The sequence below is a fragment of the Antedon mediterranea genome, chromosome 5, assembly GCF_964355755.1.
Source record: "Antedon mediterranea chromosome 5, ecAntMedi1.1, whole genome shotgun sequence".
Classification (NCBI taxonomy): domain Eukaryota; kingdom Metazoa; phylum Echinodermata; class Crinoidea; order Comatulida; family Antedonidae; genus Antedon; species Antedon mediterranea.
The window spans coordinates 20,660,908-20,732,996 of NC_092674.1; the positions used below are offsets into that span (position 1 = coordinate 20,660,908).

Genomic DNA, 72,089 nt, shown 5'->3' on the forward strand with positions numbered 1-72,089 from the left:
TTACGTTATATTCCACGGAAAATGGCAATACATGTATCAGTTAATACACCTTTTTGATTTGAAGTTGTGCATGGATTTCTATGTTTGATAATGTATTTTTTGCACACATGGTGGTGGAACGCTTATAATAATTATAATAGTTGCCTATTAAGTGGCACACAGCTTAATAATTATCCTTTATTTTCTAAAGACTAATTTTTAAATTGTTGGATCTTTGTTGATAAGTGGTTTGTAATTACGATGTGATAGCATACATTCCAACATTTTAATTTAACCCAGAAACCTGCGGAATGTTAAATAATTGTAGGCCTATATTGATCATTTGAGTAAAAATCTATACATGTTCAACAATTAGACTGATTTTAATTTGTGCGTGTTTAAAACTTATGGTCAAAGGTCACAACATTTTTCTGAATGGTTCTATCTGACAATAGAATTTCTGTTTAGTGCCAATGCCAGTGTGTTACATTGACTTATATTATTCCTAATCTGTTTATACTATAGCTAAGTACGTAGCAATGTAAGTACATAGAAATGTAAGAGCATGACAATGAGTTATTCGTTATCCTTCTTTAATTCTTCAAGTCTGTAGGGTTACCAATGTTCTTATATGTATTTAATAATTTTCATAAAGAGTTGCTACGCCATTACTCTTGCCTTATTTCCACTACCCTGATTTGAGTACTCTTTTTTTTATTCTTGCCTTAACAATGTAAGTAAATGAATGATTATATTATTATTTATCCTTCTACTATATTTCCTTTACCCAATACCAATGGTGTACTTGTTCTGTAACCTCTAACGGATGGTTGAGTTAACGGTGAAATGTTCGTATGGTTATTTTCTTCTTTATCTTCTGGTAGAGAAACTGTCAATATTTGAAAGAATCTAGTCACAAAACCTGTACAAATAAATAAATTGATTTAATGTTAAGAACGCACTTTTAATTGCTGAATATTTTCTATTTTCTTTCTTTCGAAATGTTTGTCTTTTTAATCTCTTTCAAAATACATTTTGTATCTTGGTCAGAATATAAACATTTATGTGAAGTTGTGCAGCAAACTTTGTTTATGTCGTCAAAACGGAAAGATATATTTTTCAATGAAAAGTATACTTGTGCGTAAAGCTAGGACAGTGTGTAGGTTTTATTGCAATTGACTTTTCTTCTTCATAACTTATTTGCACATTATTTCTTAATTTATCCATACGCTAATAAATTGGTAAGTTATTGCAAATTGATATAATAACATTTTATTTCGTCATGCAAATTTTCTAACAATAGGCTATATCATTGCAAATTTGTAAACAAATATTCCTATTTTGAATCTATTAAAGCACCTCGGGGTGAATAGTTACCAACCATTTTTCAACTCATTATGGAAGTCAATAAGTTGAAATATGCTAAATATACAAAACATGTAAAAATGATCGTACCAGATATCTTTCCGGCGACTGCCAATTTTGTTTTCGGATACACGCCCAATAGATAAGCGGGAATAACAGTTATGGTGAGAGCTAAGCCTACCAATGCATCCATGGGAGCAGATACAGCAGCCAATACAATGCCACCAACAAACGTAACTAATGATATTATTGGAAATGCGATAGGAACCTGCAAGAAAGTGAATGTAATTGTTTTTAATATTAAAATTATAACTTTTATATCAATGATACAATATCTCTCTCCTTTAGATTGAACATTTTTTAACCTAATAATTATACAAAAATGCGTAGAATTACAAAAAAGTAGGACTATTAAATACACAAGCATTTCAATAATGCACACGGCGAATATCAAAATATTCCAATCACGTGGTTGTACATGCGAATATTATAATATTTAATTTTATTCTATTTTATGGGTTACAGTAAATATCAGCCAATATTCATTTCCGTTTTTTTTTAAACTCGGCTACATAGCCGACGGCGGCTCATTCAATTCAAACGGCTAGAGCACAACTAGCATACACGGCCGTGGTTGTGATAATTGGAATTTTTTCTTGGATCCGCATACATTTTCGCGTGCGCGTTTGGTTGTGCTAATGCATATAAAACTATAAAATTATTTTAATATAAAAATTTACGCCATGTACTTAGTGCTAAAAACACAAAATTATAACGAGAAAAATTCATATATTTTTGTACGTACCTTGAATGGTTTATTGATATCTGGTCTGCACCATCTCAAGACAAATATTGTCGATAATGCCAATCCATCACAACAAGTAGTAACAAACCCAACATATGTGATTAATGTCCAGATATCAAAGAACAGATAAGCCAGTATTAAAATACACTGTAAATAATAGCATAATAGATATACTACATTGTATAACATTACCATCATCATTACCAGTAAACAGATGCTGTTAGCCATGATTATACTAGAAATTATTTCTAGTCTTAAATCTCCAAACAGAGCAACAACTTCGGCGATAAATATTCAACTTTTTTTATATTCATTAGCGTAATGTATGTATTTGTTTTTTTAAAATAATGATTATATCGTGTATGCTAGCCGTTTCGACAACAGTTACAGTATCAACAGACGAGGTGAGACAACTTTAAATGACAATGTAATATTTTTTAGGCATATACCTTTTCAACGTATTGTAATAATAATATTGTAATAATAATTAAAAGTAACCGTATTTTGTTTCTACATACACATATTATGATAGATCCAATTGGTGTCTTGTACTTAATACTGACCAGCGCAATTGATTCTGGAAACAGTCCGTCTCGAGCAGTTGCGTAAAACGATCTGAAATGAATAAAGTAAGCCATACCACACAGCATATCTTTACACCAACAATACAATGCGTCTTATTATTTACTGGTCTCTCTAAATTAATTGAAATGTAATTTAAAGCTTTTTGGTATTTTGATACACACGGACAACACTGTGTACATCTTTGTTTTTGTGTAGTGTTTAAAGTTATTTTACCAAATTACATGTAGAATAATGTCACGTTGCCGTGATCATCAAAATGAACAAAGATACATGAAAATGTGTCAATTTTACAGATTAAAAAGGATCACCTTGTTATTGATCCGTATCATCATTACCTTGGTGTTGACAGGAATCCGGTCATCGGTATCGAGGACAGTGAGACTAAAATAGGTATTATCCAGCGGAAAGAACTGGGTGTCTTTTCTGAAAATGTCTGAAAGATTTAAAACCAATTAATTAAGCTGGGCGCAAGTGACATAAGTTGTGTATTTATTGTACTAGTCTATTCTTACTTTCCCTTTTGTTTTCACTATTTCAACATTTTGTTTGTTTTAGGAAGCAATTGTGTGAAGCCAGTGGAGTAGAGTATTGGTGTTTCAGAGAAGGATTGTGTGGAGTTTGCTGATTGGAGGAGAGGTATAAGAGTTCAGTTAGGGTGTGAGTTGCTGATTGGTGGAGAAGGCTAAGGTTGTGGTATCTATATATAAATTTACGTAAGGGCAAAATTCGGTAAATCGCGCGTTATTTCTAGAATGTTTACTCGATGGTATATAAAGTTGGTTAGAATCTCGGTACTGATTTTAACCACCAGATGTAACCCTGTTTACTAATTAAATTGAGTTAGATAATTAGTTATTGACAATTAAAACGAATTTAGGTTCAACGATTTGCCCCAAATAGGGGTGTTTTTCGATCGTGGTATACACTGTCTAATGGATGTCCGTCTTTAAAAATACCCGAAGACAATAATACGAGGATGCTTCGCATTTTCCTATCTCCTCCTACGATAATTGTTTTTAATGGCTAAAAACCGGTTGAACAGCTCGAGTACAGCATCATAATGTTGAAGACAGGCCTATTTTCTTTAAAAAATACTATTTTGATAGATTTAATATACGTTTATATAAATGTATTGATTTGCGATGAATGGAACATTCCAATCTCTGTACGTTCCACAAGTGTCTATTCCCTCAGGCGTCGTAGAGGCAAGTACTGTATACTCATAACAGAAATTCGATCCATTTTTTTCCCAATATAATTTTTTTAAACGGATAATGAGCTAGCGTTTTCAGTCGCCGTATATTATGTACAAATCTTTATTATTGCATTTAAACCACCCACATCATCACCCTTCCCTCACTGCCATGAGTAGAGTTGTAAAGCCAGTAGAGGATAAGCCTATACGGTGCATCACATGCCCTAAACGCAGAACAACTTTGGTGGGTAGGGTAGGAACCAACTTAATTATGAATTGGCTCTAAGAAACAATTGAAAACCATTAGGCCTACTAATTAAGTTGAGTTAGATAATTTAATATTATTGACGATTAAATCGAACTTATGATTTTCCCCGAATAGAGGTGGTTTTCACAAATTGTTTAACATTATATATAAACATACGTCGTAGTGTATCGTTACATGTACTGTACTATTTCAATCGACTACGACGGTGATAGTTTCAACAAAGGATTACATCGCAATGTTTTACTGTGTTTAGTGGTATATTATTTGTAAAACATGAAAACAATTAATATTTCGTTACAAAATAAAGAATATATTTAAAAATTGTTCCTCTTTGCACCCATCCTCTTCCCCATCCCTCAACCATAATGTTACATACAAAACACAAAATAAGTTAGTTTAAATCTAACTTTTAAAACAATTGGTCTCATTGTGTGACAAGTTTCTCTTTCGGAAGTAATTCCCAGGGTGCTAATTTTAGTTGAGTACATAAATCACAGTGTCTATTTATTCGTTCCTGTAAACGACATGTATTATTGTCCTGCATTATTGTACATTTGAAGTCGCCAGTTTTTTAACGCTGAAATCATTATGTATTCGAGAACCATCTATGGGCCCGACCTAGATGGTACGCGAGCGAAGCGAGCGTACCATCTAGTGTGGATAATTGAGGGAATTTGGAAAAGAGATAAAAAATGAAAGGAGACAGAGAATGAGGGCTATGTTATGTTAAGCAAGAAAGGGATAGGTGAATATGAGAAACTAAGACGTACAGGAGAAGAAGTAATTGAGTTATGGTGATATAGAGCTGAAGCAGAAAGGAAATAAAGTGATATACATGAAGTTAATAAATTGTGAGTTGAACATAATACTATAAGGCTGTCCTTAAATGTATTGAGAACTTTTACTTGGGGAGATTACTGAAGATCAATTAAAAGTGTATAGAAATTGAAGAAAGAAATAACTGTTGGAAATAGCAGAATTAGTTGCATTTAAAGAATTGTTGAAAGTATTGAAGAGTAACTTGATTGATACTGATATTATTTTACGTGGAAAAGAAGATAGAAATTATTGGTCGTGGAGCGGATTGCGGTACAGAACGACATCAAGAAACATTTTAACTTTATAAATTAATTTATTTATATGTCAGAAAATAGTTGCAGTTTGGGAAGAATTCTAATTGGTAATACCAGCAGAACAGGGACAGAGGTGTGGGAGTTGTTTAGTTGCAGAATCGTTATAACTGTTATCTTTCTAATTTGTTTTGTGTCAGCATCAAGACAAGAAGTAACGACTTTGTGAACCTTTATTATTTGTTTAATTATTCATCTTTGGATAGTATTGTATTTGAAAGGGGGGTTTCTGGAATTTATTTGACAATATTTTGTCTGGAAGGATTGGGAAATTTTGGGAATTGTATATTGTGTTGGGAATAAGGATACTGTAAAGGGCGATCATTGTTTGAGAATTGGTTGGGTTTTTTTTTGCAGGTTTAATTTTTTTTGGGGGGGGGGGTGGGGGGGGGGGGTGATTGTAAAGGAAAGAATTGTTTTGTCAAAGATTATTATTAAATTTACTTTTTACATTATTGTGAGTTGTACCGTTGTGGCTATTTACTGTTGTTCACCGGTTGTTCACATAAATTACATGTCCGAAAGAGCCGTAGTTGCGGCTGTGTGACAACGTACTTTACGTGATGCCTACGATTTTGTTAAAAGATAATTATATACAGTCTAATGGTTCAAAAATAATTGCAACTGTGATGCATTTAAAACATGTGGAACATGGAATTGTCATAAGAAGAATATAGTGAACATTTAGATAGAAACAAAATATAATTACCACAGCCACAGCATTTGAAGCAAGCATCTCATTGGGAGTAAGAACAGCAAAATAGGCAAGGTTTGCCAATATGTAAAGACAGATTACAGCAGCAATCGAAATTATGGTAGCTTTTGGAAAATCCCTGAAATAAGTAAAATTGACTGAAAATTATTATAGTTACGCCGTAATTAACACACTTGATACTTAACTCAGTCACAGTACCATTATTTTTCGCATGGCCAAACTAACACACTTTTTTTTCAAAGTTTCCAAATAGTTATAAATCATGGATTTGTTTCTAATCCGGAAATAGTTGACATGTGGGTGTTGGTGTGTGTATTATATTAAAAATAATATATAGAGGCATAATCAAGGAATAATACTCGACAAATAAGTTCAGTCGCTAGAAAGTAGAAAGGTTTATCCTGCACTAAAAATTATTTTGCTTTTTTGGTCTAAATTAGTTTTCGCTCAACAAAAATGTTATTGTTTTATGCCAAAAACTAAGCAAAATAACAGATATTTAAAGTTAGCCATGAGATTTTTTTTTCGTATGCAAGAAGATTTTTTTTTTTTTTGTAAAAAATGCTTAAAAATACTATCTACTCTAGTAGCTAGATCAACTTTCGTATGCACTTTGAGGTCCAGAGAATTTGACTTCAGAAATTGGTTTAGGATGGTCAAACAATCATTATTCGCTTGGTTACACATTTTGAAAATGTGGCGAAAGGTCAAAAGGTCAGGATAAAAGGTTATCAAACTAAACCCCAATAGGTCCTTAAATCTCGACAACCACTGGTCACAGTGAGGTAATTTTGATCTCAAATTGATCAGAAGGTACCACCCTAAACCAATTTCTGAAGTCAAATTCTCTGGACCTCAAAGTGCATACGAAAGTTGAACTAGCTACTAGAGTAATCACAGGGTTGTTTATTAGACGTCAATTAAATACCACGTGAAACCACAATCGTCCAATCAAATAATAATAATAATAATAATAATAATAATAATCAAACATGGGTCTAGTTTTTTTTTATTTAACTTGTTTAAAAAAACTTTGTTTAATGACGGTGGCTCATAGCGGCTAATGCTGACATGCATCAAGCCCTCAACACAACGGAAACGATACAAACACGAAAAATGAATGATACAAACGGAAAACAAACACAATTGTGTAATTATAATGAACATTTTGTTTTGTTTTGATTAGTGAACACTAATTTGCTTAACACGCTTGAATACACCACACCAAGGGTCTTAAAACGATCCTTGACCATGACAACACGTGTTTGGGCATTAGTTTGGTTAGGTTAGAAAATTGGTATTAGTCGAGGAGATATGGCAAAAAGATGTTTATATACTGGTTGCACTTTGTATAAAAAGGAATATATGGGAACTATCAATATGCATTAGTGGGCCTCCTTGTCGTGTGTTTAGCTATTTAATACCTCTTAGGATTTCTGAATTCTTCTGTCATTGCCATCATGGTATCTCTGAAATAAAAAGAAACGTGATTAATTTTGGCCAATATCTTTCAACTAACGCCATTCGTAGGCTACGTTGTTGAAGCCATGATTTTAACAATATAATATCTGATATAATGTATGACAATCTGAGCAGTAGCCCTTACAATGACTGATAAAATAGATGCTAATAGACGTGTATATTGAAATTGTTTTTTTAGGAGAAACCTACAGACCAAACAGGTATTTATATATACCAATACTAATATAACAAGTTAATAGTGAAAACTAAATATAGGGTAATCTGAGTCTTACCCTCCTCCAAATGACCAAATTGCAGCGTAGTATGCCAAGCCAAGTTTATTCCAATTAATATTTTCAAAGGAATTTTCAAAATTTCCACTTCGGTCACCTGAATTTTAAAAAAAGTACAGTTAAAAAGAATGGCCTATAGTTTTTGATAATATAAAAACAAAAAATGATGACAAATCAGCGTACATAAAGCTCTGTCTACATGATCAAACTTTATGTGAAAATACGATGTGCTCATCATGACCATATTTGACCATATCACACTTTTCCGTATTTGCATTGGGTCAGTTTGTCTCACAAGTAAGCACAATAGATATAGATGAATTAAAACTAAGAACAATATACAAACATTGAATGTTTTAGTTATGAATACAATGGTACAAATAATTTTATTAAAAGGTTAAATTATTTGTTCAATTGCATGACTATATAGAACATTTATTCATACATACATTCTTTAAATGATAGCCTAGGCCATGGTCTAAACCATTTTGAAGGCGCAATAGAAACAATTTTAGACGGCGCAAACTAAACGTGATCAGTCTGCCACAGCCTCACTGTTTAACAAAATGAACACGCTAAACAATAAAAAGGAAGAACTCGCATAAACGAACCACAATCCTCCAATCAAATGACAAGAATCTACTTGTAGTGCGTTATAATAATTACAATACTTACCGTTAATAAATAAGTATACCAAACCAGTGACGATGATGATAGCCAGCGCTAGAATCTTTGCCGCCATTAGGAAGTTAACTGTTCCTTTAGATACGCGGACACTCGTTGCATTCATAAAACCACACAGCACTGCATACAAATAATAAAAATATTAAAGGCACTATCTATTACTTTATTCCTTGTCTTAGATGTACGCTCATGTTTAATTATATTATACATTTATATTGCATTAAGGATCAGTTGTGGGTTAAGTATACAGCTTGGTTCTCAAATGGAAACAATGCAAGGTAATATCATGAATCATGATATATCGTCCGAACTGTCACTTAATTCAGTCGTCTCTAACTGCTGGAGCGCTGTCTGTGCATCGTCGCATTGCGTACAAATGGGAACCGAGCTGAAGAAAACAAAACAGAATAAAACTTACTTGTTATTAATAGAGATACCAATTTTAAACAAATTTGTGGAACTTCACAATTTTGAAAAAATGGCACCAAGATATATTCAGAGAAAGTGAGAGTTCGAATTACCATTGATGCCGGATACTTTACACAAAAGAAGAGCCATTGGAATGTAAATGCTGGAAAGTCACCATAGATTTCATGAACGTAATGGTACTGACCGCCAAACTTGGGCATCGCCAATGCTAACTCCACCCAACATAAAGAAGAAAAGATTTCAATTATTCCGCAGAATATCCATACAAAGAAAGAAAGTCCAACCGATCCAACATTTTGGAATACTCCTTTAGGCGAGATAAATATTCCTGAGCCTATAATTGATGATACCGTTATTGATACAGCATCCAACAGACTGAGTTGAGGTAGGATGCGATGTTTCTCAGATTGGATATTTTCCATATTATCTATGTCGATGAACTGAGTTTCAATGCCTGGACGTACCGTACTGTATGTCCTAGTTATAGAAACATCAGTATTCTCTTTTTCTTTAAAGGTGTTGCCAATTTCCACTCGTATTTACTGAAAATTAATTGTATTTCATTCATTTAATGTATTCATGGTCACACAAAGTAAATAGTACATGGTTTGAAATTATTTTCCTTTGTTCAAAGTTAAGCAGTTAAAAATTCACATACAAATACAAAATTGAAGTTAAATTTTAACAAGGTTAACATGTATAAAATACAGATGAAATACATCGTTTAACATACAATATACAACAAATATAAACAGTTTTAAAAGAGTGTAAAGGCATAGCATAATTATTGCCTCATTGCAGTAGGTAGAAACGAGTTTCTTATCATATTGGTTTTCCATCTGAAATACACTACACGTACTTACTAAAGACAAGGTAAAATACACACCCGATATAATGACGTTAACAATCTTCTTATAGAACTGTTAACAACACCAAGGTATTGCACAACATTTTAAATCTGATACAATTTCTGGGTTGACATTCATCAATATTTGCTTATATATTTTGCTTAAGTAAATAACTTAAGCTTATATCAAACCATCTTAGCAAATAAATTGTCTTAGGTAAAGATGCATTTGCATGCGCAAAATTAAACTCTAGAGGGCAGGCAGCAAATTATATTTTCTTGCGTACGCTTGCGCATTAGCTTTTTTCTCTTAGCGATGACGGCGCTATAACTTTTTCTCTCCGTATTTTTACTCGCAACATTCTGGTTACTAATCCCTTACTTGAAATAGAGAAAGATAACAAAAGTACAAGTCGGAAATACATACTAAATCAATCGCTCTAAACTTAAATCAAATCAACATTTTATTTATTTGTATCAATGACAGCGACCCTTGGCGGTCGATAGAGTTTTCTAAAAGTAACTATGGTTAGTCAAATGGGTTGAACCTATCCTGTTTTACTCGTTCAATATCTAGACCATCTTATTGAAGATCGATATCATTATTTAGAATTAAAAATGAGATAAGGCGCAATTTTTAAGAAAAATTAAGCAAATATTTTTCTTAGATATATTAATAAATAAATCTGAATTAAGCCAAATCAAGGTGAAAAGTTAAGAAGATTGTTTTGCTAATTTACCTATCGTCGTGACTAGCTACCTCTCTGCCTACGACATTATTGCATTCAAGGTTTATTTCACTTAATTAAAATACTGTGATGAAAGATGAACGTTGACAAAAATCCCGCACCAACTTTTTGATAAGTGCTGACGAGAACCAATGTATTTCCAGCAGCCTTAGCTACAAAAAGTACCAGTTTACTACTCCCAAATAGTGCAAGTTACAGTAAAACCCCTACTAAGTATTAGTATTATGTAATCGATCTCATGTGTATGTCTGTTAGCAGGATTACTAAAAAAGTTATTGCAAGATCAATACCAAAATGAAAAACAGATAGATATGTGTTCAAGGACCACTCCATTAAATTTTGGAGCCAATCAGGACGACGGTCCCAATTCTGGACCACTTTTTTGTATTATTTTCAGATAAGATAGGACAGAATTTTCAAAAACCGGTGAGCAGTCGTAAGGTAACAAGTAAACAGAAAATGCATTTTTTCGAGAACTACTTGTCCAAAAATAAAAAAATGTGTACGAGAGGCAAGAGCTTGTAATTTTCAAACATAATTTGATTTTATGTACATATTTTTTGGTACGAGTAGTAATTAAATAAAAATCACCCGTTTGTATTTGGCGTTCTATTGTTGGTCAATTGAAACTATTGTTAGTTGAAAGGCTGGTTACATAATATTTACACCTAACTCGCATACAAATGCTTGAAGTGAAATTAGCCTAAATCTCACACAGCATTAAAACACACACAACAACAAATCTATATTATATATATATATATTTTTTTGCCCAGAGAAATATTATCTATGAGCATTTTACAGTAGGCGGAGGTATGCAATCTCGGGAGTGCCTTTCTAGTTTTATAGGCCCTAAGCAATTTTGATAAATCCGGCCTCTGATTCTTAAAACAACACCAAGATTCTATTGCATATTTCTTCATACGTCTTAAAAATAAAGCCTATATTTACACCTATTGGTAACATTATGTTGAATTTTCTTTCCAGTAAGTGTATCATCAATTATTGTACCTTTATTTATTTCAATTGGACGGGTACCTGCTAGTAAATAATAATAGTAGAATTAGAAATAAATATGATTGCAACTTCATCCTTCTTGAAAAGAAATTACATAAAACGAACGGTTAAAACAAAACCAACCCTTGCCATACAGCCCTGCCGGAAGGTAATAACATTAGAAGCCTCTTTTGACATTATATCGGCCTAAAAGTGGGCTGAATCGTCCCTGTAAACTATTTTAGAAATAAGACGAGTAGACCAAATGATGCTTTAATACTAATCAGTTTGCGTGTCGAGGTATCGTATGACGGCATGTCGTGACCCGTATGATAAACAACTTTAATAAACAATGAAAGTGACTTTAAGAACATCGATGTTCTACATCTTTCCTTCCAAGCTGGATGCATGGCTAAACTTATTATTATCATCAATTAACTTGGGTGTGACTGATAGCAGATCACACTGATTCAATATGCTTAACAGTTTCAATAGTGTATTGGTTTAAGGCCTAATAACATTTGTTAATATGATATTGTCATTATAATATTTAAAAAACAATTACAGAAAAGTACTGTCCGCCAACGATAAAAACAAAAACAAATTTAAACAATCGTTCTTGAAGGCAATAATAGAACTTTGACCTTTGGGTGGACTATCCTAAGGTCGATCCTGGTAACAAGGGATTATTCTGCCCTTATGGCGTTACCATTCATAGTCTTTAAGGTATGCTGGCGTTTTTACAAGTCTGCCACTTCTTGTCTGTATGTTTGGGAGAATTCTTTCTCTTGGTCATCTGTCATGTGTGCATTATGTTGAGTTAGTTCCATGTATGTGTTATCTTCAGGTTCGTTCATGGTTGATTCAGTTTCTGTTGCGGTGTTTGGTGGTTGTTCTTTTACCGCAAGCAAGTGCTGTCTGTTTCTTCGGATTGGTTGTTTGTGGTAGCTGCACTTCATATGATCTTGGCTATTCTAAGGCTCGCTTAATTACTCCGATTTTTTTGGTAGCCCTTTTTAGTCTGAACTCTTACCACTTGATTCTTTGTTAGCGGTTTCAACGACTTGACAGTTTTGTCATGATATTGTTTTTGTTGCAGCCTCTTTTTTGAAAGTGCATTACTAACTCTTTTGGTTTGAAGGGCTCTAGGTTTCAATAGAGGTTTAGCTGTATACACAGTGCTTCTGGTTGTCCGTGACATAAGTCTTTGTGTTGGTGATTGGAGGTCATTGTCACGTGGCACGTTTCTCAGATTCAACAGGTTGAGATAGATATCAGAACCATCCTGTCTTGTTTTTTTCTAGAAGAGCTTTTGCTTGCTTGACAGCATTTTCTGCAAGGCCATTGGATTTTGGATACTCTGGGCTTGAAGTTATATGTCTAATACCCCAATCTTCAACAAACTTTGCAAACTGGTGAGATGCATACTGTCCGCCATTGTCGGTTATTAACAAACTTGGTATTCCATGGGTGCTAAAGCTTCGCTTTAGTTTTACAATCACACTTTCACTTCTCATATCATGCAGTGAGTTGAAATCAAACCATCCAGAATATGAGTCGACGATGACAACATAGTGTTTGTTGGTCCACTCAAGAAGGTCAGATGCTAGGATCTGCCAAGGAAGGTCTTGAATAGGGTGCAATTTCAGTGGTTTCTTTTGTTGATGTGGTTTTAGTGCATTGCATATTTTACAGTTCTCTACAAATTTGTGTAGGTCACTCTGCATTGTGGGCCAGTAAACGATGGCCCTTGCACGCCTCGTTGTCGCTTCTACCTCAATATGTCCACCATGAAGGACTTTAACATATTCCTGTTGCAGTGATTTGGGAATCATGGCTTTGTGAGACTTCATTATAATGTTATCTTAAACTGTTAGTTCGTCTCTGTATGGAAAGAATTTCCGAATTTCGATCGGGCAGTTCAGTTGCCTAGTCGGCCACCCTTTCATAATAACGTTTTTAAGAAGCTGCATTTCTTCGTCTTTGATTGTAGCTGCTTTTAATTCGTCTTTTCGTCGCTCTGATATTTGTGATAGTGTCATTACCTCATATTCAAGATTGATGTGTTCTGTTGACTTGCAGGGTTCCCTTGACAGAGTGTCTGCCAGGTGTAATTCGGAACCTCTTTTGTAAACAAGTGTAAAATCGTAGCGAAGAAGTTGCATCATTATCTTTTGAAGTCTTGCTGGGGCCTTGTGTAAAGGTTTTTTCATTATGGTTACAAGTGGCTGATGATCTGTTTCGATGGTAACATGCTTTCCATAGATGTATTGGTGAAATTTTGTCATAGCAAATACAATACTTAATAGCTCTTTTTTGATTTGTGCATAGTTTTGTTCTGTGCTTGTCATTGTTCTTGAGGCAAAGGCAATTGGTTTTCGTTCTTGTAGGCAACCACAACCCAGTCCATACTTTGAGGCATCACAAGTTAGTGTGATTTCTTTATTCACATCATAAAATGCAAGGACTGGTGGTGAGATTAGCTTTTGCTTTAATCTTTCAAATGAGCTTTGATGATGTGGTTCCCATTTCCATATTACGTCCTGACGAAGCAACTCTCGTAGTGGGGCTGTCATTTCACTGAAGTTGGTGTCTACGAACTTGGACAGATAATTTAGCATTCCCAGAAACCTGCTCAGCTCGGTTTGGTTTTCAGGTGGTGGTATTTCAACAATTGCTTGGACTTTTGTCGGGTCTGGTTTGATTCCATCTTTAGTTATTAGGTGTCTGACGTAAGATACTTGGCTTGTTCTGAATCTGCATTTGGCCTTGTTCAGTTTTAGGTTTACTTCTTTGATTCTAGTTAAAACTTTCTAGCTTCTCATTGTGATCCGCCATGTCAATTTCTCCTATTAGAAGGTCATCCACTATTATTTTGCATGGGTATCCTTCGAAGAGTGTCTCCATTGCCCTTTGGTATACTTCGCTTCCACTGTTTACTCCGTATGGTAGCCGTAAGTATTTGAATCTTCCTAGTGGAGTGTTAAACCATGTCAGGTTTGTTGATTCATCATCGAGTGGAATCTGCCAAAAGGAGTTTTTAGCATCGAGCACATTAAAAACCTTACAGTTTGCAAGATTCATTGTCGCTTGTTCTATTGTACGCATGGGGTGGTGTGGCCTTTTTAAAGCTGTGTTTAGATCACGGGGATCGATACATAATCTTATGTCATCAGTGTTTTTCTTTTTGGTTGCAACCATTGAAGAAACCCAATCGGTGGCTTCTTCTACTGGTGTTATGACACCAAGATCTGTCATTCTCTTAAGCTCGGTTTTTACTTTTTCTTCCATGGGTTTGGGCACACGCCTTGGTGGTCGAATGATTGGTGGTATATCTGGATCAATTTTCATTTAATATTTTAAAGGCAGTTTTCCTAATTTGCCATCAAACACTTCTGAAAATTGTGTAATCTCAGGAGCTTCAGCATCGGCTATAGCTTGTGTACAATATCATCATTGATAGTTATGAGGTTCAGTTTCAGAGAGTCGTCTAGTCCTAGAATAGGTGAGCAGTTTTCTTTCACTATGTAGAAGCTTGTGTTGTATGTTTTACCAGCGACAGTTATTGGTAGGTTTATTTGTCCCATTGTATGAATAATTGTACCACCGAAAGTTCTTAGGCTGGCACGCTTTGTGCTGTCAGTTGCAGCTTCTTGTCCAATACCTTGTATCATGTGATATGGTAAGACATTACACTTACACCTGTGTCTAACATTAGAGTTAGAGCAGGGGTGGCGCCAGGATCTTCCCGACGCGGGGGCTACATTCCCCGACGAGGGGGCTATGCGAGCGAAGCGAGCATCACAAGGCTGGGGGTCAGAGGGCCGCCAAGGGCCCCCGGTGGGGGTCCAGGGGGCGAAGCCCCCGGAAGCAACGCGTTCTAGCGTCATTTGAGGTCATTTTAATCAGATTTAGGGTAGCCATTTTTTCCATTTTTTATAATGCATAAATAAAATACTGCGTGCAAAAAAACGATGCGCGATGACTGTTTCAATCCATGTTTTACAATTAAAAAAATAAAAGTTCAAAGAAAATTTAGAAAAATAGAGTTGGAGGTCCTGGAAATTGGACTTATTATACTTCAAAACATGAAACAAAATATTTAAGTCCCTATCATGGTTGTGACTGAGCTCTAAGAAATGTTTGAAAAATAGAGATGTTAGGTCCCGGAAAATGCACTTCTTGTACTTCGAAATATGACCAGCTTTATTGCTGGGGCTGAGCTAAGAAAATGTTTAAAACTAGAGCTGCAGGTCTTCAAAAAATTGCATTTCATACTTTGGAAACATCAGGCCCAGAGGCTTAAAAAACGCAAGCGTAGACCCTTTTCAGTCGGGGAAATAAGTTTATTCCTCCCAAGTGTATGCCTGCGTACCATCTGGACTTCCGGGTGGTGAGAAATTCATGACATACAGGACATTGAAAATTTAATAACTTAGCTATAATAAGATGTTGGCTAAGGGAAAATGGCATGTTTTTTTTGTTTAGTAATGGATGAAATATTTATTTTAGGTGCCCCACGGTACAGAAGGTTACTTGTAAATTAAAAAATTGGTGAACATACGAACAACAATTAACATAATTCGTTTTTGCTGTAGTGTAGCGTACGTCGACACAGTACACGACGTAACCGTCGGTAAACTTCGCCTGGAAAATAACTACAGTACACATTTTGGTCCCTGGATGGAACATGATATCACGACCCAACGTTGAACGATTCGTACAAAGGGATACCGCCAGACAAGTGCGTACCTATAGCTATTGTTTAGTAGTAAGTTAGATCGCTGGCAATAATGAATGCATATAAAGTGCATAATATCACTCTGACATACTCTCACGGTCAATGAAACGTCGAGGTTTTCAAGGCGCTGAAGCTACGAAGTGAACGCGAACGAATTATATTCCCCGACAAAAAGTACCCGAACCGTCGGTAAACTTCGCCTGGAAAATAACTACATTACACATTTTGGTCAATGGATGGAACTTGATATCACGGGTCTCGACCCAACGTTGAACGATTCGTACAAAGGGATACCGCCAGACAAGTGCGTACCTAGCTAATGTTTAGTAGTAAGTTAGATCGCTGGCAATAAAGAATGCATATAAATTGCATAATAGCACTCTGACGTACTCTCAATGTCAATGAAACGTCGCGGTTTTCTAGGCGCTGAAGCTACCAAGTGAACGCGAACGTTTTTTACTGTATATTATATTCCCCGAAAAAAGTACCCGTGTTCCCTTCGGTAACCGTCGGTAAACTTCACCTGGAAAATAACTACATTACACATTTTAGTCCCTGGATGGAACATGATATCACGCGTCTCGACCCAACGGTGAACGATTCGTACAAAGGGATACCGCCAAACAAGTGCGTACTAGCTATTGTTTAGTAGTTAGATCTCTGGCAATAATGAATGCATAAAAGTGCGTAATAGCCCTCTGACGTACTCTCACGGTCGATGGAACGTCGTGGTTTTCTAGGCGCTGAAGCTATATGAAGTGAACGCGAACGTTTTTTACTGTATATTATATTTCCCGACAAAAAGTACCCGTGTTCCCCGACGGGGGGGGGGGGGGGGGGCTAGGCTCCCCGACAAGGGGGCTAGAGCCCCGTATCCCCCCACCCCCCCCCCCGCTGGCGCCACCACTGAGTTAGAGGTTTGCTGCGTGTGGTGACGTTAACCTTGATATCATTTACCTTATTGAGTAGGTCGATTTCAATTACTGGGTCAATTTGTTCCATTTCATAATCACATTCGTCACTTTCAGGCAATTGGCTAATTTCTTGGACGTTTTTGTAACGCGAGTAGCTTGGACGCCTTCGCTCCTGTCGGACACTGTCGTCTGCATAGTGCCGATTTGCTGTTCTGCTTTGACATAATATAGCAAAATGACCTGTCCTGTCACATTTTCTGCACCTGGCACCAAATGCCGGGCAGTTTCTACGAGGGTGTGATTTTCCACAGCGAGTACAGTCTTTAATCCATGAGTTTGGACTAGGCCTAGTGGTACTACTAATATTGTTGTTATTACCTGTTGGTGTACCGGAGATGGTCAACTTTTCTACTGAATTGGTCATAGCACCAGTAAGCATAAGCCTCGTGTATCTGGCAGATTTGTATAGCTTTTTCTAGTTTTAGGTCTTTTTCTCGGAGGAAGGCCTTTCTCTGACCCTATCGTTGTCTATCCCTACGACTATTCTATCTCTGATTAACTCATCTCGTAACTCACCAAATTCGCACGTGCCTGCTAATTTCTTGAGTGTGGCGACGTATGTTTGTATAGATTCTCCACTACTCTTATTTGTTGTGTTAAACTTGTGCCTTTCAATGACAATGTTTCTCTGTGGTGCGCAATGTGCTTTGAATTTTTTCTTTACAATGTCAAGGTTTACCTTTGCTTCTTCGTTCTCAAAATCAAATGACATGTAGCGTTCGATTGCCTCCTCGCCTGCTATATTTAGAAATATGAAGGACTTCTCCTTGTCATTTTGTACCGTGAGCGGCTGCTAGATACACGTCAAAATCTAGTTCGAATTTTCGCCAATTTTCTGCAACGTTTCCTTCAAAACTTAGTTGGTTAGGTCTTCTAAAGGTCTCGCCCATTCTGACACCATGTAAACTTTTGTAGAAATAAGACAAGTAGACCAAATGATGCTTTAATACTAATCAGTTTATTATTTTAACTCTTACCATCATGTGCGTGTCGAGGTATCGTATGACGGCATGTCGTGACCCGTATGATAAACAACTTTAATCTCAATGAAAATGACTTTAAGAACATCGATGTTCTACAGTCCCGTCACACGTACCTGGGCCGAATCATACCACAGTTAGCCATTACCTAGCAGCTTAGGAATATTAAGAAACATAACATAGTGTTATCACTGCCGTTGGTATTTGGAAAATTGTACAAGGACTGTTCAATATTATGTGTGGCAGGAACAGCGTGCATGAGGTAGAAACATGAGGAAGAATACAATATTGTACTTACCGCCAGTTTGAGATTCTGCTACGCAATTACTGCAGCTGCGCTAACCATATGTTCTGTCTCAACATTGATAATTACTACCCGAGTGACCCAATTGTGACGTAAGAAAATGCCCGAGATATATTCATTGTGATATCAAAAACATAAATCGAAGGGGCTGCCCAAACAGTTGGTATGGTGAATTTAACAATTACACTCATATCAGAAAATGTATAGTTGTTTTATTATTTAGCAATTAAACAGATTTGACAAATGTGAAGGTCAACATCTAATTAATATTAATATTTTCACAATATTTTGGTAGATCGATGACTTTTGACCTACTCTACCATTTGCCACCCTAGTTCCGCGAACTTTATTGCGTCTACGCTCTCTACAGCGAATAAGTAACCAGTTTTACAACGTTACGTTACACTTGACCTACTTAATATTTTCAAAATATTTTGGTGTGGATCAATGACCCTTGTGACTTACTCTACCATCTGGCAAACTAGTTCCGCAAACATTTTGCGTTTTGAACTACGCCATTTGTCGATATAATTACATAAAATTAGGGTTTTTAGTAATTATTTTGTATATCATCATTGTAAAATTCAATAAAATAAGATATTACATGTCTATTAAAAAATAAGTGTAATAGACATGTAGGACATGACAGTTATCAGAGGCGTGACTTTACGGCACACGTCGTGAGAAAAATCTTCCGCAGTGTTTTGATTCGCGTCAGGTTCCTAATGTCTCTTCAGGAAATAAAAAGCTTACTTTTCCTTACCAAATGCGGGAGAGGGCCTGCATGGTCTTTTTTACCTCCATCATGTGTACACGATGCGGGCGGACGGACGGACAACATCTAAGTGTGCCATAAATGATATCACGATAAGCCGAACAATACTAACTTAGAGCAACACACACACAACGTCCTATTCTATCACTATCATTTTAAGGGAAATCAATAAAATACAAGTGTATACCTTATAATCTATATGTCGGAAAAGCCTCTTGCTTTGAAACAGACATCTGACTTATGGAAGTAGCCTACAATGATATCAGTGGACACTGGTCGTGCCTCTCATGGGATCCATGTAAGTTGCGTCACTGCTGATGTGGCACAATAATTATTCACGCATAACGAATGCACGACGCCATCATCTACAGTACAAACGTTTCATCTAATAATTAGTCGCGTGCAAACGCGACTCTACAGCTCAATATGTCGGTCGGTTGGTCGGTCGGTCGGTCGGTCGGTCGGTAAACACTAACTCAAAGTAAAGCACGCGGTTGCAGCCATGTATATGGCCTTGTTTAACTTAAATTAAAAGGCCTATTAAAACAAATTCTTCCACAATAATGTAAATATATAGGCCTAAAGAATATCTTAACGAACATTGGCCTATACAAAATGTTAAAATAAATAATTCCAAACATAAAGGTAAGATAGAGCCAGCGGATAGTATAGCAACTAAAATTAAATAATCGCCAGATGTTGATTTATTACCACAATATATTGTAATGAATACACAAATGCTTGATGCCAATTATAAGACATTGAAAATCCTTGTTGTTGCTGGTGAAGACGCGGCTAGGTTTCATGTTCTTACGGTATGAACATTACATAGATACGGATGAACATAATAATAGTAGGCCTACAGTATCCAGTAACCATGAACTGCACGAACCGACAGGAGTTTTCTTTTTAAATGCCTAAATTCAAAGTTTGATTGTAAATTTGTCCCTCAATTTCATATTCGTGTCCCTGTGCGTAAACTTCGTATTAATAATTTGTTAAAAGTGCAGTTATCTTGTGTTAATGTTTGTAAAAACGGTATTTTTGGTCGGGTTGCCCATTCACAATAATAATTTAGTTAAATTGTTTCCTTACATAGATAGTTTTAGTTGTAATACTCTTGTCTAATGTCATTTTTAATAACATATAAATCTCTTTGTGTTCTTTGTTTTATGTAAATCAAATGTATATTTTATGGCGATCCTGTATTGGTGTTTTTTCTTAATATACTGTAACTGGATCTTGAATAAATAAATAGATCAGTAAACGAATAGAGATAACACAAATGACGGAATTGTTCCATTCCCAACGTTTTTAAATCTAATTTAGGCCTATAAAAATAAATACTATGATCCTATTACGATGTAAGCGGCCCGCTATAAATCCAAACGCTATAAATTACGCGCGGATTGATATTTTTCTTCTGTTATTCACCCATTTTTAATCGATCGTGAAATAAGGCCAAAACAAATAAAAGAATCGTAACTTTTTAGCGAAAACCCTGTATTTATTAGTTACGAGTTACGATTCTCCTCCAAGTTTGTTGTCATGGAATGATCTGGTTTAAAGTTTTTACAACAGTAATGCATTATTTTTACAAAACATCAATACTTGTAGGGAAAGGGACTTTAATTTCTTTCACAAATTCCACGAAGAGTAGCTAGCTGTGGAAAAACCATGCGGCAAATAATATCAACATTATTTTGTAATTTTACATTTATATACTGTCCAATCAAATACACATCTTTTATACAGTAGATCTATTTCGTATTATTGTAATAATTATTAATTTGATTAATATCTTAAATCTACAAAACCATTTCTAGTAGAATAGATAGGACTACTATTTATAATGGAAGAAAATAGAATTACAACGTTGTTCTATCAATCAATAATATTGTTAATTATGTATGTAACACTAACAGCTGTACTACAAACATAATTCTTTTTGGTATTAGATTCAACCTTGTTTCAATGGTCTACAAATTTATTTTATCGAAAATGAAGTAAATTTGGGCGAATTTGAATGTTTATAGGTATCACATTGTTTGATGTGTACATTTTCCGCGTCACCAAGTTAATGAATATTCATTAAATGGACTATAAGAAAATAAATAGGCGTTGTTGCTATATAGCAAAATGTAATAATGACACGTCTACACTAGCATCATTTGATAGTCCTACAAGCGAATACAGTAACATTTTATTTTCCTTCTATTCTTCTTTTTCCTCCGGCGAAGATATCGTCAACATTTGGAACCAACGAGTAATTGATCCTATACATATAGAAAAGAAGTAAAGAACATATTCACTTCAGTCAAGGAAGTCTCATAAATATAGGCCAAGGTCTAAATAAAATGTCCTTATACACTAACACAAAAAAATACTGGTATTGTAAAGTTAAATTAATTGATAATAATAAAATTTTAATATCATGGTTTATTTGCATAGAAATTGTAATTGTGACTATATCGCGTACATCTTATTGCTCTGGTTTTTATTGTTTATACACAAGTGAATTCATTTTCATTTTTGGATTACATAAGATTATATATAGTTTCTTTATTATAATACCATGTTATCTATACAATAAAAAAAAAAATACTGATTTTACCTGATATCTTCCCTACCAGTGCTACCTTAGTTTTAGGGTAAACACCGATTAGATAGGCAGGAATAACGGTTAGCGTAAGAGCAAGGCCAACCAATGCATCCATTGGAGAAGATATGGTTGCCAAAACAACAGCACCAAATGACGTAGCTATTGCAGTTATGGGAAGTATTAGAGGAACCTTCGGGCAAAGAATACAATCTAATAATATTGTATGTTGCAAATATTGTATTGTCTGTCTAAGTGAGTACCTATTTAAAAACCCTGTTTTTTGTTGAAGAGATTTGAAATAAATTGTGGATCATCAAAGTACAGTCGTTTACTCATAATGTATTATATTCAAGATAATTACATTAATAAAAATGATGTTTTAACGATAAATCATTATAGTAGTAACGTACCATAAACGGTTTTTGAATGTCTGGTCTAAACCATCTCATAGTGAATATTGTTGATAAAGCCAAAGCGTCACAAACGGCACTAACAAACCCAAAGTAGCTTAGCAGTTTCCAGATGTCATTAACAAAGATATACATAATTGAGAGAATGCACTATTAGATAAAAAAAAACCACCACAGTCTCACTTAATCTTGAGTAAATGTAGCGTTAAATAAAGTAGTAGAATACGGTAATGCAAGTGAAAATGTATACATTAGAATACCCTTTTACCATTTAAATATTAAAATCAATGTCAAGCATCTTGAAATGGACTAACAAGATTCCTTTAGTAGGCCTAATTATTAAACGTGGTTCTCGAAAATCTTACAATGCATTTTTGGTATTTTGAGACACGCATCCAAACTACTACAAGAGGGTTTTGTAAACGGAAGGCGGACGCAGGGGTGTTACTCTAGTGGCCCGGGCAACACCCTTAATTTCGTACTAAATGTTTTTTTTCTGCCACTAAACTGAAATTTAGATCCCAATTCAGCGTACTTATACAGATAGGGTATCTAAAATCTGAAAGAACCTAATATCGTAAGACTCAAATTATATTACATTTTACTATCGCAGAACATTGGCGAATAATTGAAACGGTTAATTAAAAAATAATTTTTGCATTGTTGATGTGTTCCTCGTTAAGCATTGTGTAAGTTTTTATCACAAATTGTTTTTAAACTTACGCATACGACAATTGATCCAACTGGAGTTTTGTGTTTTATGCTGATCAAGGCTATCAATTCAGGAAACATACCATCTCTTGCAGTTGCATAGTAAGCTCTGGAATGAAATAAGAAAATAATATTATTATTGCTTGACAAATCACACTAAATTCCTCATTCATAACAGTTAACAGTGTTAAAATGATTTTACAGGTTTCATGATAAATAAAATTTCGGCCAATATTTAAAATTATAAAAAAAAAATGAATGAGATAGACCTTGTTTAGGTTTCAATAATGATGGCCATTTGTATAGATTTAGTGTTGTCATAAAACAAAATAGACAGCTGTGTTACCTAGACCAAGTCAATGCCTAGACAATTTCTTCTCTCACTAGAACCAGACGTAACCCCCTAATAAATATGGGATCACTAATGGTGATTACAGACTAAGTTAGACGTACTTTACCTGGGTTGTGATAAGAATGATGTCATAGATGTTGTTGAGATTGCAACAAAGACTGGTATCAACCAACCAAACGAGCCAAGAGTTTTCTTGGCGAATGTCTAGAATTAAAACAATATAGGTAGTTGCAAAACGATTAAGCCTATGAAGCCGTGTATGTTTTCATATTACAGTCAGTACAGTAAATTTGTTTGACATGAATTTCTTTTTGATCGTACAGGTCTGTTTGTTTTTATACAGAATTGCTATGAAGTCACTAGAATTGTAAACATCTCATAACTTATGTTTTATATGCGGTAGAGAATCAAGTTATGTACTAACATAAAGTACTTTTACAACTCGTCCTACAATACTAATGTAGGTAAATCTGTTTTATTAGATTTGTATTACCTAACAATTTAAACTAAAGAACTTCTTTTACACTTTACCTCTATCAAATAGTAAGTTAGGTACATTTTGAATTATTTGTGAAATTTTAACTCGTGTTAAAATTTATAAATATGCTAAGAATTAATATTTTTCAACATAAATATTAAGAAGGGTAGAGCATTTAGCACCCTAGGGTTTTTAGACATTGCATTTCTTTGTTTTTCCTTAAATTGTAGGTGAATAGTTAACGTTAGTGAAATAAATGATAGTGTCGTATTCTATTTTCCAGAAAAAAAAAAACCATACCTGTACGATAATATTAAAACGATATTATATAATAACTAACGTATAGTCTGCCTATTTCTAAACAAACATTTGCTGTACTATTTTATTCTCACTGGTTACTCATAAATCTGGCAAGTGCCCGTAATTTTAGTTACGTGTCCTAGTTTTATCAGACATCATTTATTATAAAAGATCAACAAATGTTCTTAATATTCATGGCTAATACAATGAGTCACACTTACTACGGCTACAGCATTTGAAATCAACATTTCATCGGGGGTGAGTACAGCAAAATAAGCGACGTTTGCCAAAAGGTACAGGCAAATAACCATGATACTAGAAATAAATATTGCTCGAGGAAAATCTCTGTATGAAAATATAAAAAAAAAATACAATTGTTAAAAAAAAACAATATAACTGAATACCCAACTATAAAATGGTTTGCAGGTGTGCTAAATCAATTTGTAAAATAATTGTCATGGTGACGGTAACCAATGACGTAAAACAAATTAATAAATATTATTATTTAGAAAAATTAAAGTAAAGTAAATGTCAGAGTAGACAAATTGTCGATAATTGTCGTAATTAATTAATTAATTAATTATGCATATCAATGTTTAATTAAAATAAAATGTATTGTTTGAAGGTTTGCATAGCGAAATCAAATGTTGATATAAAGTTTGCGGTACACCACGTGTCCTCAGGAATGAGAATGCAGAAAGTCCAAGAAACTGTGAATATAAGTGGAATAGGCAGGGACTGGTGTGAAAGCTAACCACAATAGCAAGTGAAATTAATATTTAGTTCCAAATTGCATTATTAAATCATTATATTATTATTTATGGTTATCACATTTTTTTCTACCATCAATTTAGGATTATGCCATATTAGGAACCAATATACACTCTTTAAAACATTCATCCTAAATGCCTAACTATTTTCGTCATTTTTTGGAGAATCATTATTTTATGTGTTATTATTATTGTTCCGATAGCTTCTCCTGGATAAACTTACTGTTTTCCAATTTTATTTGGTGAATACAAACATATACAATACATATTTAAATTATGACGTTAAAGTATAATGTGAGTGAGTGGCCGAGCGGTTAAGACAGTGGAACCGTAATTACGTAGCCATAACATCGGCAGGGGTTCGAGGCTCACTCACGCCATGAGAACGAGTCTTCTCGGATAAGGACTATAAACAGTAGGTCCAGTCTACACATCTAGCTCCTGTGCACTTTAAAGAACCTAGTACATCTTTCGAGACGAGTAGGGGGTTACCCCGGTGTATTAGTACATCACAGCCACTGATCACCAACTGGACCCTCTGGGAGACCAGTCTTTGACTGAAGAGGTTACCCAGTATAAATATAAATTTCAATTTCAATGTTATTCTTATACTGTATTATATATTGCAAACAATTATTGTGACATCTTTCTGTAAGTTTTTTCCACCGTTCCCGGAAATATAGTATTACTTAGACACTTATGGCAATAGGGCTATTTTTCTCTGAGAATCCCTGTTGTGCTTACTTAGAATTGGAACATTATTGCTATATAACTTATATTTGCTTATGACTTTTATGTGCAGTTTTACATGGGTGAATGTTCATTTACTAATTAAACTATGTAAGTCAGAACTTATGTTGTATGCGTCTTTATTTATTATTCTATGAGTTTGTTCATTGCCGCAGTTTCCGAGTAGCAAAATAGTATCGTTAGATAACATCATTGATTTAAACCATCCACTTTTGATCGAAGTTAATATGTAACGTACCTTATGTCATGTAATTACCTACGTTGCATGGAAATAGGCCTATAGCATGTTTGGTTATTAATTATTAATTACCATCGAACGATTTAACAATTACTGTGGATATGAAGATGGAATGGTATGTAAATCCAACCATTCACTTTTGATCGTATTTAATCTGTAATATTGGGCGCAAACAAAATTGAACTTGGAACATGCGTGAATTGTGTTTGTTGTTGATTGGGCATTAAATTGTTGTCGTGTAAGATAATCATAAAATACGATAATCATGTAGGGCATATAGGGCATATGAGAGTAAAAATAAAAAAATAATAGAAGAAGGTGTATGTCATTTTTTTTTTGCATAGACAACTAATATTAAAAACTGCGGTATTGAGTCTAATGATACCGGTACAGCATGTTTTGTCGATAATCACGAAACCGTACGTGGTTATCAAGTGGATCGAATCTATATTCAAAGATTTATAACAATAAGTTTAAAAAATAATAATAATATATAATCACCTTTTGGGATTCTTAAATTCTTCAGTCATAGACATCACTGTATCTCTAATTAAAGAAAAACAATTTATTCAGATATAAATATTTAATCTATGTATCATTAAAAAAAATCACATTTTTTCTATTGGTCATTGTAAAATTTTATTATTAACAATTTATTATAATCTCTCTCTCGCTGATCTATCTCTCTCTCTCGCTGATCTATCTCTAGCTCTCTCTCGCTGATCTATCTCTAGCTCTCTCTCGCTGATTTATCTCTCTCTCTCTCGCTGATCTATCTCTAGCTCTCTCTCGCTGATCTATCTCTAGCTCTCTCTCGCTGATCTATCTCTCTCTCTCTCTCGCTGATCTATCTCTCTCTCTCTCGCTGATCTATCTCTCTCTCTCTCTCGCTGATCTATCTCTAGCTCTCTCTCGCTGATCTATCTCTAGCTCTCTCTCGCTGATCTATCTCTCTCTCTCTCGCTGATCTATCTCTCTCTCTCTCTCGCTGATCTATCTCTCTCTCTCTCGCTGATCTATCTCTAGCTCTCTCTCGCTGATCTATCTCTAGCTCTCTCTCGCTGATCTATCTCTCTCTGTCGCTGATCTATCTCTCTCTCTCGCTGATCTATCTCTCTCTGTCGCTGATCTATCTCTCTCTCTCGCTGATCTATCTCTCTCTCTCGCTGATCTATCTCTCTCTGTCGCACCTTGTTATATTTTGGAAGTACCTTACGTGATGGATGAAATCATTTGAATTAAATGTATTTTGCAACAGTTTCATACATTATTTACAATTCTGCCTTTATAACACGTTAGGATACGAAATAATACTTCCTCCTGCACTATCACTTTATGGCAATGTTACTGCCAAAACGACCAACTTCCGTCGGAAGCTAGGCCACAATTAGCCTATTGGTTATTATCGAAGGAATTGTGCTTTGTACTTTGAATATAAAAGTTGGCCATGCTGCTGCGCTTCTTATTCGGGATGCATATTAACATTTTAATAGTATAACAACAGATATTCCCTAGATATAAATCGTTACACCGTCAAGATAAAGATGTGTGTACCACGCACGAATCAGATTCATTGCGCTTTGGTATTACCACTAAAAACTGTAATGTTAATCTTACCCTCCGGAATACGACCAACTTGCGGCGTAGTATGCCAGGCCAAGATTAGCCCACTTGATATTATCAAACGAATTCTCAAAGCTTACAACCTGGTCACCTGTAAGAACATTGTTATTGATAAACTAATTAAAATTTGATAATACGCAATACATGGGGAACGTTTAACTAAAAACTAAAAAAAACAGCTTGTAACAGATAAGAGTAACATATCCATAATGAATAAGTGGAATGGATAGAAGTCAAAGACTATTGGCATTTGCTTAGTGTTCTTAGGGTGTAGTGAGAATTGTTTTCCTATGCTTGATACACTAATCTGCACGTATTGTCTGTTGTCTCAGTTTGCTGGTACTCAATTTTAGGGAAATTTAATAAGGCACAATGCAAAACAAGTATATTTCTACTTGATTGTGTATAATCCTGTAAAAATATGTTGTTAAATAAATAAATAAATAAATAAAATAAATGTGTATTATAATTTGTATATCAATATGTCTACCACACTATATAGTTTCAAATTAAATCAGGAAACACTTTAGTATTTATATCAATACTTATCTAGATAAAAATATTAATTTGGCTGAATTGATTCTTAATAGGTAATAATATGGAGTGTATCATACATACAGTATTAATCGGAAAAAGTAATATTATTATCATTGCTTTTCCTTATTGAATTCATGTTTTAAACAAAATACTATAAAACAATACTGATATGGTTTTGTTTCTTTTGTTTCAACAAAAATATATACTTTACTCCCCTATAAAATCTAAATGAATTCAAAGACATGAGCTCTAATCTCTGGAATTAAAAGGTACTGTGACCTCATTAATAAATTCTTTCCCATCATAAATTTATCCATTAAAAATAATATTTTTTTTATTTGATTATTAATTGTATGGAAATAGCATTTTTACTGCCCTTTTTGTAGCATATTCCTTGGTAACATGTGCGATTTGTCACACAACTTGTGTCGTTATTAATTGAGTGAATTCGTTTTATTTAGTTTTAAAATATTAACCAGGCCTTGACAATCGTGGTGAATTGAATGACTTTAATCTTACCCTTTGTGAATAGAAAAATCAGGCCAGCAATTATGACGATTGCAAGTGCTAATATTTTGCATGCCATTAATACGTTGACAACACTCTTAGCAACTCGAACACTTACAGCGTTGATGTATCCACACATAGCTGCGAAATGAAAAAAAAAAGTAATTTTTACAAAATTTCAATCGCACTTAAATTGATAAACTCAGCATCCTTTCATGATGGAGTACTTTATTTAGTAGGCTACACGCAACTAAGAAAACAAAATGATAATGACTACAAATTATATTCACATAATTAATTTAAAAGAATCCACTGTCTTCATCGTATTGATAAAATTTCCACACACATTTTCACATCGTAGTTTATTTATCAGTGGTTAAATATGGTTGAAATTGTCAAAATCCCAATACACATATTATATTTTGCCGCCTACAGCATTATATCTTTCAGTAAAAATTTGCGCGTTCCATGTTTAATCTGAAAGTAGGGGATTGAGCAGTTATACTACGTACTAATTACACTAGGTCTCAAAGTAGAGTGTTCAGTTCTTTTCTACGCCGCCTTATCCTCCCTGTAATTGTTTAACTAGATACTAATTTACAATTTACAATTGAGTGGACTGAATATTTGCTATTGTCGGGAACTGTATGATATCCAACCACTCGGTTATTAGACTCTAATACCATAACTTTACAGTAGACATAAACAAAACTACTAATAAACACACGTCAGGCCTACTTACTAATCAAAAGAATTGATATTATCTTGATTCCAACTGGCGATACATTACAATGATGCAAAAATGGCAACCGAGATACGTATTCTGCAAACAGGGTCACCTTAACAGCAACGCCTGCTGGATACAATACACACAGTGACAGCCATTGGAAGACAAATCCAGTAAAGTTTCCATAGATGTTCTTAAGATATAGATATTCTCCACCAAATTTAGGCATCGCCAATGCAAGCTCAACCCAGCACAGGCTAGTGAAAAGAGCTGTAATTCCACAAATTATCCATACACAAAATGATAATCCAACTGAGCCAGTATTTTCAAATACACCTTTAGGCGACAGAAAAATACCAGAGCCAATAATCTTTCCTATAGTTAATGATATGGCGTTTGATAGGGTAAGTTGCGGTACAATTCTATGCCTAATTCTTCTCTTTCCTACCATACTTTCCGATGCTAACAAAACGTATGCACTGGCCAAAAATTAAACCCCACATGTATCCAGATTTGATTAATTTTGATTTATGCGGATTTTTTTTTTATCACTATCAATCAATTTTTTATTTGCATTATTTTACGGTTGGTCAGCTTTCTTCATGACCACGTGGTAGGGCATAGAGTAAAATAATAATTTATTGAGTTGCCTAAAACAAAGAATATCATCAAAATGCATTTAACGAATGCCATTAGTAAAATGTTTTATGAGGTTGTAGGTAAACGATAACCAACCCCGAGCCTCTTTACCTTCATACGAATTTTCAAAACGAAAGTTATCATTATTTTCTAGCCAATTCTCTTAGCTTACAGTGACGTCTAGAGTTTAAGAGGAGGGCACCACAAACCTATTCTTATTCTTTGAATAGTATAACATAGCAAGTGGTCCAGTGCGGCACGCGTGCACTGGTTCCCACATTTCTTAGCGCAACGCAGTATTAGCAGAAAAAAACTTCTGATTTGCTCGAAAAAACTTGTCAAGTAAATTAATGAAGATTAAGTATAGTTCTTATCTAACAATATTGTCATCAGTATTACTAACCCCAAAATATTCTGATCATGGTTAAAAAAACCAGAGAATTATAATTCAGTTTCTACGATTACCAATTATATTAAGGTTGCGGCGTAAAAATCTACAAGCCAAAGAAAGCTAGCACGTTGAAAAATGTCTAATTTCACAGATCACGGGTCATCGAATAATATATATTTTATATTATATTTTTAATAAATTTTCTACAAGTTTCATGACATTTTGAGCATTAAAAAAATGCGCACGGCGCGTAAATAGCGTAGAAAGGTAATTTTTGCAATTACTTGTTCTGTTTACCTTCTGTGATAAATTACATTCATTTTATGAACTTAAGTGCAAAATAACGACTCACGTGCAAATTAAACTTTAAAATGGCTAATTTAATGCAAATTTATGAAAGTGTGCCTCAAGAGTGACCAACAATTATTTTACTCATTATGAATTATAGATACTATAATGGTACGCTCGCTCACCATCTAGGTCGTGTCCACAGATGGTTCTCGAATACACAGTAATATCAGCGTAAAAAAACTGGCGATTTCAATTGTACGACTATAAATAAATTTTCGTTTTCAGAAACGAATAAATAGACACGATGATTAATGTGTAAAATTAGCACACTGGGATTTAGGCCTACTTCCGAAGGAGAAACTTGTCTTAAAATGAGTCCAAAAAACTAAAACTGTCCCTGTTATAGTCGATTGAAATAGTAAAGTACATGTAACGATACACCACTACGACGTTTATATTTTTTTATAATTACTACTTAATACAATAAAAAGTAATCACATTCACAGTAAGAAAATTTCGATTCAAATGGTGACCAAAAATGGTTATTACGTACAGCATTTACAATATTGTCAAAGTATTGCAATGCTATATCTCAGTTTTAAGTTTATTTAAGGGCCCATAAATTTACCTACTTGTGTTAAACCATGGAGGGCTCATAAATTTACCTAAGAACTGGGAGTCTGAGAGATTGGAATGTTCCATTCATCGCAAATCAATACATTTGTATAAACGTATATTAAATCTATCAAAAAAGTATTTTTTTAAGAAAATCGGCCTGTCTTCAACATTATGATACGGTACTCGAGCTGTTCAACCGGTTTTCAGCTATTAAAAACAATTATCGTAGGAGGAGATAGGAAAATGCGAAGCATCCTTGTATTATTGTGTTCAGGTATTTTTTTAAGAGGACATTCATTAGACAGTGTATACTACGGTCGGAAAACACCCCTATTTGGGGCAAATCGTTCAACCTAAATTCGTTTTAATTGTCAATAACTAATTATCTAACTCAATTTAATTAGTAAACAGGGTTACATCTGGTGGTTTAAATCGGTACCGATATTTTAAACAACTTTATATACCATCGAGTAAACATTCTAGAAATAACGCGCGATTTACCGAATTTTGCCCTTACGTAAATTTATATATAGATGAATTCATGGGTTATGACGTCATCGTATGGCCTCTCTTTAAAAATAGGGAATTTTCCATTCTATGCTAGTTAATTGAATTTGATAGAGCGCATCTCACTTATTTGAACATCAATTTTCTCATATTTTAATATTTATTTGTTGCTCAAACAATTATCTTTCGTAGGAGTTACAACTTGTATGTGCACATTTCTTATGTTTGTGCACGTGGCATTTGTGTGAAACACTATCTCGTCAAATCTAGTTACCATTATTATCATTATAAAAGAATGAAACTTTAATTAAAACGTTTTAAAAGTAATCAACACACATTGACCATTGGAATAAATTTCATGAATACAATTAATAAACGTTCCTCTTTGTAATTTGATTTTATTACTTTTTTAAAACTTTTATTTTAGTATAATTTGACAACCAAAATAAATACTTACACAGCATAATAAGTGCTATAATATTGAGACACATTTTTGGTATTTCACACTGGTGAAAAAATGGCGTCAACACATATTCGGAAAACGTGAGAGAACTAATCGCAACGGCTGCCGGGTACATTACACACAGTGACAACCACTGGAAGACGAATCCTGGAAAGTTGCCATAGATGTTCCGGAGATATAGATATTCTCCGCCAAATTTAGGCATCGCCAATGCGAGCTCAACCCAGCACAGGCTAGTGAAAAGAGCTGTAATTCCACAAACAATCCACACAAAAAATGAAAGTCCAACAGAACCGACATTTTCAAAAACACCTTTAGGAGAAATAAATATACCAGAGCCTATGATGACGCCTGTCGTTAATGATACAGCGTTTAACAGGCTCATTTGCGGTACAATTCGATGGGCTTCCGACACTTTACTTGTCATTATTGCTTTGTAGTTCGCGTGTAACTTTTGTTAATAACTTTCAAACGTTGAAACTGCCAGTATATATTATCCAATTCTAGGTTGAGTCATTCTGACTTGCTATATTTGCGTCGACGTTTTTTTTTAATTTGTCTTCTATAGTAATTCTATTTAAAAGTGTTGACTCTCTCTTCTGCGCTGTACTATTACAACTACAGTAGGTAACTGAACCATGTTGAATTTCTCACTTGGTTGGTTGTTTGGCATGTGTGTGTGTTGGCTTATAATAATTACAATTTAAATAACACAGGTGATCATATAATCTTACCTGGTCTAGTCCATTGATGGATACAATTATGTATTATCTCAATAATCCTCTTATTGTTCAAAATTGTTAAGTTATCTGATGAAAAAGAATTAAAGTCAATAACAAAATGAATGGATCAATTTCGATGTTTTCGATTAATATATTTCTTTTTTTATTGAGAGAGGGGGGGGGGGGGCAGTCATCACCCGTAAAGGCAAAAATTGCCATCCAACTTTTCTATACCAGAATGTTCCGTAGATTACGAATCTGGAAGGAACTCGCAGGAGATTGAGATATAAGAGGTAAAAGTTCAAAATTGTTTTCTACTCTTATTCAGTCTCCACCCACTATTCAACACGCTATTTCTATTGTTATATTTCTGTTATTCCTGTCCACCCAGGCAGCACTTGCCAACTCATATGCTATGACTTTATCCAAATTCCCTCACTTGCACTGATGAAGGGCTAGTGTTGTCCGAAAGCTCTGCTAACTTTTCTGGCTGTTTACTTTATCGTTTTGATTTAGCTTTTCCTTTTTTTTTGTATCTCCATTGAGATCCGGCCACTGATACCCACAGCATTGTAATTTTTTCAGTAATTTGCCTTTGGATTTTCATATATATATATATCTATATATAAATTTACGTAAGGGCAAAATTCGGTAAATCGCGCGTTATTTCTAGAATGTTTACTCGATGGTATATAAAGTTGGTTAGAATCTCGGTACTGATTTAAACCACCAGATGTAACCCTGTTTACTAATTAAATTTAGTTAGATAATTAGTTATTGACAATTAAAACGAATTTAGGTTGAACGATTTGCCCAGAATAGGGGTGTTTTCCGACCGTAGTATACACTGTCTAATGAATGTCCTCTTAAAAAATACCTCCACACAATAATACGAGGATGGTTTGTAATAGATGAAAACTGGTTGAACCGGTCGAGCACAGCATCATAATGTTAAATACAGGCCGATTTTCTTTAAAAAAATATACTATTTTGATAGATTTAATAATGCGTTAATAATTAGGTAAATTGTGCGTTACTTCTAGAATGTTTACTCGATGGTATATAAAGTTCGTTCGTATTTTCCGCTGTTCCGTCGAACCACGCCGAGAATGTTAAACAGTCGCTATCCAATTGAGTTTTAACAATATCATGAAAGCCCTAGTGGTCTAATGGTTAGGACATCTGTATATCAAGCAGGCGGTCCGAGTTCGAGTCTCCGTTGGGGCGACTTTTTCTCATTCTAATAGATTTCCTCATCTTTATCGTTTCAAATTAATTTAAAATGTCAGTGTATCACCGGGCAGTTTAGAATTAATGTTCATTGCCTGATGTGTTTATATATATAAAAAGTATCTCTTCGGGGATCCCGCCTCGTGAATAAATTTACTGCAAGATGAGGGCGTATTACATATATATTATTTTAAAAACCATTGCGTATTAAAGTTGGAATTTATTCTGACTTGTTAAGCCTCCACTGATGTGAGGGCGTTTGCTGTATGAGAGAATGTATCTGGTGTGTGAAAATCTGTGGTAATACCATATATGGCTCTGTGGTCTAGTGGTATGATACTCGCCCTATAAGCGAGAGGTCGCAGGTTCGAATCCCACCAGAAACATTTTTTTCATACAACTAAAATCACCCAACTTTCGCTGATGAGCTATGCTTGACGCGATTATGAGATCATGTTCCGAATATGAGCACTGTTTCAATAATTTGACAGTATGATTTATATGTGTATTTATAATTATGTATGTATGTATCATATAAAAATAAAAATAAACTTGATTACTTCATGGTACTTTATTGACCAAGTAACCAAGTTTTATTTTTATTTGTGATACATATCTAGCTCTACCAATGGTATCGAGCACTGTAACAAGACGATCAAGCTATCTCTTATGATGAAGGGCTAGTGAACAGTTTCAATTATATAAAAAGAGTAAGCATCAACATTATACTTATTAAATGTATTGGTATTTCAAAAATAGTATCAAGCAAAAAAGGACGAACATTTAAAACTAATTTGCTTAACAACAATGCCATTTACATGGCTGCAGTCGCGTGCGCATATTTGAGTTAGTGTTTAGCGACCGACATGTGAGCAAAGCAAAACGTGATACATGTTCAATCAGGTGGTCTTTAATGATGCTTTATAGGACTTTACCCATCACAGACGTTAGGCTATCAGTTTATTATTTTCAGGCCTGGACCGTGAACTCTTCTTGGAAATTGGAGTAGCTTTCAGATATGGATTGGTTATACAGGCAAGCTAGGGGATGACATAATTGGCTTGACAGTTCTTTTAGAATTCTCGGGGATACGCCATCTGGTCCTGCTGCCTTGGTTGGGTCTAGTGCATCAAGCTTTATCTTGACGCATTCCTTTGTGTTGTTAATATTACAGAGCTTCTCGTTTATTTCTCCTTTAAATTTTGTACTCATCTGTGGTATCTCGCCCTGCTCTTCTCTAAATACTGAAGCAAAAAAATCATTTAAGGCATTCACGGTTTCTTGACTTTCCGGTAATTGTTCTCCTGTATCCTTTTTTAGTGGTCCTGTAGCATTTTTAATTTTCTGTTTTTAGCGGATATAGGCGTAAAAAGTTTTCGGGTCTTCTTTAATATTGTCTGCTAATTTCTTTTCTTGTATTGTATTGTATTCAGAAAGATCTGGGATTTCCATAAAATGTCTACATTTTCTGTAAATCATTTGTCATAACAAGATCTATTGTTAATAGGGGCCTTATGATTTGCAACAAACTTAGGCCTTAAACCTAAGCAAATTATATTATTGGTTTTCTTCTGGACCTTGAATTCATTAAAATTGTGTAACAGAATCAAGTGAAGAAGCATATATCCCAATGTCCATGTGTGTGCACAAAGAATTAAAACTGACATAACTAGTTCCTTGCTCACAAATTGAAAATTGCATAATATGGCATATCCAAATAGAACAAATCCAAAGTTTATAATTAATCTTGTGCTATCAGAATTTCCAACTATATATACAGTATAATACTATTAAATATTCAAGGATCATATCAATTTAATTAATAATAATATGGATTTATAAAGTGCCTAATATTTTAAAAACATCTAAGCGCTGTACATATATTATTACCCCAGTCATTTTTTAATCAAACTTGTATGGAAACATATTCCCATAATGCAGCTAGTAAAACAGCGCGAAAAGTTGTTTTTTGACCTGACCAGGCACCCATTTGTACACCTGGGTAGGGGAGACAATGAGACGGGCATTGGATTCGAACCTATGATCTCACGATTAGTCCAACGTTAAACACACTGCACCACACACCCTAATTACTATTCAAAGTCTACAGTATTTTGATCTATCAAATTTTAGGGTAACGTTGTATTGTGGAAACCAAGTGACACCGCAATGCTTTCATCCTGGTTATTCTTCAAACTGTTGCGGGAAAAAGTAAAGTAAAGTAAAAGCAGGCCCGTATCCAGGGGGGGTGCGTTGGGTGCAGACGCACCCGCCCCCCCACCCCCAAGTCCAAAAAGGTCCACTATTTCCTCGGTTGGTATTTTTTCTTGTCTTGTTTAACTAAAGACAATATCATTATATATATATACAAAATTTACATTATCAATGGTATACAAACAAAAATATGCTAATATAAAATGAAAAAATACCGGTAATTAAATTAGGGAATCTGAACTGACTACAAACTCGATGTAAAACATGCGCAGTCGATCATGTGACGACAAGAATAGCTTAGCGCTTCATGTACGCGGTACGCGGTAAAGTGTTTGCTGGAGAAATACAGACAACTTAACCGGCGGTAAAGACGTGTCTGGAAATACAGACACTATCGAATACGGCGCAACAAGGGAAGGCCAACTCAGACAGCGTCGTACGACGCTGTCTGAGTTGCAGTGTTGGCGCCAGCGGGGGGGGGGGGGGCTACGGGGCTCTATCCCCCTCGTCGGGGAGCCTATCCCCCCCCACCCCCGTCGGGGAACACGGGTACTTTTTGTCGGGGAATATAATATACAGTAAAAAACCACGACGTTCCATTGACCGTGAGAGTACGTCAGAGGGCTAATATGCATTTTTATGCATTCATTATTGCCAGCGATCTAACTTACTACTAAACATTAGCTAGGTACGCACTTGTCTGGCGGTATCCCTTTGTACGAATCGTTCAACGTTGGGTCGAGACGCGTGATATCAAGTTTCATCCAGGGACCAAAATGTGTAATGTGTTATTTTCCAGGCGAAGTTTACCGACGGTTACGTCGTGTACTGCGTCGACGTACGCTACACTACAGCAAAAACGAATTATGTTAATTGTTCGTTTGTTCACCAATTTTTTAATTTACAAGTAACCTTCTGTACCGTGGGGCACCTAAAATAAATTTTTCATCCATTACTAAACAAAAAAACATGCCATTTTCGCTTAGCCAACATTATAATAGCTATAGTTATTACATTTTCAATATCCTGTAACTGTATGTCATGAATTTCTCACCACTCGGAAGTCCAGATGGTACGCATGCATACACCTGGGAGGAATAAACTTATTTCCCCGACTGAAAAAAGTCTACGCTTGCGTTTTTTAAGCCTCTAGGCCTGATGTTTCCAAAGTATAAAATGCAATTTTTTGAAGACCTGCAGCTCTAGTTTTAAACATTTTCTTAGCTCAGCCCCAACAATAAAGCTGGTCATATTTCGAAGAACAAGAAGTACATTTTCCGGGACCTAACATCTCTATTTTTCAAACATTTCTTAGCTCAGTCACAACCCATGATAGGGACTTATATATTTTTTTCATGTTTTGAAGTATAGAGTAGGCCTGGTCCTACAGTACTAGACTAGAAGTGGTCAACTCGTACCCAAAATAACTCGTACCTATTCTCAACTTGGCTAACCCGTACCTCAACCAACTCGTATCCACACCAACTCGTACATGCCTCATTCTTAAGCCTACATTTTAACGGTATCTTTATGATTTAAGCCGTAGGCCGCTTCTACATGTTACAATATTATTAAGAAAATGTACACAGTAATCAGTTTTAATAATACTCTAGTATTTCATTCATTCTTTTCATTCTTTCTTGGAGATCCAAGAAACATTTATTATATATGGCCTTTGGCCCAAATAATATACAATGTAATACAATATTAAATAAATATCAGTTGAGTGCGTTTAAAAATTCTGTTCTACGTTTAAATGAAAAAAATAAATATTTTCCAAGTTTAACAATAAGATCAGTATTTGTGGCAGACATAAGATAAATATATTTTAATTTAGTTGGGTTGTTTGTATAAAAGGAAAACATATATTTAGTTCTAATATCTGAATAAAATGGACAAACTAAAGTGAAATGATATTCATCTTCAATTGATTGTAAAGCACATAATTTGCATAATCTTTCATTTCTATTTATACAATTCCATCTTCCTTTTTCAATTTCTAATTCTAAAATTCCTAGTCGTATCTTAGTCATAATTTGTCTATGTTTGTAATTTGTTACTTTCGTTAGATATTCTTCAATTCCAAACTTATATTTAACGTGCTTGTAATATTGGAGCTTAGAGTGTATCCTAGTATCTTCGTAGAATTTCTGTCGTTCAATATCTGTAAGCCTTTGTTTAAAATTTGAAATAAAAGTATATATATTATTAACCTGTTGTGAGTACCATATGTTACCAAATCCATTTATGCATAGTATTTGTTTTACGTCATTGGCCCAACATTGCTCATTTCTTTGAGCTTTTCTATATTGAAAATCATAACATTGTTTAATAAATTTGTCATTATCCATTTGGATTACTCTAAGCCAATAACGAATTATATTAATGATAATTTGAATTTGGATAGTGAATCTTCCACATTCTCCTCTCACTGCAACACTTGGTGCAGAATTACCTATTCCTAGAATGTATTTACAGAATCTTAGATGAACTTTCTCTATTTCAAATGACCTACCTGCTGATTAATAACGGAACGATCCAAATGACCACCAACCAATCAAATGATGTTCTATGTTTTTTAGTTCCATTTTGGAACTAGAAAAGTCAGATATTGATATCTGAGTTTTCTAGATCTAGAAAAGTCAGATATCTGAGTTTTCTAGATCTGAGTTTTCTCTAGACACCCAAATGCTAAGCCTACATTTTAAAAGGTGAATACTGTATTTCTTTATGATTTAAGTCGTAGGCTGCTACTACAAGTTACAATAATTATTATTATTAGTAAGAAAACGTATAATACTGTGTAGTATTTCAAATATCCTACCCTCGAATAATAATGGAACGATCCATTTGATGATCTGGGTTTTCTAGTTCCATTTTGGAACTAGAAAACTCAGATATTGATATCTGAGTTTTCTAGATCTAGAAAAGTCAGATATCTGAGTTTTCTAGATCTAGAAAACTCAGATATCTGAGTTTTCTAGATCTGAGTTTTCTAGACACCCTTTCGGTACCTCTTCGGTGGAAAATGACGTCAAAACATAATCTGAAAACATAAGAGAAGTAATCGCAACTGCCGGATACATTACACACAGTGACAGCCACTGGAAGACGAATCCAGGAAAGTTACCAGATTTTCCGGAGATATACATATTCACCGCCAAATTGGTAACACATGTTAGTAAAAAGAGCCGTCATTCCACAAGCTATCCGTACAAAAACAATAATCAGTTATATTCATAGAATGAGACCACTAAAACAAATATTACTCCCTATTTATACCCGTGTAACTTGTGCCATCAAATATTAATATTAATTAAAAATATTATTACACCTATCACAATGTCAAATCCAATTCCTATTTCATAATTTAGTGTACATTTTATGATTGCCTTTCGGTTAAAATGTTGAAACAATCCATTGGGATGGTTATTTATATAGCTTTTCTAACGTTCATGTCTTTTAAAAAATAATTCTTTAGATATTTTTAACTGTAATTTTTCTCAATTTAAATGTATTATTAATGAAATTATTTAAATTTTCTTTTTCATTTGTATATATTTATATTGGCTCATATTTTATAGTTTAGTTTTTATTTTTAACCTGTTATTGGTGTTTTACACTGTTGGTTTGATATAAAGAATAAAGAGTTATATTCTGAAACCTTCTGATTTATCTGATCTACTATCGTTAACGCCAATATAGACTATCGTATAACAGATATGAAGTTAGGATTCGACGAATTCTTGCAAAGGCATCGAATTCTAGACTATGTACTCTAAAGTGGTCTAAAGTGATGCTTTTACGAATGTGAAGTTCAAGTAATACAATCATCGAACATTCAAAATTGATTTGATTGAAGTAGAAACAAAGTTTTTTTCCGTGAATTTAAATTTTGGTTACCGTTAACCTTCATTTTGACAATTGTGACATTAAAATTCATAAAACCAGATGATGTTTGTACTCACTATAGTGTTATGTTTCCCGAAAAAGTGTCTGTTATAATGCTCTTTAATTCCGACATTGCTTAATTTATATTGAAAGTATACGAATGGCCATTTCTTTACACTTTCAGTCGCATGCTCTTGATATAGACTACATAACATCTGTTCACATTTTAATACTATCCAACTACCAAACAACAAAGCAATATATGAGTCTACAAATATGACAACTATCATTATCAAAACTTTGAACAGATATACAATTAATGTCAATAGAAATGTGTTAAATTATCGTTGTTCCTAAAACAGCATTTTTGCATCACGTTATGAACGTATTATGGATGACTTGTTATAAACTCTGGAAACAGTGTTAGAATGCTTCAACATTGTATTCATGTATTAACCTAAAGATGTGTGGATGAGATTTTTGTTATACAAAGTTTACAAACAATAATTGTTTAAAGTTATATATCCAAGCAAGCACGCAGCTATAATAAAATATGTTAAAAATAAAAATTATTTTATAAAAAGTAAGCTTAAGCTTGTAAGCGATGCAGAGCAAGTTAAAAACCATAACCTATGCCAATACGTTTATTTACAGGAATGTGCTTTTTGTTTAGAAAGGTGTAATTGAAAAAAAATATTTACATTAATGTATGTAGAAAGTAAAAAACAATATAAACAAGAGTTGAAGACTTGAACTAACACTAACCCATGATTAACATTAATAGACATAATAATTATTATACGTTTATTTAAACATGTTTTTGTTTGATCTCACAAACTATGGTTCTGCATTACGTAGCATACAAATAATCCATACATAATACGCTAATGATACGTACATGGTGTGATTACGTTTTGAATGATGTAGTTTAACAAATGTGATTTCTACATTATATTTAGAAAGTAAAAAAAACATTAGGTATTATGCGTTTATGTCGACGGTTTGCTTGTAAAACATATAGTAAGTTAAACAAAAAAACATTTAGTAAGTTAATAAGCAACACATATAAATCCAACAACCTTCTAATTAATTATGTTTATATACATAAATGTGTTATCGTTTAAGAAACTCTCTAGGGAAAAAATAGACCTGTGCTAATTATGTAAGTGTGTTACAAAGCAATAATGATTCAATAATAGACATATGCTAATCATATGTTTATGCACAGGAATGACTTTTTTTTCGTTTAGAAAGGTGTAGTTGAATACACATTTTCGCTGGCTGTAGTTTCAACTTTCTCTGGATAAATGTATTTTCTTCCCAAGTATTTCATCTGCTCATACTGTTTATCACCTTGCTTCTTGTCCACTTTGAACAACAAAAATAAATCGGAAATAAATATAAATTAAAGTAAAAATCGGTACAGTAAGGTCAAATGAATACATTCTTATACATTATTCATCCCACTCAGCCATATTGTAATATATTGATATACCTTTATATTTAAGAAATTGACCTTTGTATCGGAATTCAAATAGGTTCACAAACTTGACCCAGAAAGTCCAAAGGAGAGTTTGTCCAGATGTTTTAATGACCATTTAGTTTATAATAGAATCCCTAAAGAAAACACTTAGCTTAATTTTGTGACTTTCCCATCGAGTGATCGACACTATTTAAGTACAGATTTGACAGTGTCATCCATCACAGAAATACCTTATTATACCGTTAATCACTCCCACTTAAACACCCCTGGACCAACTTAGGACCAATCGTTACCCTCACAGATTACGTAGTGACATATGCAAATGAACTGAGCCAATATACTCCCAAGTTTCAGAAGGGCCCAGACACACCTTACAGCCACCTCACGGAGCACACACCTCACAGCAGACCTACACACTTCACACCTCACTGACAGCATCATTGAATGTCCGTTCCTTATGTATACTTATAGTTGTATATTGTACTGAAGTATTATACTGAATAAATAATATATGTGTTACGACAGTCAAGCGAGTAAGAGTCTTCATTAGTACCTCAACAACGCAACATTATATTACAATATTGCTAAAATCTCCCTTTTTTAAATAGGCTAATCGCTATTAGTTCATTTAGCAAATTTGTACTAATCTCGTATTTTTGCAGACGAAAAAACGCGGTAGCCTTCTCACACAAGTTTTCGATTCGCATGAATGCTTATGAATTATGATTAGGCCTATCATTCGTTGCGCTATTGTTCGTAATTCGCAATTCGCAATTAAAAAGTAAAACGGAAAGCGGAAAAACCTCAATGAACTAGAATTGTTCGTAGTAAGGGATTTGGAAGATGAAAATATGAATTGGCTGACGCTTTCGATTTTCGAACACAAATTCACCTAGTGGAAAACAGGCTTAATGAGGCAAAGCTTAAGGGCGAACAGAGACGAGATGGTGAAGTGAGACGACCAGATTAAATCTATAGAATAGCAAATCATTCGGTTTCATTTGATTTCTATTCCGGCGAGCTCTCATTTTGGAGCTTTAAAATATTGGAGAAAGGAGCGTTGAAAATGTTTTGTCTACGTCATCATTATCTTGATATTTTCCTTAGGATCGGAAATTACGTCCTTGTAACGTTTGTAAAGGGCTTATACAATCAATATCCTTTTTTTTTTCAATATGTTGATATAAAGTTTTGCAGTACGTGAGTACGAAGTATATTAACGGAAACTTCAAGAAACTCAATAGCTCTGTTCAGAAATAAATGCTTGGTGTACTGGAAACTTTATAGATCAACAACCATTCTTTTTACAATATCCCTTTTTTTTAAATGCTTACCTTTTTGTAATTTTCTTCTTATTATCATGATAAAGACGACATAAATCAGTAAGCAAACCATACAGAAAACGATTACCGTTAAACAACCTAAGATCATGTAGGCAACATTACTGTCATCCTTAAAATAAAATTTAATGTAATAAGGTTAATACTATTTTTAATTTTTTTTTTTATTTACCAAAAAGGCAGGAAAATGAACATATACTATGTGTAACAGCGAATATTCTATTTTACTCTAAAACACATAGACCTAACTGTCATTTGTAATCACTGATGTGAATGGATTAGCAAACTTAAGCCTAAATAACCATTACTATTTTGTATGTGTAATTTACGTTTATAATTTTAGGATTAAATTATACCATATAATGCCTGGATATCCTATTTGTCCCAACTAATTGGTTAAACAATAATTATTTTTATCTACGTGTTTCAATATAAATATTATTCTATAATAATGTAGTCTTTCTAAACAATGAAGTTGATTTTATATTTACCTCTGTAACCATAGGTTTCTCTTCAGATGGTGGCGTACTTGAAGAAAAAGCTATAAAGCACAATACAAAAAAGTAACGTTATTGACTGATTTCTGATAATTAGGTGATCATTTAGAATAAAATGATCACCTATTGTTATTGTATGAAATCTTTATTTTTATTTTTTTTCTTTCTGTACACTTTTTGTGTAACAAATATCTCAAAAAGTTGAATAACAATGATCACAACAATTTTACAATGTCTTTCAAATACTTTAACTTAGCCATAATAAGCTTTTCAGCGTGATCACTCATCCGTGACGTCACGTATACGCCATTTTGTGAAATCACATTATCAATCATATGTCCATAATTCATTATCACATATTTATGAAATTCACTACACGTAAACTTCAGGTCAAGGTAAAAAATATTAGCAAATAAAAACTGGCGCGTCTCAAGGTCATGCACGTGAATTCACGCGTAAAGATTTTAAAAAGGTCAAAATTAAGTTTTGATCAATTTAGAGCATGAATTAGGCCATTTGCGTGTTTCAAAAAATTACTGCGCAAAAACACGTTTTTGCGCACGCAATTCGTAAAAAGCGTAAAAAATAAAATTTGATGTAAACATCACATTCTACTCACAATCCTTAGTACATTCTCCGATTTTGAGTCCATTCCGACTTAAAATAACGCTGTACGAGCACGTTCAACATGACAAAATGCGCACATTAATTGCACAAAAGTGCAAAAAATTGTAAAAATTAAGGCCTTTTTAAAATGAATATAACTCTTCAGAATGACAGGTGACCCCCAATTTTTTTAACTTAATATGGAAGCCAATAAGTTGTAGATATAAATGTATATAAACATTAGACGTAGAAAATGGTATTACGTCATCAAATGGCCACTTGAATTAAAAAATTAGGATTTTTTTCCGTTTAGTGTAGGTTATAACATTCAATAGAGCGCATCTCTGCTATTTGAGCCCGATTTTCGCACAAATTTCAGTGTGTGCTTGCTTAATTATATATCTTTCTCATAAGTTGTCAGTGTTTTCATTTTGATGACGTCATCATGCGTAAAAACTTGAATAACGTAGGTCGTGTAATTTCACCTTTGCCGTAAATTTGAATATCTTACAGCTCTTCGGAATTGAAGGTTACCTTGACGATTATAATTTATTATGAAAGCTGATGAAATGTAGATATGAATTCATATAAAAACCAAGCCTATCGGATGTTGTGACGTTAACATATGGCCAGATGAAGTTAAAAAGTAGTTTTTTCATCTTTTTCGTCAAAGTTATACAAATTTCAAAGAGCGCGCACAGCGCTTCTACGTGCCAGATTCTCTTCCAATTCTTATATTTATTTGCTCAATTCATTATCTTTCGAAATTGTCATCTTTGAGTTTATTTTGATAATTCCATCATACCAAAAAATTAGAACATGTTGTGTGTCCCGTAATTTAACCTATGCTACACTGTATATAGATATACTGTATATACTGTACATATTGTATATGGCATATAATAGGCACAACTCAGCGATATAAGATTATGCATCATGTCATAGGATGGCGTACATCAACTTTTTACAATCGTATGTTAACGTACATGCATGTTTAAAAAATGTTAATTTCATTAAAATGATAACAATGATCACCTATAATTCGTCAAAGTGACGAATTAAATTCTAGTGAGAAATTGTTTTTGTAAAAAAAAAATGTTTCTTCGCAATTTCTTTCTGTACAGATTTTGTGTAACAAATATCTCAAAAAGTTTAATGTCAATGATTACGAAAATTTCAGAATGTTTTTCAAATACTTTAACTTAGTCCTAATAAGCTTTTTAGCGTGATCACTCATCCGTGACGTCATTTATACGCCATTTTGTGAAATCACATTATCAATCATATCTTCATAATTAATTATCTCATATTAATGAAATTCACTACACGTAAACTTCAGGTCAAGGGTAAAAATATTAGCAAATAAAAACCCACGCGCACGTAGGGTCATGCGCAAGAAATCGCGCGTTAAAAATTTAAAAAGCTCAAAATTATGTTTTGATCAATTTAGAGCATGAATTAGGCCATTTGCGTGTTAAAAAAAATTACTGCGCAAAAACACGTTTTTGCGCGGGCGTACCTAGAAAGCGTAAAAAATAACAATTTTTTGTACAAATTGCATTCTACTCATCTTCCATAGTTCAATCACCAAATTTGAGTCCATTTCGACTTAAAATAGTGCTATACGAGCACGTTAAAAATGACAAAATGAGCACATTAATTGTACAAACGTGTTAAAAATGGTAAAAAATAAGGCCTTTTTAAAATGAATATAACTCTTCAGAATGGAAGGTGACCCCCATTTTTTTAAACTTACTATGGTAGCCAATGAGTTGTAGAAATAATTGTATATACACATTAGACGTACAAAATGGTATGACGTCATCATTTGGCCACATACATTTTTAAAATAGGGTTTTTTCCTCATTTGTCATAGACCACCATATTCAACAGAGCTCAACTCGCTTATCTGTGATTGATTTTCTTTTAATTTGTAACATATTCTACCTTAACCAAGTATGTTACTCATGAGTTGCCAATATTTTCATTTTGATGACGTCATCACGTCTTAAAATTTGAATAACGGTGGTTACGTAATTTCACCTACAATGTATATTTGAATACCTTACAGCTCTTCTGAATTAAAGTTGACCTTGATGTTTATAATTTATTATGAAAGTTGGTGAAATGTAGATATGAATTCATATACAAATTAATCCCATCTGATGTTGTAACGTTATCATATGGCCAGTTGAAGTTAAAAAGTAGTTTTTTCATTTTTTTCGTCAAAGTTATACAAATTTTAAAAAGCGCGCACCGCGCTTCTACGGGTCAAATTTTCTTCCAATTGTTATATTTTATTGCTCAATTCATTATCTTTCGATATTGTTATCCACAATTTTATTTTGACAACGTCATCATACCAAGAAATTAGAATATGATGTGGGTCCCGTAATTTCACCTATGCTACACTCTTACAGTATTGTACATAATGTATATGGCATATAATAGGCACAACTCAGCACTATAAGTGTATATGCATCATGTCATAGGATGGCGTACATCAGCTTTTTACGATCGTATGTTAACGTACGTGCATGTTTAAAAAATGTTAATTTCATTAAAATGATAAAAATGATCACCTATAATTCGTCAAAGTGACGAATTAAATTCTAGTTGATTTTGTTTATGTAAATATATTAAAAAATCATAGTATATTACAGATTAACATGTTACTATAGAGGTGTTTGTTACATACACGGGGAATCACTGTGGATGCTTGATCCAATGTCTTCAGTAGTAGAGTCGTGTAATTTCAAACATTCTGTTTTTCCTTCTTCAGGCTGATAAAACCCTCGTGGACATTTCTGACACATTGCAGGCAAGTTATCATTTCCACGGTATGACCCAGGAGGACAGTTCACTAAAGACAAATATATGAATGATATAATATAGACTTTTTTCATCATAACAATCGTAAAATACGAAATTGGACGGTAAACTCCTTGACAGTTTTGTTGTTGACAGAGTTGTAATTAAATAGACCGACCTCAAGAGAGTCAATTCTGTCTAATTACAAGGTCACTTAGAAGCATCATCAATATTGTGTGTAATGTAATTTTTATTAAAGTAACTGTAGGTGGTCAAAGAAAATAAAATAAGATAAAATAACTGGTGACCATATAATTTAAATATTATTTTCCAATTAGAATTTTTGAATATTTCAACTCACCACATATGTATCCATCATCGTGTGCATATTGAGTCTTTGGACATATTGGACCATGTAAATCAGCATTAAATTCTATCAATTCAACAGCTTCACCTCTGAGATCAAATATGTCACCTGGTGTCAGCACGTTTTGAAGTTGAACAACTTTAGCGATGATACTGTCAATCTTGTCTTTCACTTTATACGCTGATTCTTGTCGACTTACATTTACCATATTAATGGATGTCATATTAGTACTTTTTATTTCAAATGTTATCTGCCTTAGAAATGATTTGCCATTTGGAGTGAACTCCTGATAGTTGAGGCGCTCTATGTCTGGGTCATCACTACTAATGACTTTCTCAACAACATCGTTCAAAGATGCATTTGTTGAATTAGAGGAATCTACTCGGTAAAGTCCTATGGATATTTTGCTGGAGAACTCCGGCATGGATATGTCAAGAACGTGAAGTCTTGCGGGATTAGATAGCTTTTTTCCGTGGTTGTTTGATGCTTCACATACATACCATCCATCTTGGTTAAATGTTGGGCTTAATATCTCAATATTCGAGCCATTCTGACCTGGGATTAGTTCCATATCTGACGAAGAAGCCTGAAAGTACCATTGGTAGTCTGCCAGTGGCCGAGCGGACGCCTGACAAGTGAAATATGCACCTTCAATATTACCATGTTCGATTACAGTGTCCTGCGGATGCTCGGTGATCAGTGGTGCAAATTCAACTGTGACATGAGATTGCAACGACGAAACTTTCGTAACTACATTGCTAGCCTGACATGTGTAAAGTCCAGAATTAGATGAATTTACTTGGTTTAAATGCAATGAGTTTGAATTCATTCCACTCAGTATTTGGCCATTAAACTTCCAACTAAATGTTGGCAATGGGTTTCCAGTGGCTTGGCATGTCAGAGTAATATTCTCTCCTTCAATGGTGGTTAATTTTGGCTCAGGGTGCTGAGTAATGATAGGAGCTTCTAAACATACATCATTATAGTCTTTAAGAAAAATAACCCGAGATAGTACAATCGTCCCACTTGTTTCTAATTCTTCGGAACTTGACAAATTACCATTCAGGAACGTTGATACATATTCATCGAGAGCGATGACATTCTGGTAACTCTCTGTACCTTCTGACAAATATTTTAAAGCAATCAATTCCGCTGTTAAGCAATCATAAAACCCTTCGCAGTCAGTGATACCACTTGCATTACGAGTATATTGGTCCACAACAGTTTTCCATTTAGTCATCAAGTCAACCTCAAGTAATGCTTTGGTGTTGTTTGTTTTTCTCTTTGAAGAATCAATAACTTTCGATAACGCATTTTTCTCAACTCCATCACCTGTATTGGACTCTTCTAAATCACTCATAGTTAAGTTAAAATATAACAATGCACTCGTATTTACATCACTCGGTGATACTGCTAGTGATAGATTGTACATGTAATCATTCTGAAACTTTGTTTCCAGCGCTTGTGCATTAGCAACTTTACTGTCATTTAGAATTTCTAGAAGTGTTTGGAACGAATGTTCAATAAAACCCAGTATGCTGTTATAGTCTGTGCACCTCTCTTCGTTTTGAATAACGTGTTGATCTCGAGAAAGGCTGCTTGTAATATTGTGATTCAGTGAGTTGTTCATCAGATTATAACTTATCCTTTGCATCGGGGGCTGTTCAATAATTGCATTAGTGTCACGTCTATTACGATGTCCAAAACGTCTTTGGGTCACTCCTCTTCTTCTTCTTACTGATCTTGTTACGTCACCAAACAATTCTTCCGTAATAAAAAGTGCAGCATTTTCAATAGAATAATTTAAATTGTTGGAATCAATAAATACTTGAATCTGCACAGGAGTAGATGACAACGTTATATAACATAAAAATGGAATCACGGAAGTGTCTTCTTCAACTAGATCAATGTTAAAGTGAAGTTTCTTTAACTCTAAACTTTCTTCAAGTGATCCGTTTATTTGATGTTGCTTTATATTAAGTCCTGCTTCAACATCTCTTCGTATTTTGTTCAATGCATCCTGGGAATTGTTGAAATGTTTCTTTAGTATCATAACCCTGTCTGATACTTCTTTTTGCTGGTTCAATGCATCATCGAGATCGATTAGTGCTTCGTTCAATACTGCCTCTGCAACTGATGCACGTAAAACAGCATCATCAAACTCTTTAATTGGTACAGCAAGGCTATGAGTTTCTTGTTTTATCTGATCAAACGCTCGACTTCGTTGTTTTCGGCATTGTTCATTTTCTCGTACACAATTGGCGTCCGGGATATGCACGCTGCAAGGAATATCTTCTGTTTGAAACTTTTCAATTTGACCTATAACTTCTTTCCTAGCACATGTACTACATGACTGGAACGTAGCTGTTACTAAAACAGTTTTTTGACATTCCTCACAACATTCACCTTTTGAATAGGAATCTCGAGTGCCCTTCTTTATGGAAATTATAAATGCTATTGTATCTATTACTGCGCTAACAAATCTTTTCAATACAAGATTAACCGCAGCAGTAACAAGCTTTATAGGGTTGAAACTAATGGTTTTGACGGGCGTTGGTATATAACAAATATCACAGCAGCCGGTCGTCTCAGTAACAACTGTTGATTCATTTTTCTTAATACAACATTCATATGGAACATATCCGTACACATCTTCTACGTAGGTAACAAGTTTACTTCCGGGTAGACATACACCACTGCATTCATGTATTTCACATACATTGGCCAGGGCTTCTTCTAATTCTCTTGTATCATGGCTTGAATCTTCAAGTGTTTGGCGTGCTCTTTCAAGTGCGTTGTTTGCAGCATCCAAACTTTTCAAAGCGGACTCATGTTTCTTGCTAGCTTTGGCGAAGTTATCAATTTGATTGACTTCTTCCTTCAAGGCATCCCGTAATGTTGATGTTGCAATTTTGAGAGAATTTGAAGCTTGGCCAAGTCTTCGTTCGCTGTCGTCAACTGATTTTTGCGATAAAGAGATGATTTTGTTTTTCAGTGTTCTTCCTAATGATAATGGGCCTTCAACTGCTGCTTTTCCATTTACAGAAATCATCATCGACTCAAACCGTGTCATTCTTGATGTAGCGTTACCAATCACATCAAACAAACCCCAAAGTTTACCAGAAAACCCTAAATAAATCTCATCCATTGTCAGGTGCATAGTTGTATCTTGTTCAATTCCAAGTAGTTGTATGTACACTGGTATATTTCCTATCCAATAATTAACGTTGCATGCAAATGATAATCTTAATTGCGATCCTGCCGGAACATGGATGAATTGATTTAGTGTTTGAGTAATAAAGTACTCTCCTATCATGCAGACATTAGAAACTGGTTCATTCATCTGGTGTTGGTCGATGAGGTGTAGACAATTGTTAAATGAATTGAAAACGTTTATCTCCAACGAAGGAAAACAGAGATGTTTTGACAAACATATGCTGGAATTAATGCGAAAACCAGACCCTGATGTACTTTCATGAACGAAAAGATTCTGAACTTCTACAAGAACTCGGTTACTAAGATGCTCTATTCTAGCTGTAACATTAATAAGATCAGTTTGCAAATTACTTTTATCACGGCTGCTGGACAGTTTGTCATTAACATTCCAAAGTGTATTTATAATAAATTTACACTTTACACGTAACTCAGCCAGAGACATAGCAATCTGTTTCAAATCTTTTTGAGTTAACGCTTGGAAATACTGATTAATATTGTAATTTAAATCCTTGACTGTAGATAGCAGATTATAATAAAAGACGTCAAATTCAACAGTCATTAGTTGTTCACATAACGCTTTTAGTTGAGGTGGAATGTTACGAAAACCATTTATAATTTCTGTCATATTGCTAAGATCTGATGGAATGTCAAGCTTCGGTGACAAATCATAATCCACAAACACTTCTATAGAAGATGCATGAGTCTTGAGCAGCCAGGAAAAGGGTGTGTCATCAAAAGATTCAAAAGATGTAGATGATTCCATTGTTATCCCTCGATCATGAGACAAAGGTTCATCTACAAGAAAACCTAAATTATAAACACATTTAACTATTAAAGAATATCTATTGTAATTATTAGAAGCAAAGACAGTATTTCACAATGATATTGGCAGGTAAATAATAATCTGACAACTGTAAATAAAACTTACCACCAACACTGACGTACAAACTCGGCCTACCAGCATTATTTGAGATGAAATTCAATACTATGTCTTCACCAAGCATCTTCCAGAATAAGATAATTTTGGAATATCCGAATTGATGCAACACCAAGCGTTGTATAAATAGATGACTGAATAACTAGAAAATAACATACATACTAAAATGATTTAGGGGAAAAAGGTTGTAGGACAATTAGCTATTTAAAGCTACCAATTATTTATTGCAACAAGGACAATTTAAGGAAAATGCCTACCTGTGCTACATTTTCTAGGGAAACTTGAACATCTCCACTACCTTCGACTTTAGCAGATACTGTGTTGTTGATGTAGTAGGAGTATTGCAAATTCATCAAGATGCTAACTTCATCACCTTCATTGTTATAATTAACATTTGGATTATGCATACCATTTTTTGAAAAAGCCAGGAAATTGACATTAACTTCAAAGGAACCATCATATTCTATATTCCTGATGTAACTAGAAATATCTCGTGAACCTTCTGGAAATACCATCATTACTTCTCCAGTTGTCATTGTGCACATACCCACTATAAAACAGTACTTTCCTTTGAACGATGGTTGTGCCAAAGATACATGTCTGCCTCCAATCATCAATTCTGCCTTCGAGAGTAATAAGACAGAGTACTGGCCATCACTCACGACGGGTGCAGCTTCACACCACTCAATCGATTTAATTTCAGCTCCAAAAAGACTCAATGCTGAAAAAGATGCTGTAGCATCCATTGGATCTATGTCAACGGATATAAACGTTATCCAATCTGGGAAGACATTTTCAAGTTGACCTGTGTAATTGCGATACAGAGAATTATACCGAACAAAATATTGAATATCATCTAATGTTATGGCTTTACTTTGGCAGTTGTCATTTTGTAACACTGTCGACATGCTACTTGTTACTATATCTCCGTTAAGACTAAGTGGTAATTCAAACATTCCTGTTGCCAGCGATGTAATTCCTTTGGTCTCAACAGCAAAGTTGTTTTTATTTGTCCATTTGTTAGTAGATACATAATATTGTCCTGTGCACGTTGAATAATTCGATAGTACAAAACAACCTGATGGTAATCGATAGCCTGGTGTAAACATAGTGTCCACATTGTGTGAGCTGTTCTTTAAAACGAATATATTGTCATGGTGTGGTGTAAGAAACGCTGCTGCTTCCCGTCCTCTTAGGACATATGATATCTTCACAAAACCTTGTCTAACTCCATGAACCGAACACGTAAGGTTATTTAGTTTTGAAGAAAACGATAACGTGTCTGGCTCAACAAATACCTTATCAGAATCTGTTTTGATAGTTAGATCAAGCGCTAGCTTTGGCTTAGCAAAAAATTTCAAATCATAAACATCTCCTACCCAAACATCAGGCCACTCTGGTGTTGTTACGAATCCTTCTGCGCATGTCTTTCCCGTATAACCAGTCCCAGAGCAGTCACATGTATAACCACCTACCGCATTTTGCGACGCCTGACAAACACCATTTACACATGGCGAAGGAGCACATACCTGGATTTCTAAAATAAAACAAGGTTTGTTGACATTTTTATTGGTATGATGATCTGGCTCGCTTCGCTCGCGTACCATCTAGGTCGTTCCCGCATATGGTTCTCGAATACACAGTAATTTCAGGGTAACAAAACTGGCGATTTCAAATGTACGTTCCGCAGGACTATAATACTATAATTGTCGTATACAGAAACGAATAAATAGACACGATGATTTATGTAGTCAACTAAAATTAGCACCCTGGGAATTACTTCCGAAGGAGAAATTTATCACAAAATGAGTCAACATTTTTGATTTGGACTCATTTAAAGAAATTTGTTGTAACATTAGGGTTGAGGGATGGGAAAGCGGATAGGTACAAAGAGGAACAATTTTTAAATATATTCTTTATCCACTCAGTAACGAAAGATTTTTTTCATGTTTTATACACCTATAAATAATATACCTCTAAATACAGTAAAACATTTGCGATTTAATACTTTGTTAAAACTGTCACTGTCATAATCGATTGAAATATTAAAGTACATGTCACGATACACCACTACGACGTTTATATTGTTGGTAATTATTAATTAATACAAACGTTGAGAAGGAACTGTCAGTATAAAGTGTATGTGTATATAATAATGTGTTTATATATCTAACAGTAGAGCCTATCCACAATCTCAGTAATAACGTTAATTTGTATATATTTTTATATTACATCCAACAGTACGAACATTCACAGTAAGAAATGTTCGATTCAAATGAGGACCAAAAATAGTTAATAGGTACAGTATTTACAGTATTGCTCAAGTTTATTCTCAAAGGGCCCATATATTTACCAACCGTATGTGTTAAACCAAGGGCTCATAAATCTACCTACTTGTGTTAAACCAAACTCTGGCAGACCGAGAGATTGGGATGTTCCATTCATCGCAAATCAATACATTTGTATAATCGTATATTAAATCTATCAAAATAGTATTTTTTTAAGAAAATCGGCCTGTCTTCAACATTAAGATGCTGTACTCTAGCTGTTCAACGAATTTTCAGCTATTAAAAACAATTATCGTAGGAGGAGATATGAAAATGCCAAGCCTCCTCGCATTTTTGTGGCGGATATTTTTCAAGATGGACATCCATTAGACAGTGTATACCACGATCGGAAAACACCCCTATTTGGGGCAAATCGTTGAACCTAAATTCATTTTAATCGTCAATAACTAATTATCTAACTTAATTTAATTAGTAAACAGGGTTACATCAGGTGGTTAAAATCAGTACCGAAAGTACGAACCAACTTTATATACCATCGAGTAAAAATTCTAGAAGTAAGGCGCGATTTACCGAATTTTGCCCTTACGTAAATTTATATATAGAAGCCCAGCGTCCTCAGTGTTTGCAGACGACACACGAGTAAAGCGGGCAATGTTATGATTTTCACAAGATCGGTCGGTAGCTAATTTTGTATCACCTTGCATTATTTTGAAGTTCGGCACTTCCGTTTGTCCGTAGACATAAGTTTTATTTTCGAATTACGATTTCCATTTGTTGTATAAAATATGTAAGAAAATGTTAATTCAATTGGTTTACAACATCTTACCAGAACATTTTGGAAAGGTGCTATTCCAGTTTCCAGATATTAGACATTCCGTCACAGTATTTCCTTCCAAGAAATATCCGGAATCACAGCCAAAACTGCACTGACTTCTGACATCATTTTCGCATGGAAATTGGACGTAACCATTGCGAGGCGATGGAACTTTGGAACATAGAATTTCTACAAGACATTTACATAAAAGCACATTGTGTCAAGTATAAGTTTTAAAAACATAACAAACTAAAATGATTAGTTATAGTTATATTAATTTAATTCAATTTGTGAATATTAACATTTTTAACATTGGCCACATCTCACAAACATTTTTTAAATCAAAGAGCAAGAAATTCCCCAATTGCTCTCAAGCAATATTAACCTACATCCTTAATTTGTGGACATACAGTCGTAATTGTGTGTCTACTTAGGTAATTTCCTTATCAAATTAAGGAGCTTATTAAAGCATACATTAATGAATAGACGGATATACATCAGGTTGAGATCAAATGTTTCATGTCTTTTGCCGACAGAGCACAGGCCGCCTACAAAATAAAAAAGGCTTCTTAGCGGCGCGCACATGGGGCGTAATTACCAACGAAAATCATAATGTATCCCAGTGCCAGTAGTATTGTGAATGTAGGCCTAAAGGAAGGAAAACGGCGATGATGATATGTGCACTAAATCGCCGTGCGACATTCAATCATTCCCGATTGCCTTGTTGGAGTACAACAAATATCAGACTGGATATGTACACACTGTAGTATTAGGCCTAGTAGTACCGGTAGTACTAGTACAGTAAATAGTATACGGTAAATTGGGTCTACTTCCAAAACGAGCGTAGTAGTAGGGAGTAACGTATCGCCACTATACATAGCCAGTCAACAGGTCAGGGATCGCAGGCCCGGTGATTGGCTGTGACGTAGATTACATAACCACTAGCATATCCAGGCACTACAATATAAATATAATTGCATCGATAATTAAGGAGATTCATGTAACAAGGCCATATACATGTCTGCAGTCGCCTGCGAAAATTTGAGTTAGTGTTTTCGACCGACCGACCAACCGAGCAACCGACAGACATAGTGAGATGTAGAGTCGCGTTTGCAAGCGACTAAAAACCACTGCTTAGCCATAATTATATTAAAAACACGTTTATTGTACTGCACACAACCAAACACGGTAACGACATACTTGGTCAAATGTATAATTACAGCATTTCGGCAACTTTTCATGTTCAAGAGTTAAATGATGTTTAATCTATTTTAGCCACATACCTTCACAACTTGTTAGTTGGCCACTCCAAACACCGTTTGATAGACATTCTCTATCATCAGATCCCAATAAGCGATAATTCCATTTGCACTCAAAGACACACGTTTCTCCTGTTGTGAATCCAGTACACGAGCGATTGCCATCAAAAGGTACACCGATTTCAACACAAGGGTTTGCTGTTTTAATTAATACATAGCAATGTAATATTAGTTTATAATAAATATAATAATTATTTCATAGAATTTTTTTATTGTTAATATTTCATTTCCTAAAAGATAATCAATAGGACACTAGCCGTGGCAAAAGTACAAAAAGGGTTTTAAAAATGTATCATTGTTCGAATAACAACAATTATAAAGGAAGTTGAAGTGAGTTAAAAAACCATTTTCAGTACAGGTTCAAATCTCACACGCACGCATTAGGTGAAACTCGGGCCTAAGTTTTCAGAGGCATTGGCCCACTTGAGGGTGCGGGAGCGAAAGGAGCGAATCCTCTAGTTTAAAGCAAAAAATAGTAAAATTGACTGAAAGCCAATGGGTTTTTTATTGAATAATAATAATAATTTATTTTTATAAGTGAAACATTATTTTTTTGAGTTTTTTACGGAAGTGACTAACTTAAAACAGCAAAATGGCATAATCAACATTTTAGTTTTTTTCCATCTTCATTTTTCATGTTTTTGGGGGACAATAGGCCTACATCTTAAAATTACGCATTTGCAGTATGCAGTGAACTTCAGTCGTACCCGTGCAGCCTTTCATATCATTATCAAGTGTCCACCCTTCATGACAATCACAGCTGAAGCTACCAATTGAGTTGGAACATTGTTGCGCACATTCGTCTATTCCAACAAAACATTCGTCAATATCTGATAAAATAAACAGACATGCGATGGCGTTTACATTATTGTTTCCATGTATATTCTTAACAACTCAAAACATTTATTTTGTATGTTTGTTCTAATAGTTGAACTATCAAAACTTAATAAAATTGTTTGCATATTGGAAGAAACTTGATTAACCAACAAATACTACTAGGTGGTTGTGATGGTGGAAAGATACAGTACAACGTATAATAGTAATAATAGAAACATTACATATAGTACCATTTATAAGCAGGAGCAAAAAATAAAAACACTTTAATGTATTTGTATACATTATATTTCATACCTTCACAATTGTATGAATCATATGCTTCATACCCTGCGTTACAAATACACTCAAAACTACCAGGTGAGTTTGTACAATTGTGACAATTAGCGTAGGAACATTCATCAACATCTAGAAAAAAATACATTGGCGATTAAAGAAATCATTATATGTATTTTGTGGAGACTGTTGATCAAGCCAGTTATTCACTTACTTACACAGTGGTTTCGTGAAGTTAATATTTCTGAACTGTTAATGGGATTTAAATCAAGACGAAAACTTGTATTGATATGTCAGAATAATAATTACTTGGTATTCGCCAACTGGGCCTCATTAGATAGCCAAGCCAAACGTATTGTTGAAACGAAAGTTGCCGATGTATCTGTGAGGACAAGAGAATCTTCTTAATGGGAAGGGCACTGTAATTCGCGGCTGCAGTCATAAAAGCGTGTGTTGTGATTACATTACCTGTGCAGGTATTGGTGCCAGAATATCCATCGTCGCAAGAGCATCTAAATGTGCCATGAAGGTTTTCACAAAAGTGTTCGCAGTTACCATTGTTCGATAAGCATTCATTGACATCTATTATCAAAAGTAAAAAAAAAAGATAATTGAGAAAAGCGAAATATTACTAATCGTATTGTTTTCAAGATAAGCAATCCCATAGCCAGTATTTTTTGTTTACAGTGGATTTGTATTTTCACAAAGGGGGAAAATCGTCGTAAACTGCTAGGCTAGAACATGTATTTGTCTTTTTACTGTTACCTACGGATAAATTGGTGTCTGGTTTCAATGGTTTCAATTTATTTATCGAACACAAAAAGTAAAACAGGTGATAAAATAAGAAGTATTGTGAACGAAAGGAAGACCACTAAGAGCATTCTTCATTTGTCTTCCTCCTCTGCCTACGGGCTATATAAAATACACTTGGAATTGGCAATTTCTTCTATTCAAAGAAAAAGATACCAAAATGCCAGTTCGTTTTTTTTTGTGCCACGCTATGTGACACTGAAACATGCTCTTCTCCGTGATTCTAAGTGCCAAATGGATAAGAATGGAAGCAGCAAAATAAATGATAATTGAATATTGATAATGTTCCATTCCAGATTGAATACTCAAATCTAGTCGTGTCCACCTCGTTTTGAATGAACAGTCAAACACTAATAGAAATGTACATTCCATTGAACTCATGAAGAGTCATTGTTTTAATAATACAGTACTTACTGGTGGATACATTTTATCTAATTGATTCTATTTGTATAATATTTAAATAAAATACAAATATTGAAAACCACTAAAAATAGATTTAGGTATTTTACCAATTTCACATCTATCGCCTTCATATGTATCGGGGCATTCACAATTGTTAGGTCCTACACAGTTACCGTTGTTCTCACATGATGGATCGCAGATGGCTACAAAAAATACAAACTAATTTAAATGTGTTTAATATAATATTTCAAACATTGTTTTCAAACCTTTAAAGATGTACTGTCCCCAAATAAACATTAAATAAATCAGACTTTGGTTCTGTAGAAAAAATGAAACTATTAAATTATACAATGTTTTGCTTTAAATTAGGCCTACACCAGATAAGTACATTTTTTCGATCCAATTTGTGGTCAAAGTGGATAACTACTATGTGACATAAAAATGGCATATTCAACAAAAATGTTTTTAAGAATGTTTTCTACATTGTACATCTTTGAAGGTTTGAAACGACATTGCATTTGCTCTCAACTCCGCCGTTTATTCTTTTTTGATTGAATTATTATGTATAATCACGTTATTCATGGCGAATTACGACGAGTCGTTTTCTATGTTTATATTATTACAGCTTTTACATTTTAAACAAGTTTTGATACTTATTATACAACTCTTTAGCCGACGTACGTAAACAATCCGTAAGCCTTGATAGTACATATCCATCCCGACACCCGCACTGAAATCCTCCAAACGTGTTGGTACAAACATGTGCACATCCACCATTATTTGTCCAACACTCATTTACTTGTGAAAAATGAAAAACATAATGGTTTTTAAATTCTTTTCTCTCCGTTATAGAAGAAGTATGCAATGGCTAATTCGTTCTAAAAAAATTATCATAAAATAATTACAATCCTGTTGGTGCAGTACCCGCTGCTTACTTGGGCTCGAATCTAACCACTAGCCATCAGCGCAAGCTCGGTGGTCAAGAGGTATGAACGGCAGGCTAGTGATCTGGAGGTCGTGGGTTCGAGTCCCACCCGAGAACTACTTGCGAATTTTTTCGCAAGTATTCTCAAATGTACTTAGTATAAAGTACAAATTACGTCAGAGTTGGGCAAAACCTCTACAGTGCTTACTCAACTCCCTGACGCGAAAACTATAATTACAATCCGGTTGGTGCAGTACCCGCTGCTCACTTGGGCTCAAATCTAACCACTAGCCATCAGCGCAAGCTCGGTGGTCTAGAGGTATGAACGCCAGGCTAGTGATCTGGAGGTCGTGGGTTCGAGTCCCTACCGAGAACTACTTGCGAATTTTTTCACAAGTATTCTCAAATTTACTTAGTATAAAGTAAAAATTACGTCAGAGTAGGGAAAAACATCTAATTACTCAACTCCCTGACGCAAAAACTATAATTACAATCCTGTTGTTGTAGGCAGTAGGCCTACCCGCTGCTCGATTCTAACCACTAGCCATCAGCGCAAGCTCGGTGGTCTAGAGGTATGAACGCCAGGCTAGTGATCTGGAGGTCGTGGGTTTGAGTCCCAAAACTATAATTACAATCCTGTTGGTGCAGTACCCGCTGCTCGAATCTAACCACTAGCCATCAGCGCAAGCTCGGTGGTCTGGAGGTATGAACGCCAGGCTAGTGATCTGGAGGTCGTGGGTTCGAGTCCCTACCGAGAACTACTTGCGAATTATTTCGCAAGTATTCTCAAATGTAGCCTACTTAGTATAATGTACAAATTACGTCAGAGTAGGGCAAAACATCTAATTACTCAACTCCCTGACGCAAAAACAATAATTACAATCACATTTCTAGTTGTAATTTTATTTATTTTATTTTTATTTATTCGACTTCTCACTAACTCAGTTAGTGAAGGATCTGGACCAACAGGTGGTAAACACCTCTAAAACGGTCCAGTCCCAATTTGCACAGTGGCTGTGTGTGACAGTGGCTGTGTTTGTGTGGACTAGTACACCGGGGTAACCCCCTACTCGTCTCGAAAGATGTACTAGGTTCTTTAAAGTGCGCATGAGCTATGTGTACACTGGACCTACGGTTTATAGTCCTTATCCGAGAAGACTCGTTCTACCACCAGAACCATGGAGCGAGTGAGCCTCGAACCCTTGCCGATGTTATGGTTACTTAATTACGGTTCCACTGTCTTAACCGCTCGGCCAGTGACTCACTAATAAATATAACATTCGTGAAACAACTAGGTCAAGGATATAATGTGTTAACGAAGCGACAACATTTAAGCTGCAAATACAGCCAAACATTCGCTAATCAATCATCTGATACACGAACGATATCATACCAGGGAATAAGTAAAATTCCACTTATACTTTATCATACCTAGCGACAACAGGTTGCATGCATTTGTAGACATGCATATTCTTTTGACACCAGCCTACAGCCAATGAACTGGTATTTTGAAGCGTTCCCGCTTAGGCCTACAAGCTTACAAGAGGTTTCAGCGACTTAATGTATTGATCTTTACAAGAACAATACACTAACAAACCACAAGTACACTGTTATAAAAGTAAAATTTCGATGTGACAATGGGTATATTTAACTGCTTTTTAAGTCTACTTACAATCAGCACATGCGTCTCCTACATAATGACCTTGACATTCACAATAATCTGGAACCGTGCACGTTCCATAAACACATGGTGGATTACACACAGCTATATAGTAAAAAATCAAAATATATCGTTGTAAATAATTTACTATCTTTACCTTGATGAGAGAGCGCATCAATTTGATACAATGGCAGGACGCGATCCGTATTGAGAAGCATTTAGTTGGAAAATGTAAGATCTGAGTCCACAGTGCCATGAACAATGTATCAATTCGTTGAAGTCGGCGCTATACAATAACTCGTACATTAAATTATATTACCTATGTTCACAGTTTTTGGTTCGGTTTGGTAACATTATTTACTCAACCAATAGAAATAACAGTAATAACTAACACCTTTTTTTAAAACAACTATAAGCCTATTTCATTTTTTTATACATACAAATACAATATAACATTCAAATGCACGTCATTTTGTTTTCAGTACCTTATTTAGACACATTTTTAGCCTATTTGAAATTTTAGCAATTTATAAATTTTAAGGTTTTAGGAACATTCTAATGGTTTGAATCCTTTTAAAGCTGTTTTTAATCCTTTTAAAGCTGTTTTAAACTATTTTAATCTCCTGAATCCTATTCAATTTTAATACCTTGTCATTTTTACACCGTGTTTCATAACTTATATTTTTTTTTGTGCAATTATGTGTGTGTACATAATATATTATATTGTATATCTATTTATTATTTTACTAATAATTGTCAATTTTCAAGAAGAATTTCTGTTGTTATTTTATGATGATGATGGACAAATAAAGCATTTCAGTATTCAGTATTCAGTATTCAATCTGTATCTGTACATATAATCTATGTAGTTTAAACACACCATAGTACTAATTTCTCAATTAAAGGTAACGGTAGACGATTTGAGGACTGTCATAATAGATACGCCTACCTTCGCATTGTCCATAATGATTCTCTACATAACCAGTACGACATCGGCAATAATAACTTCCGACAGTGTTGCTACAGGTATGATGACAGCCGCCATTGTTGCTATAGCATTCATTGATATCTTCGAAAACATAACCACATACAGTAGTTAGCATAAATTAATACGGTTACTGTAGTACAAATGAATAATCACAGTAATCATATCGGTAGCTGAAGCAACATCTCCATCATCAACAACAGCAATAGCAGCAGCTACAAAAACAGCGGCGGCAGCAGGAGCAACAATAGCAACAGAGCAAGCAACAGCAATAACAGCCTCCACAATTGAACGGCAGATGCACATTCTATAGGCCATATCTAATACCGTACTGTACGGTACCGTATTATTATATTTATTGTTTAAGGGCTGTCGAATCAATTATTTCTTTCACGTACAATATATGAATTGTTTTAAATTTTAGAATAATATATTACACATGTGTATGCATGGTTCACATTCGAGATTCACCTAATTTTAAAAATGGTCCACATTTCCAACTGGAATGCAGATACTGTACTGTAATTTCTAAATAATTGTTATTCACATGTATTAACTCACCATTGCAACGTGACCCACCAAATCCGGATGAGCATTGGCAATTATTTGGAGACTCACATGTTCCACCAACACCACAGCCGTGTGGGCATATTGCTTTAAAAAAAGAAGAGGATTGACGTTTACATAAAACGCTAAAACTCCTACTCCTTCTTTATGTAGAATATTGGTGGTAAGAGGTGTAATGTAGGGTGATTTCGTTACTTTCAGATTTTTTTCTTTATCGGTTAGAGTTCATTTATTTCTACTAAAATTATATATTTTCTGTCCTAAAAACACTTCTAAAATCTTTTCCGATAATGTTAATCTATATATAAATTTACGTAAGGGCATTAGTAAAATTGAAACAATCTTAGTCATCATAATGATATAAAGACTTCTTACTATGAGATCACTTATATTTCGTATGGTTACTGTTAGTAACCATATATTAACCAAAATAATGGTACATCTGAAAAAATATTACAAAGAAGCTGATTTGTGTAGGTATGGGTATACAGATATACCCAAAAAAGTAAGTAAGGATAGGGGGTGGGGAGCATTTTTTTGGGGGGGTGTTAAAGGTCATTGACCTCATTTTATAATGCTAAAAATTGTATCTTCGCAACAAAATAATGGTATATGGTTGAGCTTGGTGTCGAAATGCACACAATTATGCCAGGAATTAAACAAAAATTAACTTGAACACTTATGACCATATCTTGACCTTCAAAAACCAGGTCAAAGGTCAATATACCCATTTTTTTGGGTTTAACACATACTTATAATCAGGGAAGAGTTAAATTACATTTTAATTTAACTCTTCCCTGGTTATAATGCACTATCAAGTCAAATATTACATTATAAAGTGCATGTCAACTGATTTGTGTAGGTATGGGTATACAGATATACCAAAAAAAGTAAGAAAGAATAGGGGGTGGGGAAATTATTTTTTTCGTGTTAAAGGTCATTGACCTTCTTTAAAAATGCTAAAAATTGTATCTTCGCAACAAGTTATGATATAACGTTGATCTTGGTGTCAAAATACACAGAACTATACTAGAAATGAACCACAAACAAAATTGGTCCAATATGACTATATCTTCACTGTTACAAATAAGGTCAAAGGTTAATATACCCATTTTTGTGTTTTACACATAAATTAGGACAGTCCATCCTGTCCAGTATTGCATTATATTATAATTTTTAAAAAGCACTCACTAAATTATTTATGACTTCATGTCTTAGAGAAAAGAAGTTGGAACATGGTTTTGTTTTTGGATTAAAGATCATTTAACAGATTGTGTTAAATGATTGATACCTGTATATAATACTACAATTCAATAAATAATACAAACATAATGATACACATGTTACTTATTGGTAATCGATTTCATCTTCATCACTAGGTTTGTTTGCACTTGAACCATTCGAGCAGTGCCCACAGCACACATGACAATCCTGCCTTAATACAGCTGCATTTCAATCCTTGATACTGCCTATCGCCTTCTTCATCATATTCCTTTTAGAAGAGCATCTGGTGTGATAGTACATGTATCATTTTGTGAGGTGGTTTCCCGAATGATCGTAAAATCAAAACGGTACTGTGTATGACCAACTAGCGTTATTGTCACAGACTAGTCATCCATTCATAGAAGTACTGATGTAGTAGCCTACCTGTACGGTGACCATAGAATGTGACCCGAGGCATGACTAACTACGACTTTTAGTTGATAGAAGATTGAAAAATTGTTAAGAAGAGTTGTACTGTATGTGGATGTTTAATGAATGATATTCATCGAAACGTGGCAGGCTATAAGATCGCCTAAAATTTATAATTTAAATCTACGATACTTAGTATTGTATATTCAGGAATAGCCGCTCCATAGTCTCTTTGCTTTTCTTCCTTATATCTTATTCTTATTAACTCAAAATTATTTTTACTAACAAACATTACTATTTATATGCCTAGTGTGTAAACATTTTTGACATAATTTCATTAAACATCCACATACAGTACAACTCTTCTTAACAATTTTTAAAATCTTCTATCAACTAAAAGTCGTAGTTAGTCATGCCTCGGGTCACATTCTATGGTCACCGTACAGGTAGGCTACTACATCAGTACTTTTATGAATGGATGACTAGTCGGTGACAATAACGCTAGTTGATCACTCACAGTACCGTTTTGATTTTACGATCATTCGGGAAACCACCTCACGTAGTACTCATTTTCGACCTTAGATTTCCGTTACTATCCAGATCCCATCCTCTTCCAACAGGCTCAAGAATGGATGTGTTCAGATGTTTCCAGACCACAACTTGTAGATGAACCCGAAAAGAGTGCTGTGTAACTGCATTTTCTGTTGGTGGTAGATGGTCTGGGTCAATTTTACCCTTTGCTGCTTGTTTTTGAAACTTTCATAACGAGCCTTTTCAAGAAGTGTATTTTCACTTCCATGTAACCTGCATTGCTATTAACCCTGCTGTTTTGATGGCGTTATCAGTCGACCGCATATTCGTAAATGTAGTGTAATAAGTAACAGGTGTATCATTATTATCAGTATGTATTTATTATTTATGCAAATTGTATGTATTATATACAGGTATCAATCATTTAAAAAACAATCTGTTAAATGATCTTTAATAACAAAAAAACCATGTTCCCACTTGTTTTCTCTAAGACATGAAGTCATAGATAATTTAGTGAGTGTTTTTTTATATTATAATATAATGCAATTCTGGATAGGATGGACTGTCCTAATTTATGTGTAAAACACAAAAATGGGTATATTAACCTTTGACCTCATTTGTAACAGTGAAGATATAGTCATATTGGACCAATTTTATTTGTGGTTCATTTCTAGTATAGTTCTGTGTATTTTGACACCAAGATCAACGTTATATCATAATTTGTTGCGAAGATACAATTTTTAGTATTTTTAAAGAAGGTCAATGCCCTTTAACACGAAAATAAGAATTTCCCCACCTCCTATTCTTCCTTACTTTTTTGGTATATCTGTATACCCATACCTACACAAATCAGTTGACGTGCACTTTATAATGTAATATTTGACTTGATAGTGCATTATAAGTATGTGTTAAACCAAAAAATGGGTATATTGACCTTTGACCTGATTTGTGAAGGTCAAGATATGGTCATAAGGGTTCAAATTAATTTTTGTTTAATTCCTGGCATAATTGTGTACATTTCGATACCAACCTCAACCATATATTTTATTTTATTTTATTTTCAATCTTTCTACATAGCAAAAAAACAAACATATAAGTATAACAGGAGAGTAGCGGAAAAGCAAAAGTGTAAAACTGTCATCTTGTGATGTGCTTGACCAGCCCCTGTCAACTTGAACGATACAATAAAACCGACATTTAACAAATTTAGAAAAATACATAGAAAAATAAGGTATAATAAAATGTTAACAAAAGTGTTATATAAATGCAATTGCTATCTGAACAATCTGATTGTGTAAAATATACCATATTTTGTTGCGAAGATACAATTTTTAGCATTATAAAATGAGGTCAATGACATTTAACACCCCTAAAGAAAAGTTCCCCACCCCCTATCCTTCCTTACTTTTTTGTGAAAATCTGGTTACCCATACCTACACAAATCCGTTGAAATCAGCTTCTTTGCAATTTTTTTGCAGATGAACCTTAATATATGGTTACTATGTACGTTTAAATAGTTACTATTTTCACCATTAAGTGGTACGGTGGAAGTACTGACAATACATTTTTGTGATACGATTAACATAGTTAAAAATGTTTATATATGTTTCATAATTTTTGGAATTTGTTTTTAAATAAGCACCTTATTATCAGTAGGAAATTACCCAGAAGTGTTATTACTGTATGATGTATTACTGTTCTTGAAAGAGAAATTAAGCGAGTTTATTAGATCTAGGCATGCAAAGGTAGTTCTTGAGTCGTAAAAGATAGGCCTATAGGTCTAACTGCTAGCACCAGTAGGCCTATGTGTAAGCTTTATATTCTTATTAAAAGATACTCTACTTTATTAATGATTTTTAATATGATAGAATAACTATTATCTGTGTTTATTATGTATATCGTATCCTATCGTGACCAATGAGCTTAGGCTCATTGTCAATGACTCTGCAAAATTGCATAAAAAAGAAGAGCACGATTTTGAAACTGTTGGCAAGTGCAAGACAAAGGGAATTCCAATCTCTTTGAAATTGTTTTCTCAGATATAAGGTAACATCTTGTTAAACTATTACTCCTTTATCTCTCTTAATACTATTCTGTACACATAATGTATGTACACAAATGCTGTGTAAAAATATTGTTATGAGCTTTAAAATAATCTGACAGTTAAACAGTACAACAGTGCATATAATCAACAAAATACAAAAGATAGTGATTCATTTTATGTCCACATTACAACATGATTATTAATACGAATGTCATAATTTCACACATGACTACTCACGAATTGTACAGCCTCTTAGTCTGTCTTCAGCCCATCCATCACAGCAAAAATAGTTCGTTGATGTGACCAAGTATCTTTCTGTGCGGTACGCTAGACTGTACCGACGACTTTAAACAAAATGTGTTTACATTTAATGTATATGTTAGTAAAATGTATATGTTAGTAAAATGTATGTTGAAATGGTTAAATCTGTTTATTTGATGACATTTTTTTTTCAATCAATGTAAACAAACATAAACAAAATACAACAAAAAATAAGAATATTAAAGATATAATAATATTATTACGTTACTAAAATGCGTGGGAATTATCAAGCAGTGTACCACGCCGCGATACAATTGCCTCGTTTACGATCAATGCCTAAACTGATACAGTATTTCCTCAAAATTATCGTTGTGCATTTTTTCGTTAAGACAACGGAGGAAATACATTACTTCCTTCGGGAAGGAAAGTTAAATCCTTCCTCTATAATACTGACCTGGCTGCCTCTAGGAAATTAAAAACATATGTGTCAAAAAGCTGTCTTCAAACTCTACAAACTCGTTTTTAATTGTCACACTATAGACCTAGGCCTAAAGTTTGGTTCCCACTTGGAATCAATGCAAGTTAGTTGATCAATCAAATGCGACAGTTCAGGATGTGATCCTTCGCGTCGATTACTTGCGATACGCTTACATTCTTTATTAGAACTAGACATTATTTACCTGTACGTTGACACCTCCACCAATTCAAAAATTTACATTTTGTTTTACTCGAGGTCTGTCGGGAGATTGGGTACGAGACTCGACGTGTCTTCCACGCCGATACGTCTCTGCTGCAAACATGTGCACTAAAAAAAGATTATACATTTGTCAAAATCTGGCAACCGTAATAACATTATTATTAGTAGGCCTACTTACTCCTGCTAGACCTTATGTAGGCCTAGTAGGAAACTGTTTACAGAGTATCGATGGCTGAAGGTGCTTGTGATCTAGGCCTAAGAGTAACGAGTGTCACGAAACCTACTATGTTTAAAATTATGTAAAAACAATTATTGTTTTTAAGCCGTCGTATATCTTAGAATTTGCAAACTTTGGTCTTAGATTTCGTGATCCTAGGTCTAGGTGATCTATAGCTTTCGTGCACTTGGTCGGATAAAGTGAAAAGCTAATTATTCCGATATACGGTAGGAATGATGATAAACTACTGTAGATATGTCTATTATGTGTCTCTTTAATTTATTTCATAGAATTGATGAATAATATAAAAATCCGAAATAAGAATGACAATTTAATAGGCCTAATGTATTTGTAAAAGGAGACCGTATCGTAATAAAGTTCGCACCCGGGCCGCGTTAAGACTAAGTAATTAACTATAAGTATAATCGACCAAGCAGCTATTCTGTGTGGTTCCCTTTCCCATAAGGAAAAATAGTATAATTTCCGGTCATCATATGGCCCGATATAAAGATATACTTTTTTTCTGCATATTTTATCACAAGGCAGTAATTATCAGAAACATTGTAGCTGTTAGTGTAGGCTGTTATGTCGTTTATATGAATGTCGTGTATATTTTTTGTTAAAAGCAAACTTTGACTTTATTTCATATCTTGATAATATAAGGAATGAAAAAAAATATGTTGCCATTTTTTCAAAAGACATTTAAAGGACCAAATTCAAGATGGCCGCCAACATTCAAATAATCCTATTAAAAATCAGAATATCACCAATAATACAAATTATGAATGTGGAACAAGTCCGTTTTGATGGTATTACTGTACCCATTATACAATACTAACTATGTAAAGCGATAATCTGTCGGCCATCTTGGATTTCAAAATGGCCACCACTAAAAATTAAATTCTTTAAATCATTTTTTTTAAATATGTGTGCATAAATTGTTGTTTGTACACAATGTTCTAAAATTTTCACTTCTCACAGGATTGTAAATTGTAAATATAAGGCTGTCTAAAGTTGTCAATGTCCTCTATATAACAGATATATAATACCCCACTATGACTATTAAATTAAATAATCGTTCAAAGTTGGAGTTGCAAAAGTATGGAACAACTTAACAATTTATATCAAATATTCAACAAAAATTACGTCTAACTAGAGGGTTAGACCTCTAGTTCGCTTGCTCCCCTCTAGGAAGTGTAAACGAAGGTTCTCGGAATGATGACTCGGGTAAAAAGGTTTTAGAAGGACGTTCTCGTGGTACGTTTTCTGTCGGTTACCATTATTGAAAATGCTTGGCATTCGAAAAACTAAACCTACTCTGTTTCACAGTGTCTTAGATGATTAATAACATTTTAAAGTATAGTGTTTATTGTTTTATAGGGCGGAGGTGGGGAGGCAGAGTTCATTTGAGGGAGATGCTTATTCGAGGGATTTTTATTTTATATACATTATACATTTATAATCAAATAAAATCCTCTAATAGATATGAAAAGTGGTAAAAAATTATAACAAATGCTTGGTAAATTATAGTTAACAGTGTAATGAATTCTATTATAAATAGTATATACAATATTGTGTGTATAAATGTGGATGGGCGTTTATTAGATAGTTGGGTAGGCGATTATTATTCAAAGTGATGTTTTAAATAAATAAATACCATCATAATACATTATTTAATTTAAACATCTTTTGAAACTAACTTCCGCGACAGTGTAGGCCGTTTCGGCCCAAGAAGGAAGATGTTTTAGACGGCTTGCAATATGGGCCCTAATGGGACACAGATAGCCTGCAGTTATTCCTGCCAGCTTACTCAATAAAACTCGGCTATCGGGATTTTATTTTTTAACTACCGTACCTTCACACGCGCGGTCCGATCCGAAAAAAAAACAAAAAACTAAAATAGCAAGGTGAAGCTGTGAACTCATCGTGAACTCGGAAATTACTTTGACCGCGTACAATTGAAATTGACTTGAAAATCTACCGGTGAATTAGAAATTTTGTTTTAAAACTCTTTATAATATATTCCTAAGATAGAAATATGGAACAATATCGTAATAGTGAAAACTGTTTTACATTTCGCGGTACACCTAAGATAGTTCAGGTAGGTATCCAAGGCAGAAATTTGTTCTAAAGTTTTTCCATTGTGCTCGCCTATGTCAGAATTAACCATAATTTATATATCGATTCTAAATTACAGATCTCATTTCTTTTCATGAAACTGAAACTTGACAGGAGACAGGACCACAATATAAAACAAGTGCATTTATACCTTATTGTGAAATCCTGTATAAATATGTTAAATAATAAATGCGTTATTGCTATGTAATTCAATGTCTGAACCTTTAGGGCCATAGTCACCAGTATGGTTGGTAAGTTTTCAACCTGTCAACTTTTGGCAGAAGCTTGAAGGAAATACAGATACAGCTCTGCCTATAAATAACCTTGTAAATGAATGAACTCCTACTTCTCATCTTCTACAATCTCAACCAATTTCATTAGATATGTACCCCCTACAGACAGACCAGCATTATACACTGGTTTGATGAGTGAACTTGGTTGTGGTATAAAAACTCATGTACTAGGGAAAGACAAGAATGCTTGGTGATGACTCTTGCGCGAGATGAATGGAGGTGGACAGAGATGACATCAAAAAGCAATTATTATGTCGACCCGGTGAACTATATGGCTTTTGGACATGTATCATTGTGAAAATAGTGTTGAGGCAAGTGCTTTCGTGTTGAAACTGAACTTGTATTACCTATACAACCAGTGACACAAATATCTTAAATGGAAAACATCTCTAAAGGACAGAAGCACACTAATTCTGCTTTCTCTCTACAACTTGCTTCTACAAATGCAGACAAAGAAAGAGATTCTAAGTTAAGTATCATTTTGTTTGAATGAGGCTGATCATAAAGATATTAACTTGAATACAGAGAGTCGACGAAATCTAAATGATGTGGTTAAACTATATCCCTATATATGTATATGAGAGGACATGTATATGTGGGACTTGCTGGATTTACATCTATTTATCAGGGTCATTGAGCGTGGTATTATTGGAATAACACAAATTAATGATTTCATCAGAGTTGGCAAATCTAGTTAACATTTAAAGAGAGATGATATCCCGATTAATGAAGAATGCTGCAATTCGCACAAAGGTTGGCCATGGCATGATGAAATTGGACAGGAAATGTTTGAGGCATTGGTAAAAGTCTTGTAGAAGGCAAACTGTCTATATGGGATCCTAAGAAAAAGACGAATATTGGCAAAAAAATATATATGACGGTGAATACAGGTGACAAACTGATCAAAGTAAAAGAGGACTCCTATAGAGATTATTTGCCGGTGAAATGAGATATTTCAGTTATTTTTCCAATTTGTTTCTGAACAAGGTTGTTGGGAACGCAGATCAGTCTGTGGAAGTTTGATGGATACAGTAGTAGAGAACGAAGGAAGGTCAACTTACTGTATCGCATTCAAGATTAGAAATATTTCATTGAAGGACTTTGGCAGAGTTAGTTGTCATTTAACTGAAGAAGTTTATGAGATGTTTTAATATGAAGAAGTGTACTGTCAAAAATGGCGGCTATTTTAAAATTCAAAATGGCCGCCATTTTGTGTTAATCACCAATGTTGTTGTCATAGGCCTATCATTTTATGTGATTTCAATCAACGTCATAACTTGCACATGTTTTAATAAGAAATTTAATCCATTTTTTAAAAATGGCGGCCATTTTGAAATTCAAAATGTCAGAATACTAATGAATATAGATTTATAATAATTCTTATATAGCAGAGAACCCATATGAACTTAAAATATTATTCATAATGGATGTTACTTTGTCCAATATGGTACATTTATTGGATATTTTACGTATTGGCGGCCATCTTGGATTTGACACCCTTAAGCTTTTAAAAAAAAATGGCAACATATTTTTTTCATTACTTTACATCCTAAAGACACTAAATCAGCTGGAATTTTGCTTTTAACAAAAAAATTACACGAAATTACATTGTGGCCTACACTATGTGTGCGTGAAATCCATCTTTAAACTGTACACGTTTCCCTAAATACGATTCCCTTACATTGTAAAACCTTCAAATGCATTAATGCATTAAGGAATAGGCATAAACATTTGTTTTTCACGAATGTTAAGTACCCCCACCCTCCCACACTCCTATTTTAACCCATTGCGTACCGGATGGGCATCACAATTATTATGTTCTGCTATATGATCGATGTATCAAGGAATTAAAAGTCTTAGAGAGATGACCAAATGACCTTATACCATACATAGTATCGTTTGCATGGGGGATT

The 72,089-nt window shown here is 34.3% G+C and overlaps 2 protein-coding genes across 2 annotated transcripts; both read right to left on the reverse strand.

Annotated features, from left to right (window-relative positions):
• Nucleotides 1-558: 558 nt before the first annotated feature.
• Nucleotides 559-19,666, reverse strand: LOC140049050 (asc-type amino acid transporter 1-like). Its single transcript, XM_072093864.1, has 11 exons — nucleotides 19,463-19,666; nucleotides 8,899-9,451; nucleotides 8,472-8,600; nucleotides 7,797-7,893; nucleotides 7,467-7,511; nucleotides 6,037-6,160; nucleotides 3,070-3,167; nucleotides 2,668-2,764; nucleotides 2,150-2,296; nucleotides 1,435-1,612; nucleotides 559-901 (listed from the first exon to the last, which is right to left on the reverse strand). Exons 2-11 carry the CDS (start codon nucleotides 9,329-9,331, stop codon nucleotides 741-743), a joined length of 1,509 nt encoding a protein of 502 aa, XP_071949965.1. The 5' UTR covers nucleotides 9,332-9,451; nucleotides 19,463-19,666; the 3' UTR covers nucleotides 559-740.
• Nucleotides 19,667-19,943: 277 nt separating this feature from the next.
• On the reverse strand, nucleotides 19,944-32,715 carry LOC140048742 (asc-type amino acid transporter 1-like). The gene is made up of 10 exons (XM_072093520.1): nucleotides 32,184-32,715; nucleotides 28,566-28,694; nucleotides 27,504-27,600; nucleotides 26,388-26,432; nucleotides 24,350-24,473; nucleotides 23,457-23,554; nucleotides 23,011-23,107; nucleotides 22,288-22,437; nucleotides 21,890-22,067; nucleotides 19,944-21,551 (listed from the first exon to the last, which is right to left on the reverse strand). The coding sequence occupies exons 1-10, from the start codon at nucleotides 32,614-32,616 to the stop codon at nucleotides 21,490-21,492; spliced, it is 1,413 nt and encodes a 470-aa protein (XP_071949621.1). The 5' UTR covers nucleotides 32,617-32,715; the 3' UTR covers nucleotides 19,944-21,489.
• Nucleotides 32,716-72,089: the final 39,374 nt, after the last annotated feature.

Excerpts from the sequence above, each read along its gene's own strand:
- LOC140049050 (XM_072093864.1), bottom strand. The coding sequence starts at position 9,331 with ATGGAAAATATCCAATCTGAGAAACATCGCATCCTACCTCAACTCAGT. Across the intron at positions 2,297-2,667 it reads TTGGATCTATCATAATATGT|TGTATTTTAATACTGGCTTA; the intron begins GTATGTAGAAAC and ends TATTATTTACAG. Across the intron at positions 1,613-2,149 it reads ATATCAATAAACCATTCAAG|GTTCCTATCGCATTTCCAAT; the intron begins GTACGTACAAAA and ends ACTTTCTTGCAG.
- LOC140048742 (XM_072093520.1), bottom strand. The coding sequence starts at position 32,616 with ATGACAAGTAAAGTGTCGGAAGCCCATCGAATTGTACCGCAAATGAGC. Across the intron at positions 27,601-28,565 it reads GATTTTTCTATTCACAAAGG|GTGACCAGGTTGTAAGCTTT; the intron begins GTAAGATTAAAG and ends ATGTTCTTACAG. Across the intron at positions 23,555-24,349 it reads TTTCAAATGCTGTAGCCGTA|ACATTCGCCAAGAAAACTCT; the intron begins GTAAGTGTGACT and ends TTTTAATTCTAG.